The 71438-nt window shown below is 42.8% G+C and overlaps 2 protein-coding genes across 3 annotated transcripts; one reads left to right on the top strand and one right to left on the bottom strand.

Moving 5' to 3' along the window:
* Positions 1 to 25288: 25288 nt before the first annotated feature.
* LOC121338913 lies at positions 25289 to 38551 on the top strand. The gene is made up of 6 exons (XM_041410273.1): positions 25289 to 25867; positions 29973 to 30024; positions 30125 to 30227; positions 31611 to 31774; positions 35621 to 35866; positions 36488 to 38551. The coding sequence occupies exons 1-6, from the start codon at positions 25308 to 25310 to the stop codon at positions 37223 to 37225; spliced, it is 1863 nt and encodes a 620-aa protein (XP_041266207.1). The 5' UTR covers positions 25289 to 25307; the 3' UTR covers positions 37226 to 38551.
* A 4215-nt stretch (positions 38552 to 42766) lies between these two features.
* On the bottom strand, positions 42767 to 64185 carry CHFR (checkpoint with forkhead and ring finger domains). Of its 2 annotated transcripts, none has more exons than XM_041410250.1 (18): positions 64072 to 64185; positions 63546 to 63693; positions 61669 to 61768; positions 56838 to 56947; positions 55216 to 55275; positions 54851 to 55063; positions 53960 to 54175; positions 53498 to 53654; positions 53118 to 53272; positions 52459 to 52621; positions 51528 to 51670; positions 50903 to 51022; positions 50516 to 50599; positions 49737 to 49807; positions 49039 to 49126; positions 48770 to 48877; positions 47661 to 47733; positions 42767 to 45557 (listed from the first exon to the last, which is right to left on the bottom strand). In XM_041410250.1, the coding sequence occupies exons 2-18, from the start codon at positions 63679 to 63681 to the stop codon at positions 45515 to 45517; spliced, it is 2040 nt and encodes a 679-aa protein (XP_041266184.1). In that variant the 5' UTR covers positions 63682 to 63693; positions 64072 to 64185; the 3' UTR covers positions 42767 to 45514. The 2 variants fall into 2 exon arrangements, with proteins under 2 accessions (XP_041266184.1, XP_041266186.1); XM_041410252.1 differs by lacking the exon at positions 64072 to 64185 and adding an exon at positions 63915 to 64057.
* Positions 64186 to 71438: the final 7253 nt, after the last annotated feature.

Raw genomic sequence — 71438 nt, 5'->3', positions numbered from 1 at the left:
CACAGTTATGTATGTGACCCTTACAAAGGTGAGCTGTGAAGGAGCCAGAAACCTCAAATACCTTTCCAAACGGGAAACCTCCACCAAACAAAAAAAAAAAAAAAAAAAAATTCACTGTGATTTCTTACTAATTTTTAAAGATTTTCAGTATAATAAAGCTTTCAATAAAACTCCTAGAACTGCCACTGTACAGCAAATAGATGCTATGTGCCAGGTTACCAAGAGGAATCACAGACAAAAGGCAAGCAAGATTTTGGCTCCTTACACCTTGTCAAAATCCAGCCAACACGAGGTGGTTTGCTGTCCTTGTCATAAAACGCATTTAAATGATCCAGGTGATGAAGAATGGCTTTCTCCTGTACAACCCATTCCCAACATTAAACGGAAGAGTATTCTGGCCTCCGAGTCCTTTTGTATCCCTGTGCTGCGCACCAGCAGACACACACACATAAACGTAGGCACGCCACAGGAACACAGCAACAAACCCATACGGAAAGAGCTGCACGAAAGTCACCGATTTTGCTTAAAACACGAACGGCCACGACGACAACTGGTCCCGGTCACAGACCGGGAGGCACCGGCAGACACGGCCGCGGGGTCTCTGGGCCGGGCACCTCCCTGGGCACCAGCAGAAGCAGCGGGAGGCCCGGGGCCGCAGCCCACGGAGCCGAGCGGAGCCGGGCCAGGCCGGGCCGAACCGAGCCGAGCCGAGCCGGGCCGGAGCCCCGGGCGCTCCGAGGCGGCGGCGGGGCCGCCGGGCCCGTGGAGAAGCGGCGGCTTTTCCAGACGGACCCTTCCGGCAGCGCACGGAGGGGAGGGAGGCACGGAGGGGGAGCGGCTGTCGGGCCGGGCCGCCTCAGAGCCCGCCCCGGGCTGTGCCGGCTTCTCTGAGGGGCGGGGGTCTGACCGGCTCCTCCGTCGGGACCCTGGGGCTGGCAGCGATGTGCACAAATTAAAGTTAAGTTGCGCTTAAATTAAAAATTAAAATTTCTTTGTGAAGGTGGTGCGCCCCTCGCAGCCTCGTGTATCTGTTTATGCTCACTATTTTAGTGCATCATTCATGTTCCTGCATTAGCGTTGCCTTTTACGGGGTCTGAGTCAGGAGAGTCCCGTGACGTGTCCTGTAAATGTCACATATTCAGCATTCCCGATGGCCCTTTCCTCATAAATCAGTCCTTAGAGTTTCCAGCGTCTTTCTGGAGCCGGGCATCGCACAAGTCCTTTGGGGTATTGGGAGCTGGTGCATCGGAGCACATAATTTCATAATGAAAACTACTAACATCATATTGCCACCCTTGATATAATTGTCAGGTAAACAGTGTTCGCTTTGCCGGATATTCCTCTGTTATAAACCATTCCAAATTATCCGTATTATGAACACGAATCCTCTGAGCTGTTTCTCTAGGAAGGCGGGAGGCTGTTCCACAAGTCAAGAGGGTCCATAAACCAAAACACCAGCATGTTGTTTGAACTGCAAACCTGTTAACCGAGCTCCTGGATATTGCCAGCAACTGGGTGTTTTCCTGCGCACATTACACAGCCCTCTAGGCATTATTTGGAAGAGACCATTACTTTACAAACTAAGTCAGGAAGAGGACTGTTCTCAAGTGCAAATGCATGGATGTAAGAGAGGCTCCCAGCGTGATGGTCAGAGGTATCCAGATAAGTGGATCTGGATTCACAGGACAGCCTCCTGCTGTTCTGCTGCCTGAGCCAGATGTTGGTATGAAGGGGCAATCCCACAACTGAAGTTTGACCTTCTTGGCTGCATGCGTGTTTGGTACTGAGCTCATAAACCATATGTGGCATTTGAATGTGTGAAGGGGAGCTGAGTGAAAGAGAGCGAGGCTCTGCTGAGATATGAGAGGAAACCCTGAAAATTGCATGCGTGAATGTGTTCCAAATCTTTAGTAGTGACCTTCACTGGGTACTCTTACGCAGAAGATGTCAAAAACAATATGGTGACGAAGACTTGAATGCTTGATCTTCATTTAATCTGGTTTTGATTTTCTTATAAGAATGTAAAAGCTTGGAGTTTTGCCTCTCGCAGAGAACTCAAAACCAGAAAACAATAACTAACAGAACTCAGTTGTTGAGTCACTGAAGTAGCTTTTCTCTTCAGCTGGAATATTTGTCTATGTTTGCTTCTTGATTTTGATCCCATCTCTCTAGAACAATGTAATGCTTGGGTAAAGCTCCAAAGTTTCTCTTTTTTTCTTGCTACTCTGCCACATAGCACCAAAGCCCCAGCTACAGGAATAGCCACTTGCTTAGAGACTATTGCCCAAGTATAGCACAAGGCTGCAACAGGCTTAACCAGGCTGGCTGAAAGAGAATCCTTCATACTGAAAGATGTCTGTCATCAGTAATGTAATTTTTAGCACAACAGAGGAGTGTCAGGGTTTAAAAAGCCAGAAAAAAATGTCAAACACTATCACAAATGAGGCCTTTAAGGGAAGGAATTCCTGTAAATTTGCAGGAGACAACTTGTATAACATGCAGTCTGCCTCCAGCAGTGAAAGAGTCCATGGCTTACCCCAAAGCCTGTTAGAGTTCTTGTTGCAGAGCAGTCTTTAATTCTTCAGGAAGAAAGATCAGAAGGTACCACAACAAATTCTTTAACCACAGCCAGCTGCAGCATTCTCTCACCCTGCAACTAGATTGCATACAGGAGCTGCTGTGCTGCCTTCTCTCCAAGTAAGCTCTGTCACACCTTAATAGAAATTGTCTTTTTCAGGGCTTTGTTTCTAAAAGGGGAAGGGAAATTTATTCATCTCTCCTCTGAGGAAAAAAAAAAAAAAAAGAAAAAAAAGAAAAGAAAATATGGTATATAATGCAATTAAAGGGCCGACCTAACAAAAAAAAAAAAAAAAAAAAAAAGAAAAAAAGAAAAGAAAAGATGGTATGTAATGCAATTAAAGGGCCGACCTAAAAAAATTACCAGGGAATACTGGCCATTTGTAAAGTTCCTATCCAGCTGGCTAGTTTTGTAACTCACTGCATGAGAGTTGCACTAGTGAAAGAAGAAGAGTCAGGTGGGAGAGAAAGGCTCCATACTCTGCAGGAGCAGAGGGTGGCACTCTCTGCACAGCACAAAGCCCATGCGTGGTCCTTTCCACTTACAGCTTTTATAGCTACAAACACGTTTTTCTAAATATTTTCTTAGGGAAGTTCTTGCTCTCTAGCCACTGACAACACAATGTTCCAATTCCCTGTACTTACTACATGTTTTTCTGCTTACATATTTCTGTTATTTGGTGTCAATCAGTCTGCAAAAACTTCATCAAAAAAGAAACCTGTGCTAACCACATAAAAATAGCTCTATTACTGGCAGATTGCAATCAGACTCAGGCATCCAGCTCACCTCTCACACCCACTGAGGAAAAAGATGATTTTGTATTAAATACAGACAGTGGAACTAGAATGCAGCAATAGAAATATGCTTTATTAGACATTGCCTTAATGTTTAATTTATGTATTTTATTTACCCATACATTTTATTTTTATATGTGAAACATTTTTACAGCATTATACCTAAGCAATTTTTAGCATGTCTTTTCTATCGTGGATAAGTATTTAAAATGTTGCTTTCCTGACCCATTTCTATAAACACTGAAGACAGATGCAACTGTGGTGTGTCTGATATAACAACATAGTTCAGAATGCTATATATATAGCTTTACTATACCTAAGAGAAGGCTGGGAAAGCATAAAAACCACGTTGTGTAACCATAAGGTTTGCATATGGGAGCTCTTGCATACAGAGAATAAACTAAGATTTAAGGCCTTGTTACTGAAAGGATCTTGCCAATGCCCTCCTCCTGTTCAAATCCGGATTCAGTTTGGTCACACCAGCTGTTTTGAAAAACAGAAACTGCTAAGAGCTGCATTCATTTCTGTGGGACGTTCTACAATAGTCTCTCTGGGCGAGGAGAGTTACTTTTGGTATCAGGATGCCTTAATATTCCAGGAAATTACTTCAGAAAGTTCTTTCCATGTATCTGTGTGTGTGTGGTAGAGAGAGAGTTGATGGAAATTACTGGGGTTTATTTCAAGCTTAGATTTCCCACAATAAATGATTTTTGCTGCCAGTCTGGAAGCAGTAAATTTCTGGTTATTTTTTTTTTTCCTGGAAATTACTTTCCCAGCCTGGAGCTACTGGTTAAGAAAGTGCTGCCATTACACACACAAGTCCCATCCACTAACTTCATAAATGTCACTATGCTTCTGAAATTGGTGCTTGCTTCAGCATTTCAGGAGCTCTCAAAATGGCATGGTACAATAGGAAACACTATCCTTGGAACGACTTGCTAAAAGAGCATGAAAACCTTGAAGATTTCACCAACACAGAGAATAGGACATTTACTTTCTTAAAGGTGTCTCAATGACTGTGGAAGAGGCTTGGCCTTTGTTCAGGGATATGAAGAGGTTTTGCCCCTGTTTCTCCCCTTCCCTGATGTGTGGTGAGAATGGGCTACAGCTCTGATCTGGGCTGTGTGGCAACTCTGTGAGCTGTGGGGCTGTAGGGAATGGGAGACAGGGAATAAAGATTAGGCAGGAAGCAAAGTGCCTTTTACCCTTCTGTCCTTCCTTGATCCTCCCAGGAAATCCTCCAGCTGCCTGGCACATCTGTCTAACAGGCAGCAGTGACACTGGGGTAAGGCAGCTCACCTGGAAAAGGTTTGCAGGTACCACTTGCAAGCCTGGCTTCGTGCTCCTTGCCTCCAGTGGGCAGTCAGGCATCTTTTGGACCCAGTCTTCTGTGCTGCCTGCTATGGGAAGTTGTTCCAGCCCATACAGAGTCCTCCTGCCTGCTCACAGAAGGAAATCATAAATATAAAACATAATCCTCATTAAAAATAGGGTTTGAAAGGGTCAACAACCTAAGCTGAAAATATTTTATGGGCAGACTACTGTACGTTTGATCCTTAATTCTAGATGCTAAGTCATTGCTAAGCCGTAGTGATGAAATGTGGTGTGGACAGGTTCTGCTAGCAGAGGGATGCTGAGATAAGGGAACAAAGACATACTGACAGAGCTTGTGAGGCCAACAACAGGGCAAACACAAATGTGAGAAATCAGCATACAGTTGTGTCTGTGCTACATGCCCAAGGTCTACAGCTTGGAATGGCAGTGTAGCCCACAGAGCACCCTCATTGCCTCCAAAGGATTACAGATGCCTGCACTCAGATAACCCCTGGAAAGGAATCCAAATATCAGGTGTGTAAGATCCTTAAAATGAGAGCTGCTAGACTTGGACTTGTTCTTTCTCTTTCATTTAGATATTTTTATATTATTATTCCAACAATATCCAATCAAAGAAGGGTTTTGAATGTCCTTTTCTGCCAGCTAGTCCTTGACTTACATCCTCAACAACTGTGTATCAGCATAAGGAAACAGCAGATGGAATCTCTGCATTTACTTCTTGTCACACTGAGCCTCATGTGGAAAAAAAAGTAGATTTCTTGTTTCAGGGATTTTTCAAAGCTTAACAAACATTTATGGTGACATCGCCCTGAGATTTAACCGTGAGTGTTGAAAAAAGCAATGTGCCACAGTGCTACAGAGACCAGACTGCCCTTCAGGCAGAAGTGTTCTGCTCAGAAAAGCCCTCCTGCCAAGGATGCCAAGTGTCCTGGGTTTTGTGTTTATTCAGAACAGATAAAATGTAGTTATAAATTCTCTGATATATGCTTTTTCATCTGACAGGTAAGTCAAAGAAATATTACCCGGGAGGAGCAAAATGTAAATTCAAACACAGGCAGTCACAGTAAATAACTGACAAGGTCAGAGCCCAGGAACACCCTTTACAAGAGTTTGCCCTGAAAAATAGAAGGGTAAAATAAGAATTGGTCACACAAAGACTTTTTTGCATCTTCTGCTTTCAGTGCAAGAAGTATAAACAAGCCAATTAAGCTATCAAGACATTCCTTATGCGTCCTTCCATAGAAGAGCTACTTCTAAATTAGCATATGTACATTTCCCAGGGAGGCAGCGTGGTCCCTGTGGGCAGTGAGCAGTCCTGTCCCTGAGCCTCCCTCAGCCTTAGGCTAATCGTGTTGTTACTTTTTGTAGGTGTCCAGTAATGGCTAACAGGCAGCTTCGTCTCAGGAGCACTGGAAGGATTAGGTGGAGATCTGTTTCACTTCTTTCAGATTCAGGCATTATCTCCAGACATCAAACCCATGGAGCAGGTGAATGGCCTGGACTAGACATGAGGTCAGTGCCAGGATGCATTCAACACAAGACTGCTTTTATGAAGAAAAAAAAGTTTTCTTTGACCCAGCCCTCCAACTTCATGTTTGTTATATGCACCCACTTGGACACCAGCTGAAGGTGTTATCCATTCTCCCCATTGATTACATTGTTGTCTGACACTCACTGCAGGATGTGGTGTGAGTCCATGGGGTACAGGAGAGTGTAAACCAGAAAGCTGCATCAGAAACAAGGAGTGTCCCTTGCCCTCCCATCACCCTCAGAAGGGTTGAGTGGCTGCTGTACCCTGACCGCTGGTTTTTGTGCAGGTGCTGTGCTTTGGGCTCCACGGGATGCCCGTGAATATTCCTTTCATATCCCTTGCTTCGTGCTCAGATGAAGCCGGGGTGCTTTTATCTTGGAAAGACCTGAGCCCTTTTCCTATTTCCCATTCCTCGGACCGTTCACTGCCCTGACTGCTCCAGGGTCGGGCAGGGGACTGCAGCATCGGCCGGGTGCTCTGCCCAGGGCAGCCGCCCTCTCCAGCGCCAGCACCGCAGCCCCTCCATCTCCCACGGCCCCGCAGGAGAAACTTTTCCCGCAGGAAGGAGCCCGCTCCGCCGCTGCTCGCAGGGGCTGAGCTGCCTCCAGCCCGGCGGTTCCCAAGCCCGCCGAGGATACAGAACCCCGGGGAGGGGTGCTCGCACCGGGCTACCCCCGCTCCCCACAGCCCCCTCCGTTCCCGCGGCGCCTCGCCCGGTCCCCGCCGAGCTCCGCGCCGCAGGTGACCCCCCGGGGGAGGGCAGGGGCCGGGAGCGGCCGGGGGAGGGGGCGAGGGGCGGGGAGGCCGGGCTCGGGGGGTCGCTGTCAGCGGCGCCGCTCGGGGCACGGCTCGGCGCGGCAGCTCCGCTGGGGAGCGCGGCGCGACACGGCTCGGCACGGCACGGCTCGGCACGGCGCGCCATGCTCCGCAGCGGCCCCGGCGCGGGGCTCGTCCTGGCGGCGGCCGCGGCGCTCTGCCTCGGCGGGGCGGGAGCCAAGGTAACCCCCGGCACCGGCGGCACCCCGCACCGGGCAGGGCAGCGCGGCAGCGGCGAGCCCGACGGGGATGGGGACCCCGGGAGCCCCGCCGGGAGGAGGGGAGGAACCGGGAGTCCCGGGGCGAGAGGTGCGGCAGAGCCGCCGGCAGCCCGGGTGAGGGGTGCGCTGGTGCTCCCGGGACGAGGGATGCGCCGCGGACACCGGGAGGGAGGATGCAGCGGGGCGGCCGCGGCGGGGGCGGCTGCCGGTCCCTTCGGCCCCTGCCTCTCGGTGTTTGGGTGTGGGGTTGGCCTGGGACTCGCCTCGGAGTGCGAAAGGCACCGCGAGACGTGGAGAGAGATGCTCCGGGAGTCCGGATCAACCCCACCGCTTCGGTACAGCCGGACCCGAAATCCGGCGAAAGCCCAATGACTACGGATTCCCAGCAGAAATGAGAACGCTTGCCCAAAGGCATCCCTGCCACGGGCACAGCCTGGCTTGGGCAGTCCAAACCAAATACCTCGTGCTGGTTTACAGTCACTGCTCTTTGCACCTCGGCTGTAGCAGGGGGAGCAGGTAAACTGCAAGTGACAGGTACGGCTCCCAGGGCGGGGACCCGGGCAGAGCTGGGAGCAGGCGGGCACGGGGAGCTGGGAGAGGCTGAGCACGGGCGGCACCCGAGTTGCCGTGGAAAGGCACAGGAGGAAACACGGAGCACCCCAGAGCCAGGAGCAGCTGCAGAGCAGTCGCTCTGAGCTTTGGGAAGGATGAGCAGTCCTGGTCCTGCAGAAGGGAGTGGGACTTTTCCTATGGACCCTGATAGAACCACTTGAAGCTTGACACTTCTAGTAGACATTCTCAATTCTATAAAGCATGATCCACTAGAGTATAAGAAAATATAATTCCATACATTTATGGTTTGCTACATATATATGTATATATAAAGAAAAAAAGGTGTGGGGTTGCTTTCTCTGGTGGCAAACAGCATTATAATTCTGCCTGATAAAGTAATTCCCTGCCACAGCGCACAAACACACAGCAATGACTGTGGTTGAAATGAAGATGTTTTATCTCACTTTGGTATCCTAGTGAAGATAGTTACAGTGAGAACTTAATTGAGCCACATTTCTGGCCCTGAAATATTAACTTTACCAAGATCTATTGAATTGTATGGTTGTGGGGCTTTGTATTTTGTTTCTCTTTCAAGTCAGGATTGCATTGAGGAATGCAAGCTTACCCTCATCCAGTTGCATACCTCTCTTATTAAACTACATAACTTGCTAGCTTCCCTGAATTATTGCATCCTTCCTGTGCTGCTTCTCTTCTGCCTTTGCCTGCACAGTTGTGAGGAGCAAGTACTGGCTCTGTGCTGTGTATTTGGGGGTGAAAGGCAATGGTGGGACTCTGAATGCGTCAGCAAACTCGCTAATTTTTGCTAATTTTTCTCGAATGTTTCCTAGTCAACTTCAGTTGTTCTCTAACTCTGAAATCAGGAGTGTTTGATTTCACACCAGGCAGTAACTGAACTAAAATATTGACCAACAGCACTATAGAAAAGAAACTGCCTCCTTAATGAAGAAGCAGCGGTCTCCTTCCTGCTTTCCCCCACTTGACTTCTTGCTGTGTCAATTATTCTTTTGATCACGTTGTTTATAGGCTCTTAACATACTGGACAATTTCTCTTGCAGAATGAAAAGCATTTTCTATTGCTTATCGTCCCCAGTGTGACAGGGAATTCTGTGTCCAAACAGACTTGTGTGTACATCTCTTGCTCCCTGTTTTTATTATTTCTTGGAGTAAGTTGCACTTGCTCTTCACTCATCAAGGACTGCACTGTGCTGCGTAGGCGTCACTATTTTTATCATTTTGGCTACACTGATAGTGTTGCTATGCTAGTAAAGAAATATACATCCCACTCTAAGTTAGTGGTTCAAATGTAGTTCAATTTATCAGTTGAAAAAAGGTATTCAACGATTTATGAGAATTTTTTTGTCTTCTGGCTTAGAGTTAACAAAGTAAAAACATAACAGAAACTCCCTTGGCAAGGGCAAAGTCTGAATGAGGTACAGGAAACTGAATTGTTCTTTTCATCCAGGAAGGTGGTCTCTGCCAGTAACAGCTGAGAAAATTTGTGATGTTGTGAGGTAGCGTGGATGTTTGCAACATGTTTTGTGGCAAAGTAGAACTCTCTCTGGAATCCTTCACCAAGAACTACAGCAATTTAAAAGTAGGAGTTAGATCAAATGAAAGAAAATTTGTAGATAAGGTGCATGATGTTTCCTCCTGCGTGTCTGTATCAAATGGAACAAGATGTGCAGATAAGCGGCTTGTTTATCCTGAAGGAAGAATGTAAGCCTGATGAAAGAGTAACACAGTCAAAATTATGTCTCTGTATGTCCATTAAATATTATCTGTTTAATCAAATCCCTGTGGAGGAGTTCTCTATGCCAGTGCCATCCTTCATCTGGTATTCTTCTGTTCACTTGCTGGCTTAAAGAAAAAAATCAAGCCTTTCTTGTTCTGTTTAAGATTTCTTCTTAGCAATCCTAGACCCTCTAGTGAAAGTCTTAGTCCTTTACCCAGCAAGAACTATGGCAAAATTCCTGCTGGTTTCAGAGGGAGCAGGATCCTTCCCAAGATCAGTGAAAGATTAAAAAAAAAATCAACTACTAAAATATGCACCTCAATTAGCAAAGAATGTGGCCTGATTAGTAAAGTGTATGAAATTTCAGCTATTAAATTCTACAGCCCTGATCAACAAAGCACGCTGCACAGTTGGCAATGTATCCAGAATCTCAACTACTGTACTAGTCTCCTACCAGATCAACCAAGCATGCAGCTGAATCAGTAAATTATGCAACTGGAGCAGCAAAATATGCACTTCTGATTGGGGCAGGAGGATAGGGAAGGTCTCAAAGGTTTTAAATTGGCACACAATAGGTCTGTCAGTGGTCAGCATCTGCCTTGAGAAAAGTAGGGGCAAAATAAGTAACTTTTACTAAGTCTTTCTCTGGACCCTTGCTGGACTGGAAAAGTATGTCCCTCAAATAACTCAGTGTTTGTTAGCAGCAGTCCCATTCTTTACCAGATGTACTGCACATCTGGTTCCAATCCTGGCAGCTACCAGGTGTGGGGGTTATTTTAGTAACACTTTAATGGGATTTTTAGGTCCAGGTAGCTTTTGCTTTATTCCTCACTGTAAAGCACTGGGTATGCACACTAGGCTGTATTTCTGTCTCAAGAGATGAAGCCAGTCAAGACAAATAAGGCACCTTCAAAGAACCTGAAAGTTTTGTTGGCAGTAGACTTAATATCTATTATTCTCTTCACTGTTTGTGAAAGTAGTTTGTGCTTGAGGAGCAGAGAAATGATAGGTCTTTCCTGTTTTCTTTGTATCTTGATTAATTGCCGTAACTGCATCCTATTGTGTTTACAATGTATCTTGGCAGATCAGATGTTTACTGTGCAGAGAATTTGGATATTTGGCCAGTTTGGGGAGCAACTATCTTCATATATTCTAAAGCAGTAGAGCTGTTTCTCCCTAGCCTCTGTATATGTGCTTTAAAACGCAGTCACAGTGGCTGGTTCTGAACTTCAGAAGCTGTTTTTTCTTTAAATTATTAATTTTTCTTTATACAGAAGACCTGCAAGTTGTCCTATTTTAATAAAGATGCCATTTCAGGGTTTCTATAAACTACTATTTTTTTTTCCTAACGTCTGGAAGTAAACGGTGTTAAACTGCCTGGGCTCAAGGAAGGCATGAGAATTGCTTTGTTTTATTGCACTGTTCACTTTAGTACCCAGGAGCCTGGAACATTATTTGAGTCTAAAAATTATCTGGACTTGTGTTTTTTTGTTGTTTTGGTTCATTTTTTTCTGGCTTTGGTTTGGGTTTTTTTTGTTGTTGTTTTGTTGGGTTTTTTTAATCCACTGAATTTGGTTCATAAAGCTGGCTTGCATTGGACTTCTTATTTACCAGATTTCTGCCTCATTTCCAAGTCAGTTCAATGAATGATCCTATTTAGTTCTTTTTCCTGTTTAAAATATTTCCTACTGAGTCCAGAGCAGTGCCCTTAAAACATAATTGATTTGGGTCATTGAACCCTTATTTTTCATGCATGTTAGTTTACATCCCGCCACTGGTCTGACTGGTATTTAAATTAGAAAATTGCAGGCGGATTTCTTCTAGAGGCTAAAGTTCACGTGGATTCTCTGGCAAAATAAGATCCTGGAGTACATATCCCTGGAACTGGGCAATGATTTGTAACTCTTTTTTAATTCTGTCTGGCCAGAGTGTTATAAATCTGGCGCTCGCTTGTTAGCTTCACGCTAAGCAGCAATAATGTCCACAGTGTTTTAGTCCTGATAATTCTAATTACGGAAGCACTGGAGAAGCTGAAAGCTGAGAAGATGGACAAGGCTGGCCTCAAGTCCTGCACAGCACAGGGGATTTTCTCTCTGTAGAGCTGAACCATAATTCTCTCGTTCACCAAGGCCAGCAATGGAAGCAGCCAAGGTAAGAGAAACAAGCCAGTGGCAGAAGATTTCTGGAATTTTGTGGGTAATCTTTGTGCAGAAGGAGCTAAAAGACTGTAGTGCTGGCAGAGATACCAACCATCCTTGGGGTCAAAACACTGAAATAATTTTTTTTCTTACTATCTAAGAGGTTGGAGAAAACAGTCCTGTTGCACTGGTTTGCAAAGACTCAGCGATCAAACTTTCCTGTGGTAACTAATTATTACTATTCTCTCTTCTTTTTTGTGTGACAGACCAGGAATGGTGGTAAAATATTCAGGTCTCTTTCTTCCTGCCTCCCTTTCTTCATTAAAAAAAGGGGAAATCATGGCATATTTTGTACCAGAGAATGGCTACCCAGCAGTACTGCAGCTAGACCAGGTCTGGTAAAGCAGTTCTTGCCATTGCACACCGTTCTTTGTAGGCACTGATATCCCGGATCTGTAAGTGATAAATATTCAGCCTGGTGTTTAGATGCTTGCTTGAGTATGGGAAGTACTAAATAGAAAAGTCATCCTCTTGTACAAATTCATGGCAGGAGAAGGGTGGAGTAGGGACAGGGCACTGTAGGGACTTGCATTAATATGTGTAACAATTTTACAGCAGTAGGGAGAAGCCTGACTGTCAGCCTTGGTTTTCAAACTCAGTGTAAGAACATTGTCATTCCTCTTACAAGCTCTCAGCAGCAAATGGCCCCATGGTTCATTTTGAATATCCTTACTCATGTCATTACCAATGGAAAGGAGGTTCCAATTTTGAGAGGAGCAAAGGCTAATTTGCCTGTATTTCCTTTCTAAAGTTCTTGGAGCCCTACTGGAGCTCACAGAAGTCATATGAGACTTCAGGAGGATTTAAATCAGGCCATAAGTACTGCTGGCGTGGATTAGTAATGATGTGCACTGAGGACAACATCTGTATTTGGGTTTGGGTGGAGCCCTTTCATGGTGGAAGAGTTGGTAATACTTTTACAGTACCTTTCATCAGAGCATTTCAGAGTTTCACAAATGTCTAATTACAGAAACTATTAAACTAAGTGAAATCCTTGTTCCTGGGGGAGTACAGGCAGTACCATTATGCTTCAATAGAAAGCAGGGGTGGGTGTTGTTCAAAGTGGCAAAACAAAAGCAATTTTTCACATGCAAGCCATAACCTGCTACACTATCTCATTTTCATCCTGTGTTTTACTACTCTCATTTCTTTATATTAGCAGCCAGGTTTCAACACCAAATGAGCTCAACAAAATGGGCTACCACAAGCCTCCACTCAGAACTACTGTCAGCTCTTAGGAAGGGATTTCAGAGGTTCATCCTTCTCTTACTGATCTGTTTTTGTAGTATTTGTATTTCTTTATTCTGTTAAGGTGTAGCAGGACTTAGCTAGGGTCAGATGCCAAGGAGCACTACCCAATAATGACATCTTCCTGGGTACAGGAGCTCTGGGATGACACGCCTCTGAAAGTTCAGCCTGATCCAAATCCCACAAAGTTGGTCACTCAGCCTTTGCAAGGACAGTGTGCCTGCTCTGTACTGTGCTTCATTTGGGATTAGCAGTGGGAGATCTAATCCATTTATTCTACTTAAGTCCCTCTCTCTCCTGGTCTTGGTTAGTAAATATTCCACTGTTTAGAGACGAAGTTTTTATTAAAGGGATTTTTTGACGGAAATTGTGAAGCCTTTACTGGTAGCACTGAGGCTCAAAGCCCGGGCTGCCCATGCCTTGACTTCCTCCTGTGCTCCAGATCTGCCTGGGTGGGCACTTCAGGTAAATGTGAGCCTTCACTATTTGAATATAAGGGCCCCAAGGAGCTGCTCATCAAGACTACCTTTAAATGCACGCTTAGCAGGCTGAACACTTTGATTTGCCTCTAAAATCAACAGTAACTTATTCCAGGTTTCCTGGTTGGAACTTGAATGGGGAGGAAGAAAGGATGTCTGCAAAGCAGATTTATTTAGGAAAACAAACTGCTCACTGGTTGGGACCCTGAAACAACAAACTCAGGCGAAGTTTTTCCTCTGTCTGCAGTATCTGTGATAATTTTTTCAGCTTTCTCCCAGCCCTCCCTGCTGTGCCCTCATGGTCTCTCCTTATGTGTAAGCAATAAAGTAAAATTTACAAGCATCCTGCTCTCTGAAATCCTGGCAAAGACAGAGTCTTGGAAATTTCCCTTTCCAGAGTGCACAAGAGGAGACTAATCCTGGGAGGACAAGGTGGAGAGAAGTGCTGCTCTTTGTATACCATCCAAAAGTAAGGATGAGCACTCAAACCGTAGCAGACCCCTGGATGCTCCAGCTCCAGGTGCAGCAATGGCTCCTGTGGAAGCCCAGCTAAAAAGCTTGCAAGAAAGGGAGAGGGTTTTTCTTTGCTTGCATTTGAAACATCACTACCCATGTCTTCTGCACAAGCCCTCCCACCTGCTAGTGACATTTAGTGACACAACAACCTGGTTCCCCAAAGGCTGGGATAACAGTTCTGCAGCAGGGTAATGATGACACAGAACATTTGCAGGTTTGGTGTTCACATATGGAATGTTTCCTTCTCCATATGTTTGTACAATAGGCTTCCAGCATGTGAAACATCTGAAGTGTGTGAATGAAACAATAGGGTCACGTAGCTGGGAATCCAAGCACAAACAGCTCTTTTTTGCCAGGCCAGTTTACACGTATATGTGTGTTTTGTCTGCTTTTAAAAATGCACATTTATTTCCCAGGAAGTAGCCAGCAAATATTGCATGGGATTGCCTTTCAATTCTCCTTTCTCCTGTTTCTTGTCCTTTCAAAATGAAACAAAGCAGTTTTGGGCACCTAAGGTGCATTTGGATTTCATTATTTAAATCTCCCCCATGTATTTGGGAGGTGATATGCATGAAGTTAATTTGGGAATATTAGTTTTATAGATTCCTATGGGTATACATAACCTATTCAATGGTGTTAAATTTTCATACTGAACTCCACAAGTAAACTTTTACTGCAGGACTATAGCTTTTGTTTTGTTATATATTCCATCTGGTTACCAAGCAGTAGAAAACAATCTGACAATTGAAAACAATCTGACCATTTCTACTCTTTAATTTGAGCTGCTTTAAACTGCTTAATTTATAGAAAATGAAAACCAGATTGATCTTCTGGAAATTGCCCCATCACCCCTGCCAGTTCCCACCAGCCCTATCATCTACTATTAATTTTTCTATGGTGTGTTGTGTACACTTTGTTAATGAGAACTTGCTCCAGTAGAGAATAGACCTATGTGACCTATTAAAGCCCTGAAGCAAATGGCCATGGCATCTTGAACTCTTCATTACACTGCCTTACTTTTATTTACCATGGTCCCATCATATTCAGGATTATTTGCCTGAGGAGACGCTCTAAATGATGCCTTTGTTTCTCTTTCTAAAGCTTTACATTTTTTTGTATGTTTGAATGAGGGTATTTTCTGAAAAAGGAACCCAACAAACTAGAACATGGATAGCAGCTTTGTGTAGATGAAGGAACTTATTTGATAGGGCATCTTGCATCTTTGTTGGAGAATCTCTATTTGTTCGCTGAGTGTCCAGTCACAAGAGTTAGCTTTGTTCTTCCCCCCCTGCAACGATTAGTCTGAAATGTCCACAAGAAAATCTGGGAATTCCAGCACTCCCTGGTGGATGTTATGTCAGATATGTTGTATGCTTCCTTAGGCATAAAAGCTGATGTTGTGATGAAAGGGGAAAGCCAATGTTCAGACTGCTCTCCTAGGGACATTGGTGATGTTTGTTGCATGAGCATAGCACAATAAATTTATGAGGCAGTTATGAGAGGTTTCTGCTTAAAATAGTTCTGCTTTATGGGTGTAGTGGTTACAGTCTCCAGGGGAGCACTGCCTAGTCAAGTGGGTATTTCCAAGCACTGGATTTGCATATTTTAAATAGATTTTTCAAATCATTTGATAGAAAAACAATCTGGCTTTTGTCCTTTCAGACTGAAATGAAAAGAAGAAAATTAATATTGTAATATGGGACTGCAGTCAGGATAGAGAAAAGTTCAGAATAAGACCTGGCACTTAGTTTCTAGTAAAAGCACCTGGATGTAAATGAAATTAAAGAAAAAATGTCCTGTGCCTTGGCCTAGGCCTCTTCCAGAGCACTTCCATCTGTATTTCACACTCTACCAACATTTTGTCCACTTTATAAATGCCTCTGCACCTTGACATGCAACAACTGCTGAGTAATCAGTGAATGCTAGGATTGCTCCTGTAATGATAACTTCAGTCTGAGAATCTCACAGGTAGCAAATGTACCCATGAGCTGCCAAGCCCAGAGAAAACTATTCATCATAAGCATTTCTAGCTCTAAAAATATAGATCATAGCTGTAACTTGTGAGAGATCTTGTAGGTGAATCCAACTCCATCCTAATTAGAGAATTGAAAGGGGAGAACTAAACTTTTCAGTTCTGAGACCACCTCTGAGCCCTTATGAAGCTGAGTTAGCAATGAGCCTCCTGCAGTCCCACCTTTGCTGAGATGGAGACATACTCTTCCAGAGGGCTGTTAAGACCATCTCTAACTATTGCTCTGAATCTCCCTCTATAGGAAACAACCCTGGCTTCTGCCTGCAGAGGGAAATGAGCTAAATTAGCCAGCATTCCTTGCACCCAGAGCTGGGTGTTCCTCATCTAATATAGGAATCTTGCAGCAGATACTCAAAAAGGTCTGTGGCTGCTGCAGAAAAATCTGCCCACTGCTCATAGCTGTGGTGCAGGTTGGCATCTCTGGCCTAATGAGGATGAACAGGTTTTCCTTCTCACCAGAACCTCCCAAAAGCAGCAGAGCATTCTGCTGCCTTTACTCTGCATGCTCTGAAGGCAAGCACGAAATGTCAATGTATGCTCAGGCTGCATATACTGCTGATCATGCTATGGAAAGCTGGGCTGTTCCATGGGTGATTGTTCAGCAAACAGCCCCTGCTTGTGTCCCTGGGAACAAGCATTTTTTTGTTGTTTGGGAGCAAGCATCTCTGGAGTTAAATGAGGAGGGCTGTTGTTCTCCACAGAGCTGGAGTGCATCGCTGTGGCTGGTGGTTGTCGGAGTGCCCGTGTTTGTTTTTTTGTGATTTTCCTCTTCCCCACCTCCTGTTCTGAGCGAGGATCAAGGAGGAGGGATGGTGACCTCATGGTGCAGTTATGCAATCTGCCAGAGCCAGGTATCAAAACACACTGCAGCTGTGGAGCTGGGACCTCGCTGTGGCTGGGGGCCCTGGCCTCCTGGCTCTAATGAGATCACTGACCTTCTCCTGCCACTTCTTCTGCAGCTGCCTTGATTCCCAGGGATTTGTTGTGGCCATGCCTGCTTAACGGTTTGGAAAGCTGCTGCAGGGAATGCTTCATCCACAGGCAGGCTCTGGGAGCTGGCCCTGGAGCCCTACAGCAGGTGAAGTTACTCTGAGCCCTGCCAGCCTCTTTCCATCCCAGCAGAGCTTATTTGCCTCCATCCAAGGGTATGAAAACATTCCTTTCCCCCTGATTATTCTTTTTTTCATGGGAAGTGAGGAGAAGGTTGCCTGTTCTCCAGTGAAATAAAGCAGTGCCTTCCCAGCAATCTTCTTGTGATGCTTGAGCTGCAGCAGAGTCACATATGGGAAGAATAAGAGAGAATAACATGTCTGCAGTCTGAGGCATATTTGGGCCTCCAAGTCCTCAAGTCTCATTCAGACTTTGAATTCTTTGCTCTAATTGCTGAACTGCATTCCTGCTTCCCTCTCCTACTCTTCTAACAGTATTTTTGTTTTGCTGGTCTCCTTCAGTAAGGGGTTTTCACAGCATCCTCTTCCTACCTGCATATTTGTTCACTTCAAATGTCCTGCAAATTATTAAAAACAATAGAAAACTCGGAGATAAATGTGAAAACAGGGCCCTGTGAAGCTGTCTGATGTGTGCCAAGAAGGAATACAAGACAAGTCCGTTTCCTGAAAATGGAATTTGCAGAGTGGAAATGTCACATCCATAATCACTTTCATGTGGTGGAACTGCTGCTGCCCACCACTAAAATAACAGAGCATCTGTTAAAAAATGTGGGTTTGGTTTTGCTTAAATCCAGCAGGTTGCACTCAGAAGAAGTATTAGGTCCTCATTTAAAAACATGAGTGCAACTGCTCTGGTACCATAAATGTAATAAAAGCAAATGTGTGCTCAGCCCAGCTTGAGTCCCACGCTGAACCCTGTTCAGAGCTTGTTTGTGTGGATGGGCTCAGGGAGCAAGGAGAACATACCTGTGTGCAGAAGGTGGGTTTGTGTTGGGATGGGGTATGGGGAGGGCAAGGGAGACTCCTCAGCAAGCAGGGTACTCTCATAATTGATTGGCAACTCTTTTGGAGATCAAGCTGAAAAATAATTACAAATAAAGACTTAAAAAAAGGAGATAGGGGAAGCTAATAACTAAGCAAAGTGTCAGCAATTTTTGTTGTGCTCTGTCAATTCCATGTCTGATCTGCTTGTGCTAACTCTGCTACTTTCAATCATCCAGAGACACTTGAAGAGCTGCCCTAATGTGGGATGAGAGAGTCTCCTTTTGCTGTTGCCTCATGCTTCAAACAGCAAAGGCAATTTGGCAGAGAGGGAAGTGGTGATTCCAAGGCATTTCTAGGAACTCTGATACTGCCAGGTGGAAAAAAATAGGTTATATGTGCTGCAGCTGTATCTAGTTCATTCTAATGGAAGAAAATAAACCTTGCATGCAATGATGAGCTGAAAATGCAAAATTAAATAGAGCACTAATTTTCCAAAGTCTCTGATTAACTTTGTCCTGTGCTTGGAAAAAGTCCTACCAGCTTTGATCTCTAGATCAGTCAGCTAGTGAAGGAAATGTGGTCACTTCTTAAACCAACAGACTGGAGTTTTCTATCTCACTCTTGGGATAGTCTTTCCTCAGATCCTGTATTTGATGAGCATCCAAAAAGCTCAGACTTCCCTAGCTTGGAAATACTGTGAGAGGAAAACTTGGGGCTTTTGCTGGGAACCACAAGAATTGTATTTCTGGTAGCTTTGCAGGGAGTTCCAGCCATGTCAGCAACTAAAGACTTGTCTTTATTTTGTTTTTCCCTTATAAGCTAGGACTGTGGAATGACAATTTCCCCTTTTTCCTTCTCATTTTCTTTTTAAAACCTCAAGTTTAGCATTTTCTCTCTGCTCTGGCTGAATGTTTGGGCCACTTCATATTTCATCCCAGGTGGCTGGCTCTGTTCAAATGTCCTCAGGAGCCCGAGTGATCTTTAACTTGGAATGAACTTCCTATGTTTGGAGGGGAGAAGGGGGAGGTAGCTGGGATGCCATACCTCTCCCTCTGTGTTTTGAGCAAAGATGTTGGTGTAACCAGGGTTTTAAAGAGGTCCCTTGGGAAGGATAAATGTGAAGGAGATGGTGAAGGAGCCTTGAAGCATTTCCAGCTCTTTGAAAGGAACACACGTGTGTGTGCGTGTGTGCACGTAAGATGTTTTTAATTTTGGAGGGGTGAGTGATCCCAAATAAAGCTTGCTGGATTTTCATCCCACTGATGCTATGTTGAGCTCAGATGGTTAAATTTAATCATCCAGGCTGAACAAACTTGGATTCTAAGGCTGCATCCATGTCTGTGCAGAAACTGTTTTCTTACCCCTGTGGCTCCTGTGGAATCAGCTGTAGGCTGAGCAGATAGGGCTGCACTGGGATGCCCATACACTGTCCTCTTCTGGCTCTAGGCATGTGCAGTGAATTTTGATTTTTAAATTAAGCAAAAGAAAATCTACCTGTAGAGGAGTTCGTTCTTTTCTACTCTTAGAAGTGTTTAAGTAGTGGGGCTATTTTACAGGAAGGGGCAAAACATAAAATAGCCCTCTGATTCAAATCATGGGATCATAACCAAATATCCTCTCTTCAGAATGATTTTTAAAGGGCCTAAGGTCTACATGAAAAGCTTCTATCCTCACCTCCACTATTTACTCCAATACTAGTTTTTTTTCCCCTTCAAGCAAAGACCAAAAAACCCTTTTACTTAGATAAGGAGTTAATACACATATGTGCTTGAAAAGACTAATAAATGCAGCACTTCTTAATGTTCAGTCAGTTTGAAATATAGTGGATTATTCCTACGCTTATTTCTAAAAAGAAGTGGAAGTGACATTTTTAAATCTGCCTGAAACTCAAAATACATGTGAGAAATGCACAGAAGTTGAGATGTGCATAAATCATTAATGAGGGCAAAGTGGGTTATGAACTTTGCACATCATTTCCTTGCAAGCCTGCAGCTGGGTATCTCTATTAGGTGAGTGTTTTGGCCCCAAGGATGTAGTGGAAATTCAGTGGCTCAGCTGTGTGTCTCCAGCTTCCTTTGCTGAGCTCTGACTCTGGGTATGCACGACAAGAACTTGCTATTTCTTGGGTATTTTATAAAAGAAAACAAGCTTCACTGAATAGGTCCCAAGCCAGAGAATCTGAGATCGTGCTCACAGAGGAATATCAAACATCAAGACAGGATGTTCTCCTTCCCCTTCTTTGAAATAAATACACTTTAAAAATAAACAGTCTTTGGGATAAAAGTGAGACACTGTCCTCCAGGATGTTGCAACCAGCAGCTCCTTGTAACCAGCATTAACAGGAATGGAGAAAGAGAAGCAAAATCTAAGAACACAAATGGGCTGAGGATTTCCCTGCCCAGGGCCTTGAATCACTTTGTTTCCACTTCTCTTCAGCAGGGCTTTTGTCTCTACAAGCTGAGCCATGGCCATGGTCACCTTCTCTTCCAGCTGCATGTCACAGCATCCTCCACGTTCCCTCTGGGCTCCCAGCATCACCTCAGGCCAGCAGCACTTCTCTCCTGGAGGCAGGACAGGGAAGTTTGAGAAACCAAGCTGTGCCTGCTGCCTGTGGTTCAGGCAGAGGCTGGTACCCATCACTGAGGAGGCTGTGGGCCAGCTAGAGGCTGCCACAACTTGCCATTCCTGGCTTTTTGCAAGGACTCTGCAGGTTTTGAGCATGGGGTTGCTCTGAGCTGCTGCAGGAACTTATCCTGTCCCGGCAAAGTGAGGAGCTTGCTTCTGAGCATGCCTCTGGTCCAGCTCTAGCCTGGTGCCTTCTTTGGCAGCAATTGTGACTAAAGGGAGATAATTTTATTATTAAATGAAATTACTCTTGTTGAGAGTAGGATTCCCTTAGAATGTGTTGATTCCCTGACAATGTTCCTACAGGAAGAATGCAGAGGCTCCAGGCCTACATTTGTAGGTGTAGTGTGAGTGGAGAGCAGAGTTAAGAGTTACATTATATATCAGATGATGATAACTACTCTTCTCAGTGCATATTCTTGGGTGGGCCTTATGGTAAAATCCCATCTGCCCAAAACAATAATTTTCTCCTTTTTATGCATGGGAATTCTGCTCTTCATCAGTGCCTCCTGCTTCTCAAGAGCTCTTTGATGTACAGAATCCAGTTTGAAGCAATGGCACCCTGGCTTTGTGCTGCACCCCTGTGTAACACAGCAGGGGCTCCTCTGTCTTTGGGAGCTGCTGTCTGCAGTGAGATTCCTGAGCAGTGTCCTGCAGTCACTTCTGGCCACATCTGTTCCAACCCAGCCCAGCTTTATGTGTAAGAAAAACTCCCTACAGCTGCATCACACGTGGGTTTGCTGCAGATGTGCTCCTCAGAGGGCAGCAGGGCATTCTCAGCACCACCAGAGCACCACTTCCACTGTCACCTTTGAGGGTCAAGCACACGTCCTCCTTGTACTCCTCAGCCCTGTGTTTCCTGGTGCCTTATGACTCCTTACACATGTGTATCTAAAATAGCTCAAAGCTGATGTCAATATTAACTTCTCAGTCCAAACACCAGCACAGGAGGAGGTAAGTACATGACAATGGGGCATTTTTTAGTAATGGCACAAGATTTAAGATTTTGAGAGGGCTGTGTAGTGTCAAAGGGGGAAATGCAACGTTTTGGCATGTTCTGAAATAGCCAACCATTGTGTCTATGGCCGAGGAGCAGCAGCTGAGATTTGAGTTACTTTTAAACCTTCTAAATGCAGTTTTCCAGTTCCCCCAGTACAGAAAGCAGATGGGATTTGTCTGACCATGATGGACTGGAGAGTCACTTCAACACAACTGTTGGAAACATTTGGAATCTCTGGCCAGAGAGGAAAGTACTGGAAAGCAGACAAACAGGATTGGTAATCTGGTTCTCCCTGCTCATAATTCACCTAATTGGTGTGGGCATATATCAAGTGTTGTTTTTAAAAAGACAACAACCTATCATTTGCAAAGATTAAAAATGTGCCAATTTTTTTTTGCATGCATCTGTCAAAAGCCCACAAGCCTGTAGTTTGCTGCAGAAGGGAACATCTGTGTCTAATTGGCAAAACTCAGGGTTCATAATGGGTGATTCAAATGAACAAAACTATTTTGTCATTCATTCAGTTGGGGATTATAAACTAATCAGAAATCCTTCCCCCTCCCCTTCCCTCAGATCTATCTTGCATTTTCTGTCCCTTGTGGGTTTTTTCCCCTGATCTCAGAGCAAATCTTGAATCTTTTTGGTCTCAGAAGCCATAATAAATTAACAATTCCCCCACTGCCACAACCTTTCAGCCCTGTTTCTGGAATTCACACATTGTACTTCCCCCTCTGCCCAGATTTGGGGGTGCAGGGCAGCTCTTGGGGTTTTTATTGCAACCAGCTGGTGGCTCAAGAGGCACCTTGCATCCGAGACTCCTTGGATGTACACAGAATGTGCAAGATATTCCTCCTCAAATGATGACAGCTTGACAGCTCTGAGTGAAAGTGAAGGCAGGAAAGGGAGCTTATCCTGAGGGTGGGGGCGAGGGATCTGGGGGGGAGGCACTTCCCCATTCAGCACTCTGGTGCTGAATGCCACAGGACCCTCTGATCTGGTGGCTGCAGCTCTGGGGTGTGAACAAAGTCTCCTGGTAGTAGAGGAGGGGCTGTGAACGCCTCCAAGCGCCTTCTCAGTGTCTGAAAAAAGGCAACTGGATCGGTTCACATATTCCCCAAAACAAAATCTCAGCCCTCAATCACTGCTAATTTAAGGAGGCCTGAGCCAATCTGTGATCCTCCCACATCCAGGAGCACCGCCCTGCGAGAGCAGCAGTTCTGGTGCACATTCTGCCTCCTAAACTGGGCACGTATTTTAGTGCAAAAGTTGGGTGGTGTTTACTGTTTCTTCCTATGCAAATACTTGTTCAAAAGTGAGCTCAGCTGATAAGTGTGGAACAAAGGCTAGACTGCACCGATATGCTGGGATGAAGGAATACAAGAGAAGTAGCAGAAAATCCCTCTATTCTTCTTCCAAGTGAGGAAAAAGGAGTATATTCACTGGAAACCAGCAAGTTTTCAGTAAAATCCAAGTGGCAACAACTGTAACTATAATTCTGAATGAATTAGTAAATGGAACTAACTGTCATGACCTGTAGCCTCTTAAATTGACATAAAGTTTAGCTTGTTTCCCCTGAATTCCCAATGAATTGACTAATCCATACTGAACCCAAACATTTTACCTCTTGGAGAAAAAATCAGTACATTTCTATGAATATGTCTTGGTTTTACATGTGGGACTCCTAAGGCATTAGACAGAGAACAATATGTGTGTGGCAATGGATGTGGTTTCTTTTCCACTTGAGGCTTCCAGCCATAATCCAGCCCAGGTGCCTTAAATGAGCAGCCTGCAGTTTATTCCACTGTAATTAACATAAGCTTTGATTTAGATGACAATTTTACAAGTCAAATATTGGATTCCAAGTTGAATACAGAACGCAGTTTCCACCCACGTTACTGTTTTGGTCCTTTTCTGTGGCCATCCTGCATCCACCCTGAAATCCCCCAGAATATGAGCAGCACCTGCTGGAAAACAAAGGTTGTGCCTTGTAGAACAGGTCTGGCTATTTGTTTCTACTTTAGAGCTTTTAACATTTGGTGTTGCATTTTTTTTTTCTTTCTATTTCAATATGAGCCAAGGGGAGGGACCAAGAGAAAAAAAATTTGGAGTATTTTGATCTTTGTGGCTTTATATGGACTTCATAAGCTTCGTTTGTTCTACTGCCAAGTTCCTTTGTGTTTAAATAGATAACAGACCAAGACAACTAATCATTTCCAATAAAAAAACCACACCAAACCCAAAGCATTCCCTTTCTTTTCCAATTAATGCTCATAAACCCTTGCTCCTAGACCAGGCTTGTGACCTAAGCACTTCTGGTTGTTTTTTTTTTTCTTTCCCTTTTCAAAAACAATTGCCTAAGGCACAGACTGGGCTCTGTGCTCTGCAAATTTATGAACGAGTCTTGAGAAAAGGCTCTGAGAGTGGCTTTGGGAGAAGGTAGTTGTAAATATGAAGTGAAAAAGCAGCCTTATGCACCTTTAGAAAAGCACAGAATGGTGGTTAGCGCCACCATTTATGGACTTCCTTCCTTCTTGGAGGCTGGAGGCTATTTGTGGAGAAGGAAGAAATAGCAGATTTGCATGGAACTGTCACTGTGTTATGTAAAATGCATGTTGGTTGCTGGTTTACTGGTGAGAGCTGGTATCTGCTGTCACTATTTTGAGAGGCTTTGCACTTGAAAAAGAGACAATTTGTCCAATCAAAAGCAGCTACATTTTACTGAAGTAAATAAGGCTGAATGTCCTTGAAACAGAAGATGAGTTGGTTGGATGAATCATGGGTGATCATCAATGCAAAGGTTCTTTTTTTTACATGAAAATGTTTTTGTAATGAAAATAACACAGAGTTTTAAATGCTGTGACACATTTTCCCTTTAGCTTCTTAAGATTTTTCTCACACAACCAACTGTTTTGGGGCAACATATTTGTGTGGTCAAAAAGTTGTATGTTTGCCAACAGCACAAATTATCAGTAGTAGGAAGTGAGAATTATGTGAATTACTTACGTGGGTGATATTTCTCTTAGAGGTTGACCATCCAATATACACTTCCAGAGTGTCTAAGAGTGCCTTCTCATATTAGATTGATGCTCCACGAAAGTAGGAGCTAAGATTTGCACAAGCTTAATGAATTTCCCTGTCTTGGGGGTATCTTAAACCAGTCTCTGAAGGGAAAGAAAAGAGCCAGAAATTCCATTGGTCTGGCAGAATGCATCCTGGGTATAATCTAGGCAAGATGTAAGATTCTTTATTTTATTTCCCAGGTGTATTACTCCTGTGGTGCAGTGGTGGAATCAATGGAAAGAGGCCTGATTTTGTCACCAGGTTTTCCAAACAACTACTACCCAGGGACACACTGCGTCTGGCAGTTTTTCATTCCCATGAGAACCCATCTCATCTTGGAAATATTTGACTTTGACATTTTTGAGAGCTCTAGTGAAACTCCAACCCCCTGGGATGGCTTTTCAGCCCCTGCTACAACAGAAAACAAGGACATGCCTTCTCTTGAGGAAAACCTGGACTTTTCTGTCCACACCACAAAACCCTCTCTCTGGACCTCGACATCAAAGGTGGCTCAGGATCTGAGCAGCACTGGGGACCAGTCAAAGGACCTTGCTGGTCACATGGATGAACTTCCAGGAACCATCTCAAAAAAGAATGAAGCCAAACAAGCATCTGAAGGAAACCAGTGGAAGCAAATGAAGGAGCCCAAAGCAGTGACCAAGGCTCAGCCAGAGGAGCTGCCATTCCCTGGGCCTGGTAGTGCTTCAGTGCAGAGGCAAAATACCAGTGGCCTGGAAACAGGAGAGGATTTGGAAGGGAAGATGTTGCTTGCCCACCTAGCTGCTAGTGAGAGAGATGAAGTCCCAGCAGAGACCTGGGCTCTTCCCTCAACAGCACTGCCCGTGGAAGTCTCCTCCAGCCCTCAGTCAGCAGTGGATGTCTGTCCCCATGATGTATTATACGTTTCTGATCTCATCACATTTTCCTCTCGCTTCTGCGGCCCAAATTCCCCTGTGAACAAGACCATGGTGTTTGGTTCATCTCTGGAAATGGTGGAGGTAATCATGGAGCTGATCACCACCACGGACCGGGGCCGAGGCTTTGCGATGCTCTTCGAGTACAGGAACATCACTGACCCCAGCAGTGTGGATGCTGTGAGGCAGGAGAGGAGGGAAAACATGATGGTGCTGGCCATTGGAACAGGGATTGTTGTCTTTGCTCTTGCTTTGCTCTCTGCCTTCTGCGTAGCTTGCAGGTAAGGTGATGCCAGAGCCTTGGAAGCATGTGACATTATCCACAGGGAAATGACCAGAAAAGAGCTACATTCCCAGAGAAGAGCTAGATTTCCAGAGAAGAGTTACCTTTCCTTTGCTCTGCTAACTCCTACTGTCCTCCAAATGTGGTGAAGTGGGTACAGAGTAAGTCAATGTCCCTCACTGCTTCTGCCCATGGCTCCTCAGTTTTCTCTCCTACTTCTACAGCTCCTGTACCTCAGATTTATTTTCTTTTTCCTGCAGAAATACCTGAATAGTCAGGACTTTCCTGGACATTTTTTGTTTCAATGGCAGTGGTGCCTTTGAATCTCAGCTTTTGGCTGATTCAAAATCAGCAGAGGAAGATCATCCTTCCTTGAGTCTCCTGAGCAGGCTGAGCTGAGATGCAGTCACTGCATCTTTTCACAGAGATCCCACAGTTTGGCTCTAACTAACCATCACTAGCACTCTGCAGAAAAGTAAATAATAACCAAAGCATTACCACATAGAATTAAGATTTAAAAATATTTTCCCATCTGTAGCATATTTTATCCTAGAGACTGTGCAGAAATTCTAAATCCAGTGCATTCAGTGTGTTAAGAAGTCGTCTGCACATCCCTTTGATGCTGGGGAAGAGCCCAGAGCCATGCTGCAGTAGCTCTCATTGTTCCCAAATGCAATCCAAAACAATCCATTCAAATGAGCTGATGGTCAGGCTGGGTTGTGTCTTTCCAGGTCCTGATGCTAACTAGTTAAATGCTAACAGTTACACAAGCATGCCTCTCCAGTCAATTGCTTTTCTTTTATGTATTTCTTTTCTCTATATCTATCCAAGGAACACTTCTCCGCCCCCCAGCATATGTTTGCATTTTTCCAACTCCCTAGTGAAAACATTTTTGTAGAAACAGTGATTTATTTCTCTCCCTTCCAACAAATTCAAAACAGAGCCCATTCTCCCCAGGTTTTTGTCAAAATAAACACCGTTTTTCAAATGATTTGCCTTCCATGGAAACATCAGGTAAACTGAAACAAGCAGTGCCCCTCGCAGGGCTCCACTCTGGGCTGGGTATTGGCAGGAGTGTTCATTTCCCAGAGCCATCAAGCAGCTGCTCTGGTTTCTCCCCTGCCTCATCCAGCGTGAATCCTCCAGCCCCAGAGGCTCAGGATTGCCCAGACACCCCTGGACACTGGGGCTGGTTTGGCAGAGCCATTTGGTTTTCCTTGTCCTGATGGAGGCTGCGTTTCAGCTCTGGCGGAATAAACACACAATGCAGGGCAATCCCACTGGGCAGCAGAGAACGTGGGCACAGTGGTGAAGCTTAAATATCATCTCTCTTCTGTATATATAGAAATTCCTGCTTTCAGGGTCTGAACTTTCTGTAGCTGTAAGAGTTAAACTTGCATGTATTACATCTAACTAACCTTTTTGTTTTTAAAGAGCTTGCAGAACACTAATTTAGACCACAATTTTTTGCTAGCTCTAAAGGAAAAAATCTGGTGGAAAATGTCTTCCAGATACCAAATACTTTATTTTTATACCCTCGCCAATCTTCAAAAGAGACAGAAACAGGCTCCCTTTGCTATGGCAGCAGTCTGGGCTGATACACATGTTGAGTAGGCTGTTCTTGCTCCAATACCCCTATTTAATTTCACTGTAACAATCCATGAAGCAGAGTATTATTCAACCCAAAAGTGCACCGGCAATCTGAGGCTCCACTGGCTGAGGTTTCCTCTGCAAAGCCTGTTTAGAAAGTCAGGCCATGCTGCTCACATTCACAGTTTGGCTTTTTGCTTGTTAGATGTTTACAAAATAATGTTCTGCTCTTGCTGACCAACAGAAGAAAACAGTCCACAGGGCTTCAGCCCCACCCACCAATGTTTGTGTGTTCTGGTCACTGGGAATACATCCTACAGGGGTGCCTATGGCACAGGATTAGGCTTGCTTCTTTTAACACTGGCATTTATGCCTCTTCATTGCTCTACAACTCTCTTTTTTTTTTTTTTTTTTTTTTTTTTTTTTTTTTTTTTTTTTTTTAAGAAGATACCTATGCCTCAACCAGCTACTGACTGAATGTAAATAATGAAAATAGAGACTACACCTGCTCCTTTAGCCTCTTGACACGGTGTTTACTGTCCCAGCCTCCTGTATTCCCTGCATGCTGCTCCTGGGAAGCTTTGATTACACCTCTCTATTTTTTGTCAGAGCATTTAAGTGAGACCAGGTGGAAGCGATGCCATGACCTGTGCTGAGTTACCTCACCTGTGTTGCACTGGAAGAGCCTTTTCTCCCTCTTTACTGTGCTAACTGCTGTAAGGGTGTTGGTGCCTGGCCCCAGAACCTCTGGCACTGCTTGGAGCTCGCCTACAGCTCACAGCTGTGGGGTTTTAATGCAGCTCAGAATAAGACTGCTGAGGCCATTAAGCACTAAGCATTAAACTTCTTTTAGATTGAGCCTATCAAGCTCTATTTTATGCTTCTTGTCCTAAATAGGGGCTTGAAATGAGGTGTCAAATGTGTATTAGCCACAGTCTGTCCTCACTGCAGAAAATGGCAGGGTGGCACGGGGTGGGCTCAGGGGGGAGATGATGCTGCTCTACCAGTGCAGCAGACTCAGAGCTGGGACCAGCCCCCTGAGGCACAGGACCCTGTCCTGGCTGGACTGGGCACTGCAGGGGATGCCAAGAGGAACCTGGAAGCTCTTGGCCTTGTAAACTTGCCTTCAACTTTCTTTTCTCTTCATACTTTATTTATTCCTCTGGTACCAGGTTCAGCTGTTGATTTTTTTTTTTCCATTTCTGTCTGCTGCTCTTGCTTAGCTAAAAGTAGCAGGCTCAGCCTTGCCAGGAGTAGAAATGGCCTGGGATGGGCTTGGCAGCCACTGCCACTCCAGTGCACCAAGTCATCAGCAGTATCTGCTCAGGCTCATTGCATTGAGCAGGGTAAAGCTCTCTGGGGAAACTCCAAGTCTCTGCCACACTGCAGCTTTTGTTTTCTACTTGGGGAGGGAATGAAAGCTTCAGTTGTTAGTTGGCCAATAATTCTAATTACTTTTGGCCATGAAGCCTGGCTGGAGTAATGGGGGATTTTTTATTTTCTTTCCCAAGCCCCAGGAACAACAGATACATCCATCTTATTTAATTTTAATCCTGTCCCATGCAGTCAAACTTTTGCTGTATGGTTGCAACCCATGTAAAGCTGCACTTTACGTCTGCATAGCCTCCCAACCCTTGAGTGTGCAGTGACTCCATCCAGCCTTCAGTGTTGCCATCTCTCCCCACCCAAGCTGCCCTGCCAGTCACTGCCTGCTGCCCATCTGTCACCTGGGGTGAGAATTTCCCTTTGCAACAACCTGGGTTGCATCCCATCAGTCAGTGCCTAATGCTCCCCCGTGTCTGCAGTGTCCCCTGGAGAACCATTGGGCACAGACTACTCTTGTTTCAGTCATTATCAGCTCCACCAGTGCCAGCCTTTGTGATATCTTTGAGTCTTATTCATCCAATAGTTTATAACACTAGTTGTTTAATAATCTCAGTTTTAGTAAAATTGTGAAAAAAAAAGGCTAAGAACATGAGTGTGTCTCCCTTCAGCCAAGAGGCACGTTCATCCCATCATTGCTGCCACAGCACTGCCTTTTAGTGAAACAGTCACACAAATGAGCAGCATCTGATGCTCTCTGCTTGCTAAATATAACCCAGTATGCAGTATTAGCTATGCAGATGAAATATTCTGTCTAGCAGGATAGGAGGGATGTCACTGCCCAGACTGAAGGATCTCAGTCCTGCTGTTCAGTTAGTGATGTGAAAGAGCAGCTGTCAGGGGGAGCCTGGTGGGACTTGGCAGAGGTCTGAGCTCTGCTCCTGCTTTTGCAGCGAGCAGAGGAAGAAGATGACAGCTTCTTCTCTTCTTCAGCTGACTTTCCACCACATGAGCATATAATTTTCTCCCCTTGTTTACAGGCCTTGCTGCCTTGAGTCTTGGCAAGTATTTTGGATGCTCATAACCTGCTGGGTTCCCCTTGCAGGATGAGCAGAGCCGAGAACTTTCCTGCTGTGGATCTTTAACTCACTCGAGGGCTTGTTGTTGTTGTTGCTGTCTCTCCTTTTCAGGCAGAGAACGTGCCCCAAAAGGAGCTCATCCAACGCATGCAGTGACCAGGAGGTTAGTGCTAATGGCTTCAGCAATTTCTCTTTCTCTCTTTCATATTGGCTGTTGCACTGTTTATCTGACGATGTTTACTGGGGCATGTTCTGAGTTGTAGAACAGGATCCAGAACTCCACTGTCGATATCAATGAGCTCCAGCTGGTGGTGCCAAGCCGGGAGAATGAAAACAACAACCACTCTGTGAGCCGGGAGCAGGCGGGTGAGTGCGGGCATGGGCCGGAGCGGGTCAGGGCAGCCCGAGCCCCGGGCACTGCCCCAGACCCTTCCTTCCCCACAGGTCACTGTCTCATGCACAGCTGGAGAGCTACTCCACAGCAGAAAGCCTTTGTTGTGGGCACTGTCCCTTGCTGCTCCCCCTCCCTGGTAGGGTAATTCCCCTGGCAAGGAGCTCACGCAAGCACAGCTCCAGCACGCTGCCAACGCAAGCTGTGACAGCACATGGCACTGCAGAGACACTGGGTTAGCAGAGCAAATGTGCTGGGCTCAGGCTGCCACAAACCACTTACACAGACCCCTGAACTGGGGAGCAGTTTCACCTGCCCCGGGCCTAACTTTGTCCAGAAAGGACGGGTTTTCCAATGCTCAGATTGTCTTTGGCCAGCTCCAGCTCCCAGAGCTCCCTGTTTCTGTGGGTCTGTGTGGATGGAGGTGCTGTGGGTGACATTTACCTCACAGTGTGCTTCCAGGAAAAAGCATCCCAGCCAGTGTCACTTGCTGCAATTCTGAGTCACAACACATGAACTGTCCCAGTGCCCTTTTTGGTTAGTGGAGGCCAACAGGGAGTGACTTTATGCTGTGCTGTGACACACCTTCAGTTTCCCAGTGGTGGCACACACTCAGCTCTCACAAGGGTACCTCCAAAAAACGCTAATTCTGTACTCCCAGCCATGACAGCTTCCCATCTCCTTCTTGAGGAGGCTGTGGCCAGAGTTGTCCTTGCCTGGATCAGATGCCAGGCCCTGGGGACACATGCAGACACACATCCCCCTCCATGGCTGTCCCTGGAGCATCAGACTGCCTGTAGGAGCAGGTTCACTGGGGTTTAACCAGAAACTACAGCTCCCAATATTAGCAGGTGTGAGTAAATACAAATAAATAATGAGTTGAGCAAGTCTGCAAGTTTTTGATCTGCAGCACAACCTCATGTGTTTAACACAAGGAATTTCAGTTAATGTCTGTTTTTATTAGAAAGCACACCCAAGGGTGTTTCTCCTCTCCTCTTTTGTTTTGTTTTTAAAAGCTTGCAGTTTCAGGAGAGCAAACTGTTGACTTGAATTCTGTTCTGGCTGGTGCAACAGCCAGCCAAAGGCTGTTCTAGATTGTCTGGGGAGGGAGGGAGGGATGAAGGTTTGGCTCCTCTTTTGTTTTGTTTTTAAAAGCTTGCAGTTTCAGGAGAGCAAACTGTTGACTTGAATTCTGTTCTGGCTGGTGCAACAGCCAGCCAAAGGCTGTTCTAGATTGTCTGGGGAGGGAGGGAGGGAGGGAGGGAGGGATGAACGTTTGTTATGGAGGAGTTGGAAACAGATGTTTTGGACTCTTGCAAGCAGAGCAAAAATCTTTATTGATTTTTTTCCTTTCTCAGTCACTTCCTGCAGAGGCAGCACAGAACGGTCTCCTCAGGACACTGACCCAGATGTGCCCTCCTCCATCTCTGCAGTGACCACTGAGACTGGGAGTGATGAAGTGTTTATCATTTCTGCTGGACCTGGGACCAGTGGGCTGAGCTTTACCACCTACAGGATACAGGTACATTCCCCAGCATCTCTAGCAGGCTGCAAGACGTCCCTCTTGGACAGCACTTGTCATACCTGTCCATTTTTGCCTAATGCCCACTTTCTGGAAAGGCAGGGACTGAAGCAGGCAGTTCTCCTACCCCTCAAGCTGAGCTGCCGTCAAATGATGTGGGCTGTGATCCCCTGCGCCTGTATCTTCCCAGCTTTGGGAAGAGCAAATGCAGAACCCTACTAGCAAATCATGGAGATGCTTGCCAGCAGACAGCAGGACCAACCTGCAGAGGTGTTAATTGGCAAAGCTGATGTTCCATTAAAATTACCACCTGTAGCAAATGAAAGACCTGAGAGTCAGACCTACTCCTGCCCACCACTCCAAGGGATCAGGGAAGTTACTCAGCTCCTCAGCATGCCAGAAAGTCTCTCACCAAGCTGATGTGAAAATTAACAGCTTAGACTCCAAAAAAATCAAATACTTCAAGTGAAAGCACTGAGGCCCTCACAAATTCACAGACAGAAACTTGAATTGATTCAGCAGTCTCTCTCTTATTTTAGTTCTTTCCCCTGGACTCCTGGTCCTTTATTTGTTTAGAGACAGATGATGGCTCACAAGCCTCAGGTCTGGCTGTCACCTCTTCAGCCTTGAGTGAGTGCAGACAGAGCACATCCACTGCAAGTGTCTGCTAAAGCCTTTCCCAGGTCAATACTCCAGTGCCCTGTCTCTTTTTCCCACAAGAGGATAAACAACCAGCACAAGGAACTCACATGCCCAGGACAGGCTGTGTAATACTTCTGTCACAGTTTACAAAACAAAAGCATTCTCTATCCCTGCACTTGCTTAGGAAATTAGCCAGGAGGCCAGGCTGGTCAGGATTTTCCTACACTGGTGTAAGGCACGTGCTGAGCTTTGCCTCCAGCTGGCCAACCTGATGAACAGAGAGAGGGAAAGAAAGGAAAACAGCTCTGGAGCCTTCCCTTGCCTGAACCTGACCTTCTGTGAAGCAGGGCACTGGGAGTTGTAGCCTTGAACAAACCTGGTCCTTTCCAAAGCAGAGAGCTTCACCTGGTGGCAACCCCACACACATCCAACTTCTAGGCAGCAGGGAAAACCATTTTCCTGCCCCTTTTCTCCACTTTAGTCAGAAGGAACGAAGACACATACACACCCCATTTCTATTCTGACATTGCTTCTGCAAGCAGCCTTCAGAGGGCATTTATACATAAAAAAATAAAAGAGTGCTAAAACAATGAAAGTAAGCAAAAAATTAAACACTATTAAAAAATTTAAACATTATTAAGTCAGAAATATTATTTAAAATATTAATAAAAAATATTATTAAAAAATTAAACATTATTAAGTCAGAAAGCATCTCCTCAGTGATGTCCATGCAGCACACAAGTGAGGCAATACTCCCAACCAAATTCCTCAAGGAACCAAGGCTGGAAGCATGGCAGGCCTTTTAAAAAGCCCTGGGTATCTTCCCACTGCTGAAGACCATCCTCTCCAGGGCTGTGGAAATTGAGCACAGCAGACAAATTACAAACCTGCACTCAAACAGGTTCTCATCAGGCCACTCGATTCTGAGGGCTCCTGGATGTCAGACGTGTTTACAGCTGAATTTTTAGGTGTGTATTTTTAGGGTGTGAAGTGCTGCTGGCCAGCCAGCCTCCAGGCCTCACAGAGGATGTGGTGTGTGGCTTTGTGGCCAGCACTAGGCAGTGGGATGAGATATCTGCTGGAGCACAGCCAGTTCCTTGGCAGGAGCTGAGCAGTTATCCCCTTGTGAAAACATGTGTGAAATCCTGAGCCTTCACAGCACAGTAAATAATGCCAGCAGACTCACCTCACGCAAAATGCTTGACTAGAATTTGTTAAATTATAAGGAGATTTCATTAAAAAAATTATCTTGACCTCTTCCCTGAGAAATTGTGTGTGGCTGCTTGGTCCTGTGCTGCCCACCAAGTGTGAGCCTGAGCTCAGCTGGGCCTGAGCCTGTGATTAAGTGGCTTTTGCTCAGCAGCTTTTCAAACCTATTTGAAGACACCAGTCCTGTGTTGTGAGGGAAGAGCTGGGAGAGCATAAAAACCCCTCTGTTTGTGACTGGTGTGAGGAAATGGAGGGTGGGGTGGCTTTTGGGGAGACTCCAGGTGTCCTCCAGTAGTCATGGCTTGCTAAATCCCCTTTGGTTTAAGGCACCATTCACCCTTTGGCTGATTATGACTATGATCTCTGTTTTCTGATCAGACACAGCAAGTTTCAGATGGAAAGGTTTGAGTAAAGAGTATGATCATGGAAGCTTAACAAACATCTATTGCCAAAACATTTTCCAAAGTCTAGAAAATACACTCTTCATCTTCCCAGTTCCTTCCAGTGTACCTATCACAAAACCAGTAGACAATTTTTACATCAGTTTGGAGGTATTTATAATAATATTAGAATAATAAATCCCAAGAAAGCTTGAAGGGGCCACTAAGGAGAAGACAGCTGACTTAAAACTTTATAAATATTGTCCCTTTAATAAAATCTTAGACTAGGAGCTTAATATGGAAACCAACTTATCCTGAGCCTGGTGCCTCTCCTGGCTTCCTACTGAGTTTCTTTTTCTGATCTAGTGCTAATTTCTTGCCTCTCTGCCCATCCATTTCCAATATGACACATTCACTAAATAGTTTCTTTGATTTGCAGAAACTCAGGAGATTCAGATTCTCAGAAATAACAAATTAGATGTTTCTGGTTTCTCAGGATTTTAAAATCCAGGACACTGTGGGATTTATTTCAGACACTCTTTAAGGACTGTGTAAACTTTGGGAATATGGATTTTGAATTCTTCTCATGACAACCATATTCGCACAGCTGAAAATTAAAAATATGTACAGAGTTGTGTAACAGGAGGCTTAAATAACAGGTGAGGTCTTAGTAAGAATGAAAGGAGATTCACAGAAATTTCAGGAATTCTCTAACTTTCCTGGTTCTAAGCTTATATCAATATTAAGGACAAAAACCGTGATTTCAAATGCAACATCAGAACTTATAAAGTATGGAAGAGATGTTTGTCTATAGTTCATTCCCATGTCTGATCATCTCTGCTCATTCACAGGGCTGGTGACAGCAGTTTAAGGTAGTCTCACCTCTGATGATGCCAATTTTACAGCTGTCTGGATGTCTTGTTCTACTCCTAAAGCATGTTGTCCACCTGAACAACATTTTTAATGTGAAATGCAAATCTTCTTGGCTCCAATCCAGTTCTTGTTCTTGTTCTATTCAGCACAGACACTGAGAGCAGATTATTTCCTTTCTCTTTATTTTTTATTATTTTTAATTCTTCCCTTACAGAGGACAAAGAGAACCACTTACTTCAGTCTTTTCTCCCAAACTGTGCATTTTTGAGACTTCTGATTCTCTTCCTGCTAGCTTTGGGATTTCTTTCAGTAGGCTCCATCCCCCTTAAGTTTTATTTCCCCAGACAGACACACCTGGAGCCTTCCAAGAGCCAAGCAGAGTGGAAGAATTCTGTTTTACACAGTGAAGTTTATGACTCTGATCTGTCAAATACTTTCAGTAAAATTAAGCTGTAGATATTTCATATATTTAGTGAGGGTTGTAGGACTACATCTTACGTAACTGAAATTTCCCACTTCAGCTTTAAACCCTAAACTGGGGGAGCAAGATAAAACTTTCCTCCAGGGAAGCCAGTGAGCTTCAGGCAGCACACTGGAAGAACAAGGAAGAGAAGCTGCATTCCTGTGTCCTCTGAGAACGACTGAATCAGTCCCTCTCTCGCACCAACAGCCTGTTTCCAAATTGTTTTAAAAACGTTTTGATGAAAGATGCCTACAGACGATCTTTATTTACTCTTTTCAGGACAAAAACCTGAAAAGAAGCGTCACAAGCCCGGCCTCTGTGTCTGACTGGCTGAGCTCCCACCCCACAGCTGCAGGAGCGGACGCTGCTGAGAAGGGGAACGCGCAGCTGGAGAATCCCTGTCCCCGGCAGCGCACCTGGAGCGCCCGCACCTTCCACGACCTCCTGGCTCCCATCCCACAGCTGCAGAAAAGATGGTGCAGCTGGAGCACCAACAGCCCCTTCACAAAGCTGGTTGACAGCAGCGTGAGTCCTGCAGGGAGGGGAGCGTGCTGGGGTCTCAGCTCCAGTATTTCCCCACTGTTCACTCATGGGACACGTTTTCCCCTTGGCCAGTGCCTCACCTCTCTGTCCTGCAGTGCAAACACGTCTCAGTCCATCTTCCTTGGTGTATGGGAAAGCCTCTGGCCTAATTATATTGTAATTTAGCCAGGCTTTCCTACAATATTAAGCAGCTGTATTTTCCAGCAGTTGGCACCTGGTTAAGAAATTATCCCCAGTCCAGAAGAACATTAAAAAATGCCTTCAGACAAGATTATCTCATTGAGTGTTCTGACATGTGCTTTTCCCCCCAGTTATGCCTTGAATTTATTATAATTGATGTATTATTATTGCACTGCAAGGAATTCGTAGGTGTGGCAGGGATATCTGGGTCTCACTGACTGTAGTCATCAAACCAACAGCTTGTTACAAAGCTAATAAAGGATGTTTCTTCCTTTTTAAGGTAATAACATAGGTTTTTGCTAAAGAATGCATCTTACCTCTAAAATAACCAGGAATTTTAACTTTCAGTTCTCTCAGGATCAAAGTTTTGAGAGAGAGCTGCTTTTCATGGCATGTCTGCTAATTTTGTACTGTTTTGTGCAGGGTTTTTCTACAGCTGCAAGACCCCAAGGTGTGCCAACCAGAAAGGTAATCTCAGCCACTGAGATCGAGGGAGCATCAGAGACTGTTTACTCTGATTCATCTGCCAGTAATGCCTCCTATCCCCTCACTCTGTCTGCACAGAGGCAGCGAAAGTTAACCTCCTGCAATCTGAAGAAATCCAGATTTGGAAACCCTTATTTTGGATTTTTAGCCAGTTCCCCTGACAGCAAACATATGAGGTCCTTAGATCCCTCAAGACATCTAGGGGCAGCATCTCCAGTTAACAGCCAAAGCCCCAAAAATCTTCTAGAGAGCTCCAACCCACTGAAAATCAACTTGGTTAACGGCTCAAAAACAAAGGAGCTTATGGTAGAAACAGACAAAAACAAACCCGTTTTTGTTATTTCTGAAGAAGGGGATGATCAGCAGCCTCTGGTCCTGGCAGAACACCTCAGTCAGTGTGGAGATCACCTGTCAGAGCAAAATGCTGTGTATGCTCCGGCCGTGCCAGAGAAACAGCCGGCGGTTCTGACTGCGGAGAGGAGCAGCTCTGCCCCCTTCCCACCGAGCCTTCCCCTTTGGGGAAAATCCCCCACATCATACCAAGGCCAGGGGAAGGCCCCCAGCTCCTCCAGGGACCAGCAGAGCTCAGCAGGTGCAGATGCCAGCACTGCTGAGCCCTCACAGAACTGCAGCACCCCCGCTGCTCCCACGCTGTGCCAAGCTTCAGTCCAGTGATGTCCTCGGAGAGACAGGAACATCAGTTCCCAAAGCCAGAGGGAGCAGGGACACGAGCAGAGCAGAAGCTGTGCCGAGTTGAGTGTGGCAGTCACACGTGGCAGCTTTGTTGAGAGCAGCCTTTGCTTCGCAGACGTTGGGACTGAGATTGCAAGGACACAAACCACAACACAACTCCCCTTCAGCTCACTAACCTCATCTCTCTTCTCCTGCATGAGACTTGGATGTAGTTTGTACAAGAAAGCATCCTCTGGAAAGGCACTTCAGAGTGCAGAACCCCTTTCCTGGGATGGGAGTGAAAGTAACCTGGGGTGGTTACACTGTGGTTTATATCTGAAATGTCAATCAGTCCCTGTCCCTGTGGCATCACTTGAGTCTTTCTGTTAGGAGCTCTGAGTTAGCTTCTGTTTATAGCTCTGCCTGTACAATCCAAGCCTTGCCAAGCCAAGGGTAAGAATTCAATCATGCATGTTTGCATACAGTTTTGTAAACTTCATTTTAAGTATTTCATAACTTCTGCAGTCTAGCACAAAGCTTACCAAGCATTAGCAGCTCTAATATTAAAGAACAAGATTATCTCATCTCCTAACTCTTTAGAGAAGTGTACAGACAAGCTGAGCAACCCAATACCAGATGCTTGTTCTATTAAAGTCTGATGTAGCTTTATCTTTGTTAGGTCTACATAGGCTTAGAACACCTCAGTCCACTACATTAAATGACTCCTCATGGCAACAGGAGCATGTGTACAAAAACACTGAAATACTAGGAATAGTCTCCAGCATCCAACACTTGGATATTTGCAGCTGCTCTGATCCTATATTCACCAGCTATTTATTGCTGGTAACGCACATTGACTAGAGAACTATTCCCCTTCCTTTAGCAGGCAAGACTTGAAAGACAAAATTAAGGTGGGGCAAACTTGAGTGCTCACTTTCTTTAGAAATTAACCCTACGTGGCTGTGCCTCCCTGAGTACAAGTCCAGGGCATTCAATGGAACACTGAACCAAAGGGAAGCCTGCTAGTCCTATTGCCTTTAATAACCCCATCAGTATTTTAATTTCCTCCTGGTGATATTTTCCTATCTTTGCAAGAGACTCCTGCATGTTTGTCCCACAATTCAGAATTGTTTTTCTCTCTTAAATTAAACAATTCCCTCTGAAGCTGCATTTTGCAGCTGAAACAGCACATTGTTTTAAAGCAATAGTATGTCATAAAACAGGTGTCAGAAAGAAATCTTCTGCACAAGTCTTCCCCTGTATTAGCTGCAGTGTGCATCCAGTTATCTTAATCCTTCTCTGTGAAGGCATTTAAGACTGATTGCTGAAATATTTAACTGAATTATTTATGGTTTCACCTGCTGTTACAGCTTCCATTTGCCACCATTAATGTCTGAGATATGCAACACAAGACTATAGGTTTTGCCTTATATTTTCTCTGTGTGTTTACATGTCTACCTAGACATAGAAGCTGTGCAGCTGGTAGCAGTGGAAGCAAAAACACATTTGCCCTTTAGCAGTTGACTCAAACATGAACAGCAAACAAGCCTCTGCATTTATTATTTCCAGACTGTGCTCAGTGCCAAAGTCTGGTTCCATGTTGGTTGGTTCTTTTTTGGTGGGTACTTTTTTTTGTTGTTGTTGTTTAAATTAATGCTGCTTGATTCAAAGGGAAGAGATTAATATATTTATGGTTTTAAAAATATTTAGAAGTCTTCAGTACTCTAACAATAACTTCCACTGCATTAAATTAATATACACTGTAATTTAATGTTCTGTTACTTATTACATTTCTAAAGTTTGAAATACTAAAATCTACTTTTGAAAAGTACTTGTGTTCAATTATTGACAATAGTTACACTTGAAGGGCTGGAAAAAGTGGCTTTTTCAATAAAAGCATGTTTAACCACTCATTTCTATGGTGTAACAACACTTAATTTGTTTTGCTGAAAGCCTGAGCCGTGCCTCGGAGCACCAGGAGAGCGTGTGGGGTACCCCAGTGGTGGCAGAAGAGCAGAAAAGCAAACACTCCTTTTTACATCCTTCCCAATTTCTCTGAGACTGAAGGTGAGGTGGTTGTTTACACCAACCTCCTCCAGCACCTGTTGTGTAACCAAAGACCAGACTTTGCTCACCAGGTTTGTCTAACTGCTGCCACAGGAGGTTTCTGTGGGAGCTGGTGTTTCCTTTCAGATCCATCAGTGCCTGCTGCAGCAGCATATGGGCAATTATTCATGGGACTGCACCAGACACCCTGGCCTGTACACACACACACACATATATATATATATGTATATACACACACATACATTATATATACACACACATAATTGTGGTGAGAGAGGCCCTGCTCCTGATGAACATGCAATATTGAACGCTGCTGCTTATTCTCTGAACAGAGGTGGCTGATTGATTAACTATTTAAAGGTGATGCCTTCTGCCTCTAGAAGATGCTGAAGCCCCGTGCCTGCAGGTACCCCAGGGGAGACTTCAGTTCCTGACCTGCCTTTTGAAGCTTTTTTGTTTGATTAGGGTTTTTTAAATTTTTTTAAAGCAGATCACTAAAATTAACTGCTAAAAAGGTATTTGTGTTATAATTTGTATTTTCAAAGAAAGTATAAAATATTTTCCTCCTCTTACAGCCAAAGCAACTGTATTGAAGTTCTCATATTTTCTTTTCTTTTTTTCCCCAGGAAGACAAACAGCTTCTACCTAAACTCTTAAAAAAGTCACAGTGCAGAGTTAAGAAATTCTGAAAGCTCTGGGTGGAATAAAGCGCTTTAATACTCTCAGCTGTAAATATTGACTAGGATTAGTTTTTAAATAGTATTACTTATGGCATTTATTTTGTCCTAACAGCTATTATTACTTTGGAGAGCTATGCTGCCACTTTTAATGACAGAAAACCTCATCCCTCATGCATGGGCTTGGATTCAGTTTTACCCTTGTGCAGTGCAGGGTTTGCTGTGTGATTCTGTGTTCTGTAACCAAGCAGTGAAGGGGATAAGCACTCCAAACACCCACTGAAGAGGGGGGAAAAAATCATTCCAATCACAATTGCATGGGGGGAAAATGCAAAAAAAAAACCATTATAGAGCTAGCAAAGAGAAGTATTCTATACAACAAAACTGAGAAATATTCACCTTTCTTCTTTTTAAAATGAATTATTCTGGAAAATACTAGTCAAACCCTCTAGCCAATGTGTTAGGTAGACTAAATAGGACAACAATATGTGGGCATTCCCTAATTTTTCACTGTACAAACAGTGCTTCAAAATAAAAGTGTGAAGCTATACAAGCTGACAAGAATCTGGTGTGCTGAGGTTCTTACTGTCAGGTACTTGATCTGGTTGGAAATGGAGGCTCAAAGGGAGAACAACAGATTTAACATCCAGGTGATGCAGCCTAACTTGGAAGATTCAGAATAGCATTTAACAAGAAAAATCCACTTATAACTTAGTAGCAAATCATGAACTGAGGTTTCCTTTCAGAACTCTAACTTTTTGTTAAGCGCAGTTGGTTGCAACTCTTTCTACTCAGAACTGTCTTGTTGGGTTTTTTCCCCTCAGGAGGGTGGCACATGAGCCCTACCAAAACACATTTGACTCAAACAGTCCAGTCAGTAGATTTTATTCTAAACAATTAAAGATTAATTTGAATTGCAAAGGAAAAGAAAAGGTAAGTCCTAAGCCAACACTTAGCTAATGAAAGCAAGTGAAACTCAGCAGCACTGAAAAGAATACCCAACAGAGACTAAATACAGCTTCAACATATATTCATGGTCTGTCTAGAAATGTCTTTGATGTTAAACCTCATATGGCACACTTAGCATTTTTTATAATTCATTTCCTATGGAAACTAATGAGCTTAAGGGTGAAATTACCTCATTGAAAGTCAAAATGGAAGTGTGAAGAAAAGAAGGATGACCTGGAAAGCAGATTTAGAAGCAATCTTTGCATATTAAGCATTGCTGTGGGAAATAGTATAATTAGTTTTCTTCAGAACTTATTCCTTGGAATTGTGTAAGTGGTATTTCAGCTCCCAAACATCATGCAGAAAGAATGTTAGATAAAATAGGTGGAAAAAAATGCAAAATCCTCACATGTTCTTAAAATCAAGATTTTTTTTCCTAACTTTCAGTGACTGTTGACTTATTTTTAAGAGGGCAGACCATAAAAAATAAGACTCCTTTCCAGCAGACTTCTAAGGGACCATAAGAAACCAGATTTTCAGAGCATAATTTGGAATAAGCATTCACTTCCCAAATTCCTAACTCCTTTTACTTGAATCAACTTATTTCCCTAAGCTCTTGCTGCAGGCTAAGCCATCTGCCCCACACAGTTCTACTGAAGACCAAAAATTGGCACCAAATGCATGTGTTTTGTTTGCTGTATGAGAGAACTAAGGATTAATCTTGAACTGCCAAACACCAAGTTTTTCCTGTTAAATACAATGAAAACAGAGTTCAAGCAGAAATTATCCTGTAGAGTTCAAGTACCTGAGCCACTCCAAGGGCTCTAGGAGCTGCCAGTGGCCATACATTTGTTCCCCTCAGTCCCACCAACATTTTTCTTTATTCTTTATGGAGAAAGTGCTTGGAAGAGCTTTGGCTGTGCCAGACCTGATCTCTCAATAGTGCATAAATCCCAAAGCAGCAGCTTCCTCAAACTAAATTAGTTACAAGTCATTTGTGGACATAATGGAGCATAAAACATTTAAATCCACCACTGCAAGTGCAGGGCCAGCCAAAATTACCAGTTTTAAAGGCTACCAGCTCATCTTTCTGGTGCATGGAACAACACTGTGTTTTCAATTTTACAATACTTAACCCGAGTTTGAGTTTCACTTAAATTTAGCCTGACAGCTGGCTTAAGAACAGCAACATAGATTAGCTACAACATTAAAGGGTATCCAGCTTCAAGTATGGGAATGGCAGCAGCACAAAAATCCTGGGATGCTGAACTGCAACTTGAAGCTTAACAACTCTGGCACTGCTGTCTTGCACCTCAGATACAACAGGGTGCAGGCAAGTCCTCCTATTCACTCAGCAAGGCTAAGGTTCTGTCCAGAAAAAGTTGTACTAACAGTAGTCATTTGAAACCTTATAATTTATACAAATTAAATTGCAATAAAGATGAACACAGTATTACAGTAATTTCATCTAGGCTGCTGTTAAATCAGGTGGTAAAATACTTGTCACTTCAGTGTTTATGGTGAAACTGAAATAGTAACTACTTTTTTAAAAGTAGCAAGCTTTTTAATTTGTAAGCATCTCGGAGCCCTCTTACTTCTATTTAACAATCTCTTGCTTATACAATTTATTATACATCCTCTAGGGATACTGATGATCCTTTGCAGTATCATCTGATGCTTTTAAGGAAGTTTGAGAATGACAAAAACTCATCTAATTTTCAGTTACTACAAGTTCAGGGATGGTATTTGCTTGTAAAATCTCAACATTCAAATAATTAGCAGCTTCACTGAGTATTAGCAAGTGTTGCATACATCCATTTCTATGCTGACAGTACATGCCACAGAAGAAAGACAAACAGAGAACTTCAGTAGCTTTTTCTTTTTTTAATTAATAACTTTAGTTCAGGAAAAAAAAATAAACCACAAAAGAGAACTGGAAGAACTACTCTCCACCTTCTTTATAAAAGAACTTTTCTCAAAGAGAGAGACTATATAGACCTTGTTCACCACTATGTCAAATCCTATCATAATCACCTTGGTTTCCACATCTATTCTACCACATTTCATGCTCAGCTTTCAAACATCTCTTATAAAGGAGGTGGGGATGTGCTTTAGACAGGTTAAAAATATGCTGCACCTTTAAAGTATTTAAACAATTACACCAAGCATAGTTCATACATTTATCACATTAACTATCACCTGGTAACCATACATTTAAAAAGGTCTAATGTAGAGTATGTAATACCCATGACAGATACTCTTACTTACTTAAGAGCATATAAAGATCAGGATTTATTCACCCTCCCCATCTGCAAGTCAATTTCTGATCTCTTCCTGGTACAATATAAATGACAAAAAAATCCCTTCATTCCATTGCACTACTGCAACCCTATATGCATAGAAAGGCAGATTAATTACCTGTGACAGGGAAAAGGAAGAGGGGTTTAGAAAAAGAATTTGAAGAACATCTACTGCACAGGTACCTTAGATGTTAAGCACGTGAGTTCTGCTGTTTGGGTTTTTTTCCCCAGTTATTTTTTTTTCTTATGGTCACACAATACACCCCTACACAAACATAACTTGAGTAAGTGCAAGTTACTCCTGACCAACAAAACAACTTCAGCACAAGAGGCTTGAACACCAGCACAGTGAGAAGGCTGTGCTGAAAGCCCATCTGGGGTGTGGGAGTGGTGAATGAGAATGTAAGCACATTTCTGCATATAATGTGCAAAGGCTTGATCTCCACAACTGCACTCAATTTGCTACATGCACAGCCAGAGATGAAATGAGATCAAAACCAGCTGGGAATGGCTGTCCTGAGAAGATACAATAACCATTAAAAAATCTAAACATAAAATACAAATACAGAAGCAACAGAACATTGTTAATAATACTAAAAGACAGAAACACACTGTTGTTATTAAAAGAAGTTTCAAGTAATATTCCAGATCCAATTTCAATCCTACTCACAGGAGAAAATGCCCAGAGATTAGGAAGAGAAGTCCACACCAAAGTGTATTTTTAATAGCATAAGGGTATGGTCAACAGACCCATCCTTGCGACAGCTATTTTCAAAAATAAAAAATCTAAACAGAAAGACATCATTCTAATTAGCATTCTTATTAAGATGTGCATTACTGGAAATAGTTGTTTAATTCACTGCAACCAGTAGACATGATGTGCTGCATCATTTGTGCTCCATTATACCACAAGATACTGTGTGTACACTTTTTAACATCCAAGTATAAATCCTGCTCATAAAATAAGGCATACTTAAAAACAACATGGTCTCTGCAGAGGTAACTTTGTATGCTTTCTTCTCATGCTTCACTCTTCTAGGTACGATGAGAACGAAATTGGTCCCAGTCGAGGTTTGCCAACATCAGCAACCAGATTATGATCATATCAATTTGTAGGGAAGGGAAAAAGTTGCAATTTGTAGGGAAGGGAAAAAGTTGGGATTTCTTTATTTTTAATGACACTTGGGACATCTTCTGAATGAGCTCTGCAGAAGGCATGAAAATAAAATCTACATTTCCTACGTCAGTGACACCAGTGTGCCCCTTCATGATCCCTATCTCTATCCCTATCCAGAAATGCCTCCATATTGCTACAATTTGTCCAAATTCACTCATTTTCTGTAAGATTGTTCCTTCCAGTAAAGCTGCTATATTTTGTCTTAAATTATAGCTTTTTCTACATTTTCACCAGTGTATGCATGCTAGAGAACAGCTGCATTGCAGAGGTACATATTTAGCACATGGTATCAAACAAAAAAAGAAATACAAAAGAATGAACCAGTGTGTCCTACTGGCTGCTCTATGTCAAAAGCACTGTTTGGTCTTCTGATATAAAACACTACAGAAGTAATATTAGCAGATGTCTGTTCTGCTTCAAGTATTACCCCACCTTTAAACGTGATCTTAAAACTCTTGTGCAATTCTTTTTGTAATTTCACGTGAATAAAAACATCAACATGTCTAAACTAAGAAAGGAAACTGTACTACCTCCACTGTAACACTGCACATATGGTAGAAGCTTTAAGTTGAAACAGCTGTTTATTGGATGGATTTCTTAAAAAGGAGTATTAATGTGGTTTCCAGCCCAAATGCAATGGGTAGCAACAAAATATTGGACTACCGCAAAATGCAGTTACAAATATACACTGACAATATCCTTCTTAAATATTAATGGCTCTTGAAATACCCATCAGATACTTTTACAAAACTTCTCTATTTTAAGTCTAACGATTTTTCTTAGTTTCTTCACAAGTAGTGCAAATACACTCCTTATTCTTAGGTCATCCCAAGATATGGCTGGTTTTTGTGAGTGTGATTTGTTTGTGTTCTTCACTGAAGTGACACAGGGACATTGTAGTCATGAGTATGGAATGCAATGCTTGCTGGACTACCTTGGAAAAAAAAATCTACCTTATTCATGTACAGCTGTAAAATTCTACAAATTAAAAATTTCACATCAGGTTACCTGATGGAAAAGTTTATGATTCCCTGCTATGGGGGAACTGAGCAGATCCCCTGAAACTTCAAACTGTACAAGCAGTGTAACAGGCTTTTGTCCCCTCTATACAGACTACAAGTTTTCAGTTCTTGAATCTTGTTTGCTCACAAATGTGATTGAATTTCCTAAAATAAAGAAAAACATAAGAATATTAAAATGTAACAAAAGTTCTCAGAAGTCAGGCAATAAAATCAAGCCAGCATTTTGCACAGGGTATTTTAAATGTTAAATAGTCTAAATCAGACCACTTACAGACTAAAATCTCTTTTTCAGAACCTGTTTAGATCATACTTTACTGTCATTTTACATGTAACAGGATTTTCAACATCTCTCATGCCTAACCCTCATTAATTTTATTATGCACACAGAAAACCTGTTATTAAAAAGCATTCCTCTAAACTTCTGCATACTTCAAACCCAGAAGGCAATTAAAACAGGAATCGGTGATTTAATTTTCCCCTGCAAGATATTAGTAACTTTTAGGAGACAGCATTACACAAGTCATTAAGAACTAGAATTAACTAGGCTAATTTTAGATTTCTACATAAACACATTCTCTTAGTGGCTTAGAATCTTCTGGAAAGAAAAAGTTTCTCAGCCTGTATTACCTAAGTTTTATGGGAATGGCAAACCTGTCTTCATGGATTGAACAGATAACATAATTTAGTACCAAGCACTTCTTCCCACTTCTCAAAAACATTTCACTGTTCCCTCCTTGTTTCTCTTGCTTGGGCCATGTGGCCCCTCACACACAACTGAAACAGAAGCTGAGGTGTTGAGTTTGTCACTACATGTGGAGGAAATGGTGCAAAGGAGAGCATGAGTTTCCCCCTCAGCTGGATTAGATCAAAGATCAGAAAAACCTTGCTCACATAATGTAACTACTTAGCAGAACAATTTAGCTCAATTAAAAAAATTTAAATATCATCTGGACATAAAGGAGTGGTATGACAGGATTGTTTGCTTTTATGGATTTTAGGAACTAAGAGTAGCAGCCAGTAAAGTTCTAGGAAGGACTAATGCTAGGGGGAAAAAAGAAAGAAGGAAAAAAAAGGAAAAAAACCCTGAGTCATTTTTATTTTAGATTAAATTATCCACAACATGAAAAAAGATGACTGGTGAGTACTTTGATATTGAATTAACGCTAACATTTCAAAACAAAATCTCCTATGGGAACACAGACAGTCCTATAATGTGAAGTTACAGATAGCAGTGGTACTTCAAATTACATCTGCAACTTAAATCCAAAATTATTTTTGAAAGCTATTTGGTAAAACTCTTGAATTTGTAAGAGACTGCAGATGAATATTTTACAAGTCTGTCTTATGATCTGCTTGCCTGAGCTGCACAGACTGGTTATTTTCAACCCACAGTACCTGAAATATTAAAGGAATTATGCTAAGCGGGTATGTACATTGCAACATTAGAAAGATACTGCAGAATCTTCTATTCATTAAGGCAATTTCTCAATAAGGGGTAACAGCTGCTCTATCTTAAATTACACTGAGAATTTAGAGAATTATTCATAAGGCAAGAAGGATTTTTCAACCCTCCCTGAAACCAGTTAGTTCTTAGGGAGAAAATTTTTGTTTTGTTTTATGAGTCTTTAAAATTTGCTTTACTACATGTGCATCTTTTTATAAGAATAAAACTGCATTGGTCATCAGAGGTCTTGATGTTTTTATTCAAGAAGCTTGATTTACTTTGGAAGGACATTTCTCACCAGATACCCGGAGTCCAAGGCTGGTATTAAAACTCTTGACAAGTAGAGGGTTAATCTCTTTTCAGGCTCAGTATTTAATTTTTGAGGCATGCCAGATTCCTTAGGTCAGAGATGTAAGACCTAGAAACTCCTCAGGAACCTGCTGTGGCTTATGTTACATACTCCAAGCTGCTCCTGTTGCTAATTATTCCCACCAACTGATCCCTTCAATGGAAGCTGTACTTCACTAAAAGAATCCTTCCACCCCAGTGGGTGCAAAAACAGACTCAAGAAGTGTCAGCCATGGGTTACATCAACTTACAAGTGCTGGCAGTGCCCTTGAGATGCACGGAGGGCTCATTTCAAAGTTGTGTTAAGAAGAAAAATGACAAAAAATTCCCCAATGCTCACCCAATCCTGCTTTACGCTGCAAGTTCTGGCACTTGAAAGGCTGCATTTAGATTATTGTTGGCTTGTTTTTTTAAGGAACACAAAGGAAAATCACCTTCTGAAGTGTACAACTTACATGGCGTGATGTGCTTTGACCTGAGTTCGACAGTTGCGTCCCCAGTAGCAATCAGGACGTGATGTGACAGTCACTACAAGAAGAGCAAATGAAACACTGCATTTATTACAAAAGTCATTGAAGTCACCCAGATTATTAAGTCACTGCTAATGGTGGTTACTCATCAGAAACAACAGATGACTGGCAAGAAATGACTGTAGAACTATATTGTTTCACCTTTCTGGAAACAAAACAAACACTCTGTGAAGGACAAAAAATTAGTTTTTAATGTTAATGCAGACTGATGATGAAAGTATTTGCTTCTCAGTGCTGTCAACTGAAGTTTTACCATTTATTTTAATAGAGACAGACTTGATTAGACACCCAGCATTTGTCTTGATGTATTTCCATATAAAAGAATGATTCTTAATTTGGGTAGAGTTTGCTGCCTTCCCCCACCTTCACATACATTACAACTCAGCTGTCCAGCAGCTGAACTGAAAAGTCATTTTTGGTTTTGCTAAGGGCAAACCAGGCACACAATTTTTGTGCATTATGCACAGCAGCACAAGCAGAGTTCTCAACAACTTAAGACTGGGAAGCTGTTGCTAACAGCAAGAACTAAGCTGACAGAAGTAATATTTAAAAGCAAACTGTTGGAACAGCTTCTATCCCAAACAAATTTAGGTCTGAAGGAGGAACAGTTGCTTGCATGCCGGTTTATACTAAAATTGTATGTGCAAAGATTTAGAATCAGTTTATGAAAGCATTCTTGTTCCCAGCTGAGAGCTGGTAAAATGTTAAATTGTTCAGAAGATGCATAATTTTACATCTTTAAACGGGAAAATATATTTAATTACAGCATTTTACTGAGTTCCTCTTTTCACTCTGCAGATATACCTATACCACAGATGAGAAATGATACTGAAAGAAAAGGTTCCATTAGGAAGTCTGAAAATAACAATACACAAGCTTAGTGACAAGTAAAGCAAGGAGCTAAGACATTAACTCTGCAACAAGATTTGCACTGGGCTGCATGAAAGTGCCAAAAGAACACTGATACAAAGATAAAACTCATGTTAACTCTTTAAATCACTTTTCCCCTCCTTACTGTGCAAAACAATCCCCACCTGGCAGTTCAGCAACAGGAATATTCTGCCTGTACTGGTAGGCAAGTTCTCGAAAGCTGCGAAGGCCACAACAGTAGCAAAGCACTGTGTTCCCAGTAATTCTGTAATCTGGGGAGAAAACCAGTTTGTAAAAATGTAAGGCTTAATTAATCAGGTTTAACTAAAAAGCCAGGACTGCACTGGTTCTGTACATAGAACTCCAAACTTCTTGATAACATTGCTAAGTTACATCCAGATAAGGAGTCATGCAAACTGAACAGAACACATACCTGACAACATAAAAACTCCTCTTTGAAGAGCTAAGAGACTTTCATTTAACATATTTTTCCATGTCAGACCCCTGGATGCCAGGTAATCCTGAAAAGAGCAATTTAAGTGTTTAATCTAGAAAAATCTCCAACCTTAAAGAGTAAGCAAGCCATTTATTCTTAAATATTTCCACATCTATCAGTAACTATGTTTTCAGAATGGGTTTATGTTGATGACAAGTAAAAATTAAATACCTCTAACTTAATTAGCATGATACAGACCACCAATAAAACCTTCCACTAAGTAGCTTTTTTTCAGATCTCCACTTTTTCCAAAAGTTTGCAAATAGATTAATTCCCATCACATTCTCATTTACCTCAAATCAACATTTTATCCAGTTTACCTAATTTAGGCAACCCTGTTATAGTATGGGCAAAATATTTTCCATACAAGTTAGTGTGACATTTAACTTGTGTGGGACAAAATATTTAACAAGCATTGCTTTCCTGGCATGTTTTTATTGAATTATTTTTCTTTTAAATAGTATTTTGGATGATTGTTTGGAGCTCATTTAATCAGCCTTTTAGAATCAGGTTCTGCAAGTGACACAGTGCTGCCACTGTAAATATTAGGCAGCACATCACTTCCATTTCATCAGTGAGTACATCTTAAACTTTTTACGTTTGTTATTATCACACACAATGATTTTTAAACATACCTTTAGGATATCTGATTCATAGTGGTTGTTATTCAGGACGCCATCTAAACATTTATCACCAAGATTTATTTCTAATCAGAACAACAAGAAGAAAAGTTACTATTTCTTGCCCAAACCCTGTGGCCCCCACACATTTTCTGATGGTGGCTCTGTTTCCTGAAATAACATGCACAGGCTCATGTGAGCACCAATAAATGACTGCATTCAACATGTGCTAATGCATGTGATTTGGAACTTCTAGTGGCAAAGACAAGATACTGAGATTTTAAAATTTCAGCTTCAGTCCACAAACACTACCAAGCTGCACAAATCATCAGTGCTAGTAAAGCATATTCCATTGGCTCCAAACTGCAACCAAGCCATTCTAACTGTTCTAATTTATTTTTAAATGTCAAAAAACCTTGAGTTTCAGAAGTCTGCCTGTTTAAGAGGGCAAGGTTCTTTTTTAATCCATTACCATCAGATGTTCAGTGCTTTTGCACTGGTTTGTATGATTCTCTTACTAGACTGAAATAGACCATGGTTTTTTTATATTGGAAAGAATTGTGCTCAGCAAGTGTAGTTTCTAACTCTAGTATTGTATGAAGATACAAAGTTAAATCTTCTCAAAGTTAAGACACATGCCACTTCAATTTTTTGTGTTTGTGATATGAGGACACAGGCCTTACTTCTTTTTGCGTGACTGTGCTACGAACTAATCTATGTCTCTTAAGTTAAAGTTCAACACAAAAATTATTGCAAAGTTGACAAGCTGATAAGAAAAAATTACTCCACAATACCACAGAATGGTGCCAAGCAGCCAAAACACGCCATGCGAGTGCAGCCCCAGTACAAGTGACAGAAGGGCTGCAGACAAACTGTGCCTGTAAAATAACAAAGAAAGCTCCTGTAAGGACCTGAACACAGCAAAACTCAACAGTTACCACTCTCATAAATCAATAACAACAGAGCCCTAATAAACTTGGTTTAAAAAACATACAGCTTTCTCATTTAAAATACATTCTTTAAAGGACTAATAAATTCTATAAAGGAAGATTCTTTCATGCTGTCACTACCAGTGTCCAAATAAAGAAGATTCACATAAAAAAAAAGTCTTCCAAGTAAATTTAAGTTTAATAATAAATAAGGAGAGAGTTCTGTAGAAAATAAAATAAAAATGTACACACATTGCTGAGGAGCAATATGAGGATTCTGTTCACGCTCTGCTCTACGGTCAGGCATTGGCTGAAAGCAGCAGGTACATATTACATGACTTCCTTGAGCAGGACACACGTATTCCTGAACAGCTGGATGAGTTAAAAAGGAAAAAAAAGAAAAAAAAACCAAATGAGCAATTTACACAACTGCAATTTTGATAAGGAATCTTAGTAAATATTAGCAACATAAAAATCTCGAAGTAACAAGCAACCTTTTTACAAGGACTCTATGAAGCACCAGAAAAATAGCATTCAGACTTCTGAACTGCACAGGTGTGTAAAATATTTCAGTATGTAGAAAAGTTTAAGAACTTTTCAACCATCTCATCAACCATCAGCAACCCATTTTGGACAATCACAACCAAATATTGTATTTACAAAGACATTGGTGTGGAGTTGCTCTCACAGTCCTGTGAGAAGGAGCATGCTTAGGTCTAACTTAGTTCATTGCTGTAGCACAGCTCATTGCTTAGCTCAGGGGAGTTGGAGATGATATTTAAGAGTCTATTCCAACCCCAGCCATTCTCTGACTCTGCCCTGAGTGTCTGAGTTGCAGCATTTTAGTGCTGCACTGCTGGGGCAATGTGACACTGACCTGCAGGGAAGTTGGCAGAGGTTGATGGAGCATCTCCCAGAGCCTGCATTCCTCCTGCCTCTGTCTCCTGGCCTGTGCCAGGCACAGCTGGAACAGAGTGTCTTCGGTACCCTGGGCACTGTCTGCATACTATATATGGTTGACTGAAAGAACAATATGAAATTATACCAAACGAATGCAAACAACTTACATCACTATGCTAGACAAGGTTGGTCAGACTCTCAAAGTTTAAATTTAGCATTTCCTCAATCAGTAACAGATGAAAGCTCATGTAACTCAGTACCTAGCTCTGCTGTAGTTGTGACAGATAAAAACTCTGAGTTTTGTAGTACTCCTCAAGAAGTTTTAAACAAAAGGAAAAGGAAAAAAGAACAACGTGACTGAAAGAGAGAGGGGAACAAAGCTAGAATAGTTATCTACAAGAATTCTTCTGTTCCTCTGTAGACACTGAGCAAAGTGTGTTTGCTGTTGAAAAGAAAGAGGAGGTATTTTAGTACTTGGGAATTCCTAGAGTCAGCTGCTTTGGTACCATACACCAAGTGAAAGCAGCATTCCAGTCACATAAGAAAGCCAAAAACTGCAAACACATTCATAGGATCATGGATGGCTTTATCTCCCGATAAGATCTTAGCCAGAAACCTGTCTTTTTTATTGCACAATTCAACACAGAACTATTGGTCACAAACTGAATTTTGCTGGATTTCTAGGAAGTTCTTATTTCTGCTGATTGCTCAAGGTACAAAAGGATGGCCAGCAAAACTACCAAGTTAATTACTACCAAGAATGAACTTAATCTGCAAACAGATTCTGGCAATGATCACGGAAAACACTATCAGCAATAACAGCATTTGTGAAAGTAGCTCAGTTTGTGGGTCTGTGCATTCAAACATAGGCACACCTAATTCAATACACAACTTAAAAACAGACATACCTGATATCTGAGGATTCACTATCTACATCAGACAACTCCAGTAAATCTTCAGAACTTCCCTCCTCATCTGAGAAAGATCTCCGCACCTTAGGCTGCAACATGTCTTGAGTAATTTTGTTTCTGGCATCCATGCTCCGAACATCATCTTCATTGCGACATTTATCTGGCATGAGAACCAAATTCAAATTTCAAGAGAAAATAACACCTCACATCCCTTATCTGCACTCCACTTTCTTAATGCAGTTACCATTACTACGTTTTCATTTCCTTAGACTTGTTTTTGGATGAGAGAGCTGTAGATCATCTTTGTTAAATTCCCCTCTCTGTTAAGGAGGTCAAATATCAGGCAACTTAAGTTTTGTTTTCAAGAGGTCATGGTCAAACTTAATGAAATCTACATTCAAGTATATTTTTCAAAAGCATCCTTCTCATGATTAAGTAACAAATTAAAATGAAGTATTCTCAGCACACTCACATTCTTAAATCACCTTCCACAGGTTATTATGTGATGTTAAAATGGGCTTGTTTTCTGACAAGACACGTCAGAGAAAACAGCAGGGTCAATAATCACACAGGTCTTTTATAGACAACAGTGTGTCCTGACATCAGTTATGCAGGTGAAATCCATTGGATTCTGCCACAGCCACTGTTCAACTTGCCTGGATGCTGAATCAGATAAGCTTCAACCAAGTTGTTCAATATGTGATTTTTACAAATACGTTCTACTGGACAACGACAAGTTGGACACAAAGATGATCTTTCCATCCATCCTGAGTAGCAGGCAGCACAAAAAGTATGCATACAAGGCTGCAAGCTGGAAAACAAAGAAATGGAGTCAAAATACAAAATTTTCATTTTTTCAGATACTTCCATAACCCTGAAAAACTACTTAGTGTTGATTTGACTATCTACATAGGGTAGGAAAAGGAAAATCAAGAGAGCTTGGGAAAATGCTGTTTATCCTGACCTCCTGAAACAGCTGTCACTGAATGTCTTGCATTATTACCACATGATTAAAGCTTTTGTCAGTCTTACATACCTTACACAGTCATGCAGCAGTTCTTGGCAGATAATGCAAGTTAACGTCTCTTCCATCTTATCTGGTTTCACATTTGATGTTTTTGCATCTTCAGAGCCAATTTTAATTATACATTCACTTGGAGCTGCTGGTGAAAGATTTGGACAAGTATCTTCATCTACAAAGACAGAAGGAGATAGTTTTTAAAGCTTTTTTAAACTCATTTTTATTCAAGTATTTTAAAAATCCCTGAAAGATCTGCACTGATCCACTGTTCACTGGCAACAGTCCCAAAAGAGGTTCTTGCTTTACACACTACAGCTTCTGCTATTGAAGATATTATTTTCATGGGACCAGAAATCAATATTTTCATGAAGTAAGTGAGACACAAGAAACAAGCTGAAGGCCTGATGACAGCTGTTGTAATTCAATTTGGAGGGGCAGGGGTGAGGGTTAAGTTGCAGAATACTATAGTATACTAGCCTCCTTTTAGTTTCTTCTTAGCAGGTTCCAAACCTTCCTCATCCCATATTCTTTGAGAATCTGATTCTGCATTTTCTTTGTCAGTGATTTCTGGAGCAATTGCAGAAGCTTCAGCATTCACATCCACCTTTTCATGCTTGTCATGCAGTGCTCTTACACACATGGATTCTAAGATGGGGAAAGCAGGCACAGGAGTGACAACTGAGGGCTGTGATCCTATAAAACAAAAACCGAACATGAATATGGCTGCACACAGCTGTGGGATGTGTGAAAACAAAAGGTACTCAAACCCTGACATGCATCAATCCAAACATCTGAATAGGAAAAAGTGGAGCAGAAAAGCAGTCTGCAAAACTACTTACTAAACACTCTGAACCAATCTGCTAATTGGAAAACCTGGGGGAAAACCAACCTATTAGTTGTGTAACCCTACTTAAAATGCCCATTCCTCTTTCAACTGGGGAGTACTTATTTTTAAGACTATTAAGCACACCAGGTCTTCCTGACAAAGATGCCAGGCCAGGGTTATGCAATATTGGTCATACGTAACAGGTTGGGATCACAGCAAAGGGAAAGATTTGTTTCCATAGGAGCCAATGAGGTCCCAATGAACTGCTGACAAATGCATACAGGAATTCTCACAATTATCCATCAGGATTTTCCCCTGCCTGCCCATAGAGAGAAAGTTAAAATGCACATATCCACTTGGTATTTTCACTAGAACTTTACAAAGCAAATTCTAGACTGAGAAAGGGGCAAGAGATCAATCTGTTTACTTTAAAAACTGGAGTAAGTTGATGAGCTGGACTCAGTGATCCTGATGGGTCCCCTCCAACTCAGCATATTCTATGACTGTGTGATCCAGCTTTAAATACTTGACCCAAGTCTCACCAGATGTAGATGGATTATCCTGCTGAACAGATGCAGACTCGACCGGAGAGGTAGGAGAAGCATTAAAGAGGTTTGATGTAGAAGTAGATGGCTGTGGTTCCTCATAGCAAGACTGAGTAGCTGACAGTGATGAGGTAATTCGGGACTCATCATTACTTCTTCCTGTACTTGAGGTATCTTTGGTCACATGGCATTGGTTTTCTACATTAACTTCTACAGTTGGAAGGGGGGAAGGAAAGAAAAATATCTTTGTGACAGTCACCACATCACGGCTTCAAAATTCCAAGGAATCAAACTCTCTCAAGAGGGTTACATTAGTCATTGGAGCTTAGCTCCTATTCATGGATCTTGAATTACTTCCTTACCTACTGGTTCTTGAGTTGCATCATGTTTTGTGTTTAAGGATTCATAAAGATAAGCAACATCTGAAAGAGATTTAAAAATATTAATCATGCTCTTTAAACAAAAATTCACTAAACTTAATCCCACATAAACAACTTCTATTCACAAGTGGCTGCATCCCTAAAGTGTCTGACAATGGAAGAGGCAAATGAGGGGTCACCTCAATAGTACCATGTTAATACTCCTACTTAGGAGGCAATTAGGAGCAGCACAGCAAGATCTTTTCTTCCCAGGAAACCAGGCAGAGCAGCTTTTGTGTGACGTTTAACTTGTGCCAGCCATGGAACCAGAGGCTTAATCATTTCTTAAACCTAAAATCTGCTCTGTCAGAACAGACTGTATTTTTACTGATACTTGAATCAAAGTTCTTTGAAGAAGCTTATTATTTCTGAGCTCACTTCTCAACCTCTTCAATCAATATTATTTCATTTCTTTGTGAGATACATGAACTCTCAAAAATACAGATTGAGACATGCCGTAAGTTTCAGCCAGAAACTAATTTAGAATCTATTAATAAAACCAACTGGATAATATCCTTTTCTTTTCCATCTTACTTGAATTTAATATTGTTCCAAAAATTCCTCTACCTTGCTACCTTTTTGTCATCTCCAACCACCTACAAGCAAATAAGACAGGATTACTCCAAACTAAGACATTTTCTGATCAAAAGTTAAAATATTGTCTCCTTCAGTAGGAATTAGAATGGCCAAACAGGCATGCCCTATCTAAATTTTTCTCTGTGTTTGAAGATGGATAAGCTGAAAAAGCAAAACTGGAGGCTTGGTAATTTAACTACTTATTAACCCAAATGGAAATCAGTGATTCAGTTCATTGCCTGGAAAATTCACCCGAGTGATTAATCTAAGTAGCATCAAGTGTGATAGTGCCAACTCAGAAAGCATTTGTGAGATAAACTCCACAGACAGAAAAATACAGCTTATCACTGTTTCATGTAACATCTACACACCAGACAGCATAAATCTGTATATAAATTAACAGCAATTTCATAAAAGAAGTATTTAAACAGTGAGTATGTATCTAGAATTTTTAAATTAAAAGTTTATATGTTTATTACTGTATGAAAATTGTAAATATACATTGTTCCAGGTTTACTAATGCTACTCTCATTGTAGGGCTTTCCCCATCTCCCCCCCACCTTTTGCTTCTTCCTTCTTTAAAACAAAAAAGCCAACCTACACACACACACAAAACAAAAAGCTTTTGCAGCCTTTCCTACTGGTGCTAAAAACTGCTTCACTGGGATATATAAAGTATCACTAACCACCCCAGCAATTTGACTTCTAAAAGAAGCACTGGACATGTGATTAGAACCCCATTACTTACCATTCCATCCATGCATTAGTTCTACCAAAATTACTTCTAGGCACATTTAAATTTCAGACAGTTGCTCAGATTTGTCCCCGTGAAAACTGGCACATCCATGACCTCTTCTCTAGAGACTTGTTTTTAAACACATTTCTCTTTAAAGCAGAACTACTCAATTTTATTATACTGATATTTCTTCTCCCTCATGACTCAAAAGAAAATGACTAAGCACACAATTTAAAAAGTATTATTCACTTACTGTTCTCTGGCTCATTTTTTCTGTAAACAACATAGATCACATCACCAGTCTGTAATGGGTATGTCTGCTTCTTAACCACTTTCAGTTTATTAATTACTGTTCCATTAGTACTGTAAAGAGAAAGAAAAGATAACTTAGCAAAAATGTTTTCATAATTACACAGGAGAAAGAAGGGAAAACACAAGATACATTTAAAGAAGAAAAGCTATTGGCTGCCCCCTAAAAATGTAAGTGGACTAAAAAATATTTTTCAAAAAAAGGAAGCCTAGAAACAAAAAATTTCTCCCAAAGACAGAAAGGCACAACTATTGGAACTTGAAAGCTCATTTGCAGCTACTGGTAAAGAGATGGCAGTTGACAGACAAAAGACCTTGATATTTGGCCAATGTCTCCAAATAATTAGATTATTTTTTTCTGTACAATAGTCTCCATCCCTTAAGTATAAAACCAAAAGGACAATAAGAGTTCTGTTCAAAAAGTTCCAGGCCATGTCTTCCATTTAATACTGGAAATCTCCTGAGATGTTCTGTGACAAAGGAACCTCTCTACAGTCAGGGATGCCACGCAGTGTTAATTTTTCCCCTCTCCTTCAAAAAGGGAAAAAACGTAAAATTGTAAGGCTACTTGGACTGTTTGCAACTTGAAAGTGAGAAGTTAACAAGGTGGAAAAAAGTGATACATAATGAAAGATAAACTGGAATGAATTATTTTATATTGATTAAAAATTCAGTATTTGTAGAAGAAATTAAACTAGGAAAAATGAAAATGCAGAGCATTGCTGATTAATTTCTTTATCCCTTAACTACGGGTGATGTTGTATACACAAGCCATTAATGTTTTATAACCAAGTCAAGTTATTAAAGTACTGAATAATTCCAGCTCACTTGCAGTAAGCATCCTTCAGGGCTGCAGCCCTCTCGAATGTCAGGCTTCTGCCACTCAAAATCTCAGCAACTGGTACCAAATATGAATGAACAGAAAAGATCTGCTTTTCATCCTCTGCAGAGCAGCTGCAAAGAATTGCAGCAAAGCTGTGCTGCCACCTCCTGGAGGCACGGCCCGTGCTCAGGGCACCATGGACTGTTCCTCACGGCAGGGGAGTTATTTGGAAATAAGCACCTTCCCCATTCTCTTTCCTAACACAAAAGTATGAATTCAAAGTCCAAAAGGAAAACCAAGCCCTTTGGAAGCACTACAGCAAGTCGTGATCAAGGTATTAGTTCTTGATCTTGCTGCTGCAGCTGCTTCCACAGTCTATGTGGTTGAATTGACTAAACTAACATAAATGAGATGCTACTTTAAACTTTCAAGAAATGAAAAAAAAAGTTTGGGCCACATTGATGAAACTTCAAGCTTCTCCTACAAGCAAGAAAACTACTCATAGCTTATCCTTTTCCCCTCAGGCATACAGATGTTGACTAGGCTGAGAGACATAAGCACTGAAGAACCAGCAGAACAGAGGAATCACTAAATGATTACCAAAGTTTACCAATTAAAAGGAAAACAGTTTTAGTCAGTCTGTTAAAAACAACACTGATTTTTTCCTTCATACTGATGGTAGTGATAACATTTAAAAAGATTATGTTGAATCAAAAATTTCATCTCCTTCAATTGCCCAATAAATAATTAAGTTTATACCAACCTCTGAAACCTGTCAGAGGTCCTTCAAAAGAACTAGGAAACATGAAATTTGACCTCCTCAGTTTTCCAGAAGGCATCTCCTGTCTGCCCCAAGTGTTCTAGACCTTCTTTTATAACAAATCAGCTAAATTCAAGTAACAAGACTTGTCTTTTACTGAATTTTAACTTCTACAGGCAATTCCTAGCCCCAACATTTCACTAAACGAGGGGGGGAAAATGTCACAATAATGTATTTTATGAAGTAACTCTGTCATGACTGCCAAGTTCCAAGATTACTCTGGGGGACAACAACACAAGGTACTTTTGGGGAAAGGAAAAACCCTACAATATCACACATCTAGAAACCATGCTGGCTCAAAGCAAGATGCAGAAAAAGCTATGCAAGACCCTACTCATCAAACTGACCACAGACAGCCAAATCTTTTCAGTTCTGTAGTTCAAAGACTTCAATGAGAGCTGACTAATGAATTATTTGGTACACATGGACCCAAATGAATTAGGAATAAATGGCTATCACTTAACACAGAAAATCATAAGCTTGTCTTCAATGCATTAGTAAATGAAAGCAGTTGTATTTATCTCTCAGCCAACAACTAAAGGGAAAAAAATAATTCAACTATCCCAGATAATTGTATCAGCCTTTCACTTACAATTCCAGACTTTAGCATGAGGCTTTTCACAGATATGGTGACATTCCAGATTAATGCTCTGGGTATTTTTTAACCAGACACACATGATAAATTATGACATTTGTACATTCCTCTGATGTTTCAAATTAAACCCCCCATAAAATAAGTAGAAAGTACAATGAGAACCCAAAATATGAAGGCCATTCATTAGAACTAGATATTGAAATTATGCCAATTGGCTGTACCATTTTTCAAGGGGAGAAGAAAAACAGTACTATCAGATATAAATGGTCTGTGTTGTGAAACTATGTCACAAAAGGTTCCAATGTCACTTTTTTAAACAAGAAGGAAAAACATCAAGCCTTGACTCAATTCCAATGTGGCTGATAACTCTACAGTTTCATCAATGAACCATAAATTCTGTTTACTTCCTAGTCCCATCTGCTGTGCAGAATAGAAATGAACAGCTTCACTCAGAACAGGGTTACTTTTGAAGTAGATGATTGATCTATGTGTTGTAAGAAACTTTCATATCCTTCCAAGAAAAATGCCAGTCTAATAATCTCTAATATTTATTTGCATCCATCCAGAAAAAGAACGCAGTTTATGTTAAAGCTTCTGGGTTAACAGTTATTACCTGATATTAAAGTGCTTATAATCCTGAACACACTGTAAAGTGAAATGAGTTCTGAATTCTATTAAGGTACAGAATCCTTCTGTACTGTAATTCTCTACTCTTTCAATGTTCATAGACATAGTTTTGACTGGAGGGTGAGGAGAATTCAGTAGGGACTGAATGTCAGAAGGGTCACCAGCAACAACTGCAGATCAATCTCTGATTTACCCACAGAAAGGGAGTATCTGCTTGCTTCTCATGTGAGTATCAGCCTTGTCTAAACAGTTTCCTGATCAGAAACATCACCGACTACTTAGAATATTAAAAGGAAAAATCCTAGAAAATAACATGAAAGTACACTAGTTTCCTTTAAAATTTCTTTTTTAAAAATGGAGAATCTTACAACTGCTTTTACTGGGAGAAATCCAATGGCTGCCTCCACTGTGTTACGCTTGAACAATTTGTTTTCTTTCAAGCAGTGTAAAGCAACGAGTGCATAATTGGGAAAATAAAGCAGAAATTTATCCCAAAAGAGGGTGAGTCTGAGTATTTTATTTTACTATTTGCTAACTCTTGTCTTTTGTTACTTCCAAACTTTTATTTACTCAATAATTTTGAATGCTTGACACATTTTCCTTCACCTGCAAATTGTGGGTAATTCTTTCAAAGTATATTCAAGAATTTATTATGCTATAAGAAGATAAAATGTTGGCTGCCTACACATATTTGATTATATTCTTTGGATTAGACACAACAGAGAAACAAAGTCCACTCAGTTTGACTGTCCCACACTCACTGCCTCCTTCCAATGCATTCCTCTTCACCAGAAAAATCTGAGCTTGACCACAGCAATGTTTCCAAATTATTTTTTACTTCAGAGAAGAAAAAGCTGACCTTGCAGTATTTTTCTGTGACTCTGAGCATCTGTACTGCCAACTCAAACATTCAAGAACCATCTTCTTTCAGCCTGATTTTTTGGGACTCATCTGCTATTTGGCACAGACATTGGAAGACCCAGAAGAACCAGAAGAGTTTTCTGCAAGCAGTCATATCAAACCTGTTTGGTTTCTTGATTCAGCAACTGGCAGCCACACTTCAACTCACAAGAGGGAGAGCACTCCAGGGATTTACTCTTTGTTAGATACATGGAACTGTAACAGGCACAAGCAGATCCCTGGCAATGCTCCATGGGTGCAGCCTTTCTGCTGCACTACCTTGGAACAAGCCTCACCTTTTCATGAATATACCATATACAAAATCAACTTTAATTTGGCTTTGCTAGTTTTCTGCTGGCTGCACCTTCTGCCTCAGGGGATGGGTAAAGGGAAAAAAAATATGTAGGAATGTTTCTGCATCATGTACAATTTATTTAGCTTGTTCTGTCATAACATTGGTCTAAACCAATTCTGCCAGGGACAGCTTCTCAAGTGAGATTTACAGCTACACTCTGAGACTGCCATGATAGGCAAACATGGCTTGGTTTGTTGTTTGGAACATCTTGAAAGTCAGGATTATATTGGAGAATGACAACTATAAACCTTTCCAAGACATCCCAGCTAATCTTTTTTTTCCCAAAAATTCAGCATTCTGTCCCACAGCTTCTGGGAGTGGAATCACTGCAGGAATCTATCCTGGATATCCTGGACCTATCTCTAATTACAACCTTGAAGAGGAGAGGGAATACACCCTCATCAGATTCGCAGATGACAACAAAGCAGGGGCAGAGCTGCCTTCAGGGACACTTTGGCAGGCCAATGGAATGTACCCATGATGTACAAAGATAAAAAGGAAAGTTTCACATTTGAGGTTTTGAAGGATATCATGTTGGATCCCTGTTTCAACCCAGAAGGCAATTAAATATGTTACTATGGTAGCTCAGGATTAGTACTAAATAGCTGCTGAGCTTTTGACCAAAGTCCCTCCAAGAACATTCTGAGAAACCAACCTTGTATCTTCCAATGACACTTGACCAGACTCTTCATCCACTATGATTTTGCAGTGATCTCCAGACACCAACTTGTTGCCAGGGAAAGATAAGTCACAGCCTTAAAAAGAAAGATTTTCCAGCAAGCTTAAAAATACACATTACACAGTCAGATCAGCATTCTACATGGCTATAAATGCAACATAAACTGACTCATGTACATCTTCAATAGTTTAAAACTTCTGCTGTCACACAGGCAGCAACACAGCCTAGTCTGAGACACATAAATACAAGTGGTGAGATAGCCCCATGTGCTGATATAATCATTTCAACCATTTGAAGATGCTTCAGTTCCTTTTTCCCCCCTCAATCCTAGCCCTCAGAGATGGAAATCAAATCACAATTACTCTGTTCTAGAGTGCTACAGAAATATCCACACATATCTGAAGTGCTCAATTTAACTCCTAAAGACACACATGTCACAGCACTCAGCTCTTTTTCCACGTCATTGTATTGCTGTTTCATTGGATTTAACTTCTGTTTTATTCTGGGGTATTGGGAGGAAGTAGTAAGAACCAATAACTGATAAAAAACCCCGTAGAATTATTACCACTGTTCCATCTTACAGTCTTTTGTTTGTTTTTAAAAAGGGAAGTTTTCCTCATCTCTGTTGACAACATTATTATGCCAATAAAGCTGAAGAGAATTACAAATCCAGGACTAAGATTTAGGGGTACACAGGAGAAGTGTCATGACGATGTGATAAAAACCTTCCTACCTCCAACTCAAGGGCTTTGAGAAAATCTTGTCTTTTTACCTCCCTTTAGCATTGAATATTCAAAGCAACACTCAAGGTTCTCCACTGATCTCTCACAAAGGACTCAAAGCTCTAGCTTACACCAAAGTTATAATTAACAGCCATGATTCCCCTCCACCTATTCACACTGTGGGTGAACCGATCTCAACAACAGATCCAGCAGGAAAGCAGCAGCCACTACCTCATATTGCTTATAAAGTCACAATTTGGTATTCCAGTAACCATCCATTTAACTAATCCATTAGCAAAACATTACGAGAGCAACTGAAAAAGAAAGAATTCACCTTTTTTTCTGCCAGACAAGCCTCAAACAAACATCAGCTTGAAGAATTTACCCACAGCTTAATGCCAATCATAAATTTGGAAAACATTTTTCCTACAAGACACTGTCTGCCTTTCTCATAGAGCTATAGCATCTGGTGTTTGTTCACAACTATTTACAGGAAGTGACTGATCACCAAGCAGCTTGAACTGCTGAACAGGAAAAAGAAAATTAGCACTGTCGAGGCAGTGTAAAAGAAAGTTAAAACACTTCAGTCCTTGTTTCAAATACAGCAAGCATGAAATCCTCTAAAATAAAGGCAAGTAGTACAAGTCCTAGACTCTGGGAATAAAGCTTTCAAATCGACTCTCAGAGAAACTTTCAGTACTTGTTGGCAGTCTTTATAAGGCCAAAAGAATTAAGGGCTTTTATGTGGGTGTTTTCTTCTCTGTGAAGCAGAAGCATTTTGCATTGCAGTTCCAACTTATTTTAACCACAGAAACGAAACTAGAACGTAAACAAGACTGAAGCACAGAAACGTCTGAAACAACAGTCGGGTTTCCTTACTTACACAAACTGCCACAGACTACCTAAAAGGCACACCGACTTTAAAACGTGTCACAAGTTACTGAAAAAGAAAAGGTCAGCATAAAACTACTCATTCACACAGCTAAGAGGTAGATTGGGAATCCGGGGGTCCTGGCAAGCACCTCCAACAGCTGGAAGCACCAAAGCCAACTAGTTTCAGTCCACCTCCCAGCGCTGTAAAGACCAGGAGGGGGGATGGCTGCTGCCCCCCGAACACCGCCCCTGTCGCACCTTTCCTCCGCCCAATGGTCCATTCTCTTTTCAGCAGCAGGACGTGCGGCTCTGCCTCATCAGCACCCAGCCGGATCAGCTTCCCCCAGGGCTGCGGCTGCTGCTGGCTCTGCTCGCCTCCTTCCGACTGCTCCATTTGGATTCACATCTGACAAAAACAAACAAAGCCAACCCAAACCCCATCACCACACGGCACCCGGGGCGGCACAGCGCTCCCTGGAACCCCGGGGCCGGGCCGTGCGCGCCGCTGCCCCGCAGCCCCTTCGCGCCCCCGGGGCTGCCCCGGCCCCGCCGCTCCCTTTTGTGCGGCGCCGCAAAACCCTCCCTCCCCGTCGGCCCCCCGCAGCCAGCCCAGCCCCTTCCCCGCACCCCGCAGGGCCGCTCCCCGCCCCACGGGGACCGAGCCGGGGGAGCCAGCGGGGGCGGCCTCCGTCCGTCCGCTGCCTTCCCTGGAGCGGGGCGGGGGCGGCCGGCGAGGCCCGGGGGTGCGGCGGCCCCGCTGCGCGGCCCGTCCCGGGCCCCTCACCCCAGCGCCGCGGCCCGGGCGGCTCCTGTCAACAGACATTGCCCCATCAGCTGATGCGGCCGGGGCGGGCCCGCGCGACCATTGGCCGGAGCGCCGCGCGGGCCGGGCCTTCCGCCGGCCGCCACAGAGGCTTCCGGTGAGGCCGCGCCGCGCGCTGCCCGTAGAGAAAAGCAAGGCTGCCGAGGGGCTGAGGCGGCGGCGACGCCCTGGGAGCCATCTTGGATGTGGGCGGGTCCGCCTGCAGGACAGGGTGCGCGTCGCCATCTTTGTTGCGGGCAGATCTGTCGCGTCACCGCGATCGTGTGTCGGCTGAGGTCGTTTCAGCGTTCTCATCCACTAAAAATTGTTGTAGTTTAACTCTTGGATGTTGAGCAGGCATTGGTTTGCCAGGAGCGGCTAAATAAAGAACACTCCCTGCTGTTCCAGGGCCAGGCTTCAAAAAGCAAGCTCAGCCTGAGGCAGGATCAGTGTCCGCTGATGGAGGGGTCACCCCCCGTTTTGCTCAGGAGACTCTTACAAAGTAAAACCTGCCATTATGGGGGACAAGAGCAAGGGACGGAGCTTTCTGAACTTTGAGAGTCGTCACTTGTCTCTTTCTTATCGCATCGACCACCTGATTCCCATGTCCTCCACTTGGTAGTCCTTTGTGTAAAACAGTATCACTGCTGTGCACTTATCGGTCTGCCCGTTTATACAGGTCTTGTTTCTTTTTCGTGGGACATTTGTACCACATGCACCATAATTTTTTTAGACCAATTACCACCATGTATAAAGTGGCTACCTAGCCAAATGAATTGTGGTCCTTTTTGCACAGCGTTCTTCTAGTGACAGATCCCTTTATCATACTCATCTGAAGGACCCCAAACAGTTTTATGTTGATAAAAACAGAACAAGAAGCTGAGCTATACGGGATGTCCCTGCTTCATAAATTAGTCATCTAATATATACAGAGGCAGTGATGCAATCGTCCCCTTCATTTAAAATATTTAAAAGATGGATTAAATAAGAAGGAAAAAAAAAAAAAAAACAAACCAAAAAACCCACATTAGTTTTGTAAGGGTTCTGAAAACCACAAAGCCCAGGGCTCCAGGCACACTGCAGCTGCAAAAGGCGTCCCAAGGGGAACACAAAACTGCCACAACATGGTTCTCTCTCCATGGACCCCACTCAGGCCCCTGAACACTAATGTCGGTTGTTTTCCCTGAGAAACAATCTCACCAGCCCAGGTTCCTACTGTCAGTTTGCAGGAGGTGTTTGGCTCTGCCAGGAAAACCAGAGTTTTACTTTGCTGCAGCTTTGGTCTGGGAGATAATACGTGTTATGAATAAGGTGGTAATTCGTGATGGAAATGTAAGATTATTAATGTGATATGAAATAAAGTCTTAAGATCACGCCAGCAAAGGAGAGAGGGAGATTGCCACACAGGATGATGAAAGCCACAACTCGCAGCCGAGGAGGAGGTGCATCATTAACATACAGAGAAAATCCAGCCCGCACAGGAGATGGGCACTCCCGATGGCATGAACCAGAAAACGCCCAGCGCTGATGGCCCATGAGGATGTCCACCCCAGACAGACAGGACCATCAAGGACATACATCTGAATGAAGGATTCCAGGGAACTGGGGACAGATACACATCAATTCACGGACGAGGCTTTGTCCAGCGCAGGACAGAGAATAGACACAACGTGAATATGAAGAACTCCAGGAGGGGACAAAGGGACTCCGCCGCAGCCAAGAAAAAGAGTATAAAAATCGAACTCTGCCGGGCGTCATTGGTGAACAGGGGGACTCGGTGTGATGGAGGCCGGATCATAGTTCACCCGCTCCGATCCCGGGGTCGGTGCTGCTGTTTGATTGTTAGCGGTCGGGACTGTACATCGGTCACGAATAAAGAATAAATTTAATTTTTATTTTTGATTAAATTCGCTGGATCAATTTTTACCTATAACAATGGGGTTGCCCCCTCCTAAGCCTTGCCTCCTCCCATCAGCCCTCTTCTCTAATTCCCCTTCATGCTCCTCACCCCTGCTCAAACTTCCATCCCACCCCTGTCCTGTCCCTCACTCCCCCACCGCCCGCCTGTGACTCTGCAGCAGCACATGGGAGCCCGAACACAGGGACAGTGCGGCAGCAGGACAGCACCCAAATAAAACAGGCAGGGACAACATCTGTGGGCTGCAGGGTGTCACCAGGGGCTGCGGGGAGGGGGCTGGAGGGTGACACAGAGCATGGAGGCAGAAGGGGCCTTTAGGAGCAAAGGGTGGCTCCAGGCTGGCACAGAGATGCTGAGAGGCTGCTGAGGGAACTTGAGGGTGACACAAAGACGCTGAGGGGCAGGGGGTGCCTTGAGGGGCAAAGTGGGGGTGTCTGAGTGTGACAGGTGAACCAGCCCTGACACCACCCCTAACCTCACCGTAAAAACCACTGCTACCCAGGTGGAGAGTGCGCAGTGGAGGTTAGGGGGCCAAGGGACAATGTCAGAGGGCTTGGGGTGACACACAGACATTGTGGGCTGAGGGGCAAAGAGGGGGGGCCTTGACAGGTGGAGAGCTGACACTGAGGGTTAGGGGTACAAAGGACACAGGGTACCAGGTACAGGTGTAGCAGCCCTCACCTCAGCCCTAAGCTCACCCTAAACAGTACCCCTAGCACACCAGGTGTTGTTTTCCCCAAGAGCAGCTGCAGGCAGTGACCCCAATAGTGGGACAGCCCCAGAACCCTCCCAGCAGCACAAGGCAATTACCCAATTAAAAGGTAGGGATGATGTTTGTGGGGTAGAGAGTTATGGGCAGATGTTGGGGGCTGAGCAGGATTTTAGAGTTTTATTTTTAGGGATATTTTAGGGGTGTTTTGCAGGAGTTTTTTTAGGAGTTTTCTGGGAATGTTTAGGCTTTTTCAGGGCTTTGAAAAGAATTTTTTTAGGGTGTTTCGAGGGCTTTCTTACTACTAATTAGAATGTTTTGGGGGTTTTTGGGTTTTCTTGGGGCTTTTTTAGGATTATTTAAAAACTTTTAGGGCTTTTTTAGGATTATTGAGGTTATGTGGAGGACTTTTTCAGGACTAGGATATTTCTAGGGTATTTGATGGAATTTTTTAGTATTTTTTTAGGATCTTATCAGGGCATTTTAAGGACTTGTGTGGTATTTTTAGAGCTCTTTTAGGACTATTTAGGGATTTTTAAAGGTTCTTTGGGGATTTTTAGGGGTGTTTGAGGGGGTTTTTTTAAAGTAGGGTATTTTCAGTGTATTTTATGGGTATTCTGAGACTATTTTTAGGTTTCTGTGGGGTTTTTAGGGCACTTTGAAAACTAGGGTTTTTTTAGGGTCCTTTCAGGGCATGACAGAGGCTGAGGGGCAGCTTGAGGGGCACTGTGGGGGCTTGAGGGCGACAAAGGTGGGGAGCTGAGGGAGGAACAGGGAGGGGGCACAGAGGGTGACACGCAGAGATGCTGAGGGTGGCAGGGGCAGCTGGAGGGCGACACAGAGAAGCTGCGGGTTGAGGGGCAAAGGAGAGGAAATAAGGGTGACACTCAGGAGCTGAGGGGAAGCTAAGGGGCAAAGGAGGGGCTTGAAGGTGCTGAGCCTGAGGGCTGGGGGGCAGAGGGAGAAGCTGAGGGGTAAAGGCAGAGGGCTTGAGGGCTGGACAGTCCAGTGGAGATCAAGGCTACAGAGTACAGCTTAGGGTACAGGTGCAGCACCCCTCAGCCCAGCCCTAGCCTCACCCTAACAACAGCCTTTTCCCTCAACAGCAGCACAACACAGCAACCCTAAAAACGAGAGCAGACCGGAACCCTCCCTGTGGGACAAGACGGCAACCCTCACAGCAGGGCAAGGACAGGACCCTCAGAGGACAACAAGACCCACTACGAGGTCGGGAAGACATCTGAGGGTTAGAGAGCAACCGGTGGGGCTTGGAGGCACAGCAGGTTTTTCACAAGGATTTTTCCACAACTATCAAAGATATATAGGGAATTAAAGAAGGCTTCTAAAACTTTTTTTTTTAATTTTAAAATATTGTAAGAGGTTTTTAAGGGTTATTACAGGATTTTTATGGAGTATAGTTATGTTGCAAGTCAGGATCGCAAGGGATGCCCAATGAAAATGTGGAGTTTTAGGACCGCAGTGGAATAAATTAGAAAAAGCTCCACAGCTTTTTCCTTGGAACCAGCCTTAGCCCTAGGCTCATTTTGCTGGCTAGGGTTAGGGTTATGCCTAGGGTTAGGGTTTTGAAAAGCACAAAGCCCAGGGCTCCAGGCACACTGCAGCTGCAAAGGGCATCCCAAGGGGAACACAAAACTGCCACAACATGCCTTCCTCCACAGCTTTTTCCCTGGAACCAGCCTTAGCCGTAGGCTGCTCTTCCTGCTCAACCACGTATTGGTGTTTTTCCTTGGGGTGGGTTTAGGTTTACATTAAAAAACAAAACCATTTGGAGTTCTTAGTATTGATACTTCCCCTTGGTTCACAGGTTTCATCTCTCTGGTTTTGCTTTTTTACCTTTTCTAGAAACCTTGCAATCTCTTTGGCCACATGTATCTCACAATAACTCCAGCCTGTACAAGATATTTGGATGTGGCACAGGTTTCATCTCTCTGGTTTTGCTTTTTTGCCTTTTCCAGAAACCTTGCAATCTCTTTGGCCACAGGTATCTCACAATAACTCCAGCCAAAGATATTTGGATGTGGACATAAATATATGCAAACGCATTGAAATACTTCAGTGTTTGGATCTGCAGTTTTAACTGATGCCTAACATTGTATCATTCCACTGTCCCAATCACATGAGCCCCAGGTGAGGTAAAAAATATAAGCACACATGAGTCAAAATTGATGCATGTACTTAAGAGCTTTGTGGTATTGATCTTAGTCTGTAACTTTTTCCTTAGTAATTATATTTTGAAAAAATGTTTCTTTGAGATCTGAATGCCTACATTCCTCCAAAAGGGTTTGTCTGTAAAATACCCCGCTTGCTTTCAACTTCTTCCTCACTGAGGAATACGGCCTTTTATACATTTGAAGAGAGGCACATCAATGGAAGTTACAATCACTCAAAAGCATTGTCGTGGTGCTTCATTTTTATTACTGCTCACAGTGACTGGTAATTGTTATCTCTGAGTGGCAGAGGAAAATACCAGTACAGGGGAGATGCAACTAACAACCCAACAACCAAATCTTTTGTGTAAACTATAGCATTAGCTGAGAGAAGAAGTTGTTTTGTTATATTGTGGCATTGAGAAGATGTATTTTCCAAATATTCCTGCCAAGAGATCCCTCTGCAATCATACCAAGGAATTACTGCACCTCGGTGATAGCACAAAGGAAGCACACGATTGGTTCAGCTCCTGCAGCTCTCCCATAGTATCCATGTAAAAAGACAGCAAGTGAAACATACAGCTAGCTTAATGAGTCCTGTGTGGATAGGAGACTCAATTAAAATTAAATTATACAACAAATTAGGTTTTAAATGCTGCACTGCTTAGCCAGCCAGACAAATAATAATTAGAAATGTACTGATCTGCTGTGTGCAGTTGACTGCTGTGACTGCTCTCCATGTACACTCACCACACTTCCCTCCCTGCTCAGGGTAGTTTTATACCACATTCCAAATAATCCATCTCTTAACAGCCCCATTTTGTACTTGTCACCCTCCAGAGCTGGGCAGAATGGAGAGGATCTCTTTCTAGATATCACCTTTCCCATCTGTTCCCTCAGTTAATGTTTGTTTAGCAATATACCTCCCTCCGCTGTTCAAGCTCATTCTAGATGGAATTAGTTTTCAGGCTCTGAATTGTGTCACATATACCAGGAGAAAAAGTACACATATACCAGGAGAAAAAGAAGCTACAAATATTACTTCTTTTTTCCCTACAAGTAGTGATACACAAACCAGCAGTTTGAAAATACCCCATCATGGATGAAGGGGGTACAAGCTAGAAACCGTCACCTGTGATACTGGTTCTAGCAAAATAAATTTAGGACATCCTTACAAAGTACAATATAAAAATCACTTCAGTTGAAAAGGACCTGAAGGCAGCTACTCAAATCCTACTGTAAATGTTCAAATGTATTTGTATTGCGTCAATGTTTGAAACTCTCTATCACCCTGTAGATAACATTCAGAAAGACTGATGCTATTCAATTTTCTCCTCAATTTTTTTTTTCACCTCTGGAGAAAGCAATATTAAATTCTTAATATCAGATCTGGAAAAGGCAACTTGGAAAACATATTTCATGATTAAACAAATAACTCTGTGTTCTGCATGGAAAATAAATTATTTAAAATCATCCTAAGCCAGCAAGAGTAATGCCATCCCACAGCCATCTTCAGCTGTGTTTTCTGACCACTGGCTGCTTGTTTGTAGGTAAGAAAAAACCAATTTTGTAGTGCAGAAGAAAACATACCAAGGACAGGCTTTTACTCAAGCATTTTCGCAAATACTGATAGCCCAGTCCTGCAGATAATCTGTGTTCATGCTATGCTATAAACGAGAATACACTATTAACATGACGGGTTTTCCAAGTCAGGCAGCCAGCCCCAGATTTCTTCCTTATTATGGGTAGAGAAAGGAAGGCAGCCAGAGACATCATATGAAAACGAGAGAAGGAAAGTGTCACTTATGTCCTTTTCTAGACATTCATCACTGACTACTGCTAGTGTTTGGGACGCTTTCAGAGTAGGGAAAACCAGCATGGAATTGCCCATGAATTACAAAGTTAAGCAGCAATGAGTCTAAGTATCTCCAAAGGAAGGACTCCCTGGGAAATTAAGAGGACCTTGCAGGAAAGCAAACAAAACCAACACACAAAAATCATGCTCAGGGGAACTAATGCAGGAAACAGGATGCAACACAGTTCCCAGGGAGAAAATCCTCTCGGCAGGGAGCAAGGCTGAGTTTTGTTGCTGGGGGAGAAGGAGCAAAGAGGAGAGGCTGCTCTGTGCCCAACTGGCAAACAGAGATCAAAAATAATGCAACTGGTGTTCACACTTCCCCAGTGAGCTTCATTGGATGCAGCACTGGTCAACAACACTCCCAGTTGTCTTTGAAACCACTTTGTAAATGCAGCCAGGTATTTCCCAAAGAGAGCTAATAATAAAAATAATAATTTAAAAGAAACCTTATTGACACTTAGAAATTGCTAACAACTATTTTGTTACATACAAATGGAATTTTAAAGCTGTATAAATACATCTTTTGGCATTATTTACTCCCTTCTTCCCCCCAGGCTGGTGCGGGGGGAGCAGTTCAAACTCTTGCCTTTGGCACTTTTTCGTTTCCAAACATCAAACTCTGTAGGTAGCTTTCAAGGTCCAGCAGATGGTCTCTTCTGTCTAATAAAGAAAGCAACTCCACTTGATTTGAAAATT

The sequence above is a fragment of the Onychostruthus taczanowskii genome, unplaced genomic scaffold (genome assembly GCF_017590055.1).
Source record: "Onychostruthus taczanowskii isolate IOZ18803 unplaced genomic scaffold, ASM1759005v1 scaffold32, whole genome shotgun sequence".
Taxonomy (NCBI): domain Eukaryota; kingdom Metazoa; phylum Chordata; class Aves; order Passeriformes; family Passeridae; genus Onychostruthus; species Onychostruthus taczanowskii.
This window is presented reverse-complemented; position numbering and strand designations above follow the sequence as displayed.

Bases quoted from the DNA above. Each gene is read 5' to 3' on its own strand.
- LOC121338913 (XM_041410273.1), top strand. From the start codon at position 25,308: ATGAAGGAGCCCAAAGCAGTGACCAAGGCTCAGCCAGAGGAGCTGCCA. The intron at 25,868-29,972 runs GTAAGGTGATGC...TCTCCTTTTCAG, and splicing joins GCCTTCTGCGTAGCTTGCAG to GCAGAGAACGTGCCCCAAAA. The intron at 31,775-35,620 runs GTACATTCCCCA...TACTCTTTTCAG, and splicing joins TTACCACCTACAGGATACAG to GACAAAAACCTGAAAAGAAG.
- CHFR (XM_041410250.1), bottom strand. From the start codon at position 63,681: ATGGAGCAGTCGGAAGGAGGCGAGCAGAGCCAGCAGCAGCCGCAGCCC. The intron at 55,276-56,837 runs GTAAGTGAATAA...AATCTCTTTCAG, and splicing joins AAAAAATGAGCCAGAGAACA to ATGTTGCTTATCTTTATGAA. The intron at 53,273-53,497 runs GTATGTAAGACT...TTTGTTTTCCAG, and splicing joins CTGCTGCATGACTGTGTAAG to CTTGCAGCCTTGTATGCATA.